Below are 72,089 nucleotides of genomic sequence, written 5' to 3'. Positions count from 1 at the left end.
GTGAATCCCCCGCCGAGTCATTATTGGAATTTGGGGACCCCCTGCCTAGTCATTATTGGAATCCGACAACCCCTCACCGAGTGATTATTGGAATCCGGGGACCCATCACCAAGTGAATATTGGAATCTAGGGACCCCTCACCGAGTGAATATTGGAATCCGGGGAGTCCTCACAGAGTGATTATTGGAATCCGGGGACCCCTCACCGAGTGATTATTGGAATCCGGGGACCCATCACCATACCAATAGTGGAATTTGAGGACCCCTCATCGAGTGATTATTGGAATCCAGAGACCCCTCACTGAGTGATTACTGGAATCCGGGGACCCATCACTGTGTCAATAGTGGAATTTGAGGACCCCTCATCGAGTAATTTTTGGAATCCGGGTACCCCTCACGGAGTCAGTATTCGAATCTGGGGTCCCCTCACTGAGTACATTTTGGAATCCCCGGACAACAAAACAAAGTCATTATTGGAATCTGGGGACCCCTCAGTGAGTCATCATTGGAATCCGTGGACCCCTCAATGAGCCATTATTGGAATGTGGAGACCCCTAACCGAGTCATTTTCGGAACCAGAGACTCCTCACAGAGTCATTATTGGAATCAGAGGACCCCTCCTCGAGTCATTATTGGAATCTGCAGACCCCTCACCTAGTCATTGTTGGAATCTGCAGAACCCTTACAGAGTCATTATTGGAATGCGGGACCCCTCGCAGAGTCATATTTGGAATCCGGGGACCCTTCGCTGAGTTACTATTGGAATCCGGGAACCCCTCGCTGAGTCGTTATTAGAGTCTGGGGACCCCTCACCGAGTCATTATTGGATTCCAGGGACCGCTCATTGAGTTATTGTTAGAATCCGGGGACCCCTCACCAAGTCATTACTGGAATCCGGGAATCCCTCACCAAGTCATTATTGGAATCAAGGGACCCCTCACCGAGTCATTATTTGAATCTGGGGACCCATCATCAAGCCATTATTGGAATCCGGGCACCCCTCACCGAGCCATAATTGGAATCAAGGGACCCCTCACCGAGTCATTATTTGAATCTGGGGACCCATCAATGAGTCATATTGGAATCTGGGATCCCTCATGGAGACATTATTGGAATCCGGGGACTCCTCACTGAGTCACTATTCGAATCCGTGGACACCTACTGAGTTATTATTCTAATCCGGGAACCCCTCACTGAGTCATTATTGGAATCCGGGGACCCCTCACCGAGCCAATTATTGCAATCTAGGGACTCCTCACTGAGCCATTATTTGAATCTGGGGACCAATCACCGAGTCATATTGGAATCTGGGATCCCTCACAGAGTCAATATTGGAATCCGGGGACCCCTCACTGAGTCATTATTCGAATCCTGGGCCCACAAAACACAGTCAATTTTGGAATCTGGGGACCCCTCACTGAGCTATTATTGGAACCTGGGGACCCCTCACTGAGTCAGCAATGGAATCCGTGGACCCCTCACCAAGTCACTATTGGATTCCGGGGACCCCTCACCGAGCCATTGTTGTAATCCAGGGACCCCTCAGCGAGTCATTATTGGAACCTGGGGGATTTGGAATCTGTGGACCCCTCACCGAGTCATTATTGGAGTCCATGGACCCCTCACTAAGTCAATTTTTGAATCCGGGGACCCTCACTGAGTCAATATTGGAATCTGGGAACACCTCAATGAGTCATTATTGGAATCTGGAATCCCTCACTGAGTCATTATTGGAATCCGGGGACTCCTCACTTTGTCATTATTGGAATACGGGTAACCCTGAACGAGTCATTATTGGAATACGTTAATCCTCCGCCGAGTCATTATTGGAATCTGGGGACCACTGCCGAGTCAATATTGGAATCCGGTGACCCCTCACCAAGCCATTATCGAAATCCGGGGACCACTCACTGAGTCTTTATTGGAATCCGGGAACCCTCTCACCAATTTATTATTGGAATCCTTTGACCCCCACTGAGTCATTATGGGAATCAGGGGACCCCTCACCGAGTCATTATTGGATTCCCGGGACCTCTCACCAAGTCATTATTGGACTCCCGGGACCCCTCACTGAGTCATCATTTGATTAAGGGGACACCTCACCGAGTGATTATGAGAATCCACGGACCACTCACTGTGTCAATATTGGAATCCGGGGATTCCTCAGTGAGTCATTATTGGAATCTGGGGGAATTGGAATCTGTGGACCCCTCACCGAGTCATTATTGGAATCCAGGGACCCCTCACCAAGTCATTATTTGAATCCGGGGACCCTCACTGAGTCAATATTGGAATCCGGGAACACCTCACTGAGTCATTATTGGAATCCGGGGACTTCTCACTTTGTCATTATTGGAATACGGGGAACCCTGACCGAGTCATTATTGAAATACGTGAATCCCCCGCCGAGTCATTATTGGAATTTGGGGACCCCCTGCCTAGTCATTATTGGAATCCGACAACCCCTCACCGAGTGATTATTGGATCCTGGGAACCCCTCACCGAGGGATATCTGGATTCCGAGACCACTCACAGAGTGATTATTGGAATCCGGGGACCCATCACCAAGTGAATATTGGAATCCAGGGACCCCTCACCGAGTGAATATTGGAATCCAGGGATCCCTCACCAAGTGAAAATTGGAATCCGGGGACCCCTCAGAGAGGGATTATTGGAATCCAGGGACCCCTCACCGAGTGATTATTGGAATCCAGAGACCCCTCACCGAGTGATTATTGGAATCCGGGGACCCATCACCATGCCAATAGTGGAACTTGAGGAACCCTCATAAAGTAATTTTTGGAATCCAGGTACCCCTCACAGAGTCATTTTTTGAATCTGGGGTCCCCTCACTGAGTACATTTTGGAATCCCCGGACAACAAAACAGTCATTATTGGAATCTGGGGACCCCTCAGTGAGTCATCATTGGAATCCGTGGACCCCTCAATGAGCCATTATTGGAACCTGGGAACCCCTCACGGAGTTATCAATGGAATACGTGGACCCCTCACCAAGTCATTATTGGAATCCGGGGATCCCTTACCAAGTCATTATTGGAATCTGGGGACCCCTCACTGAGTCATTATTGGAATCCGAGAACACTTTGCCGAGTCATTATTGGAATCCTGGGACCCCCTGCCGAGTCATTATTGGAAACTAGGTACCCCTCACCGAATCATTATTGGAATCTGGAGACCCCTCGCCAAGTCATTTTTGAAATCTAGGGACCAGTCACCAATTCATTATTGGAATCCGGGGACCCCTCATCGTTTCATTATTGGAATCCGCTGACCCCTCGCTGAGCCATTATTGGAATCCGGGGACCCCTTGCCAAGTCATTATTGGAATCCATGAACCCCGCGCTGAATCATTATTGGAATCCAGGGACCTCTTGCTGAGTCATTATTGGAAACCAGGGACCCCTCACTGAGTGATTATTGGAATGTAGTGACTCCTCACCGAGTGATTATTGGGATCCGGAGACCCCTCACTGAGTGAACATTGGAATCCAGGGACCCCTCACTGAGTCACCTGGGACCCCTCACTGAGTTAATATTGGAATCCGGGGGCCCCTACTGAGTCATTATTGGAATAACCCCACACTGAGTCATTATTGGAATATGGGGACCCTTCACTGAGTCATTATTGAAACCTGGGGACCCCTCGCTGAGTCAATATTAGAATCTGGGGATCCCCAGCCGAGTCAATATTGGAATCCGGGGACCCCTCACCAAGTCATTATTGGAATCCGTGGACCCCTCGCCAAGTCATTATTGGAATCAGGGGACCCCCTCACCGAGTCATTATTGGAATCCAGGGACGCCCACTGAGTCATTATGTTAATCACCTCACACTCAGTCTTTTTGGGAATCCAGGGACCCCTGACCGAGTCATTATTAGAATCCGGGGGTCCCTCACCGAGTCATTTTTGGGACCGGTCATCATTGGAATCCGGGCACCCCTCCCCAAGTCATTATTAGACTCAGGGAATCCCTCACTGAGTCTTTATAGGAATCCGGGGGACCCCCCAATGAGTCATTATTGGAATCGAGGGACCCCTCACGATTCATTATTGGAATCCAGAGACACCTGGCTGAGTCATTATTGGAATCCGGGGACACTCTCAGTGATTTATTTTTGCAATCCAGGGACCCCTCTGAGTCATTTTGGGAATCAGGGGACCCCTCACTGAGTCATTATTGGAATCCATAAACCCCTCACGGAGTCATTATTGAAATCCAGGGACCCCTCACTGAGTCATTTTTGGAATCCGGGGACCACTCACTTAGTCATTATTGGTACCCTTCACTGAGTCGTCATTGCATTAAGGGGACCCCTCACCGAGTCATCATTATTGGAATCCAGGGACCACTCGCTGAGTCATTATTGGAATCCAGGGACCCATTGCTGAGTCATTATTTTAATCCAGGGACACCCTCACTGGTTTATTATTGGAATCCAGGGACCCCTCTAGGTCATTTTGGTAATCAGGGGACCTCTCAACGAGTCATTATTGAAATCCCGGGAGCCCTCACCGACTCATTAATGGAATCCCAGGACCCCTCACTGAATTGTTATTGGTACCCCTCACAGAGTCATCATTGGATTAAGGGGACCCCTCACCGAGTCATTATTAGAATCTGGGGATCCCTCACTGAGTCATTGTTGGAATCCAGGAACACCTCGCCGAGTCATTATTGGAATCCGGTGACCCCTCGCCGAGTCATTATTGGAATTCAGGTACCCCTTGCCGAGTTATGATAGGAATCCGGGGACCTCTCACCTGAGTCATTATTGATATCCGGGAACTCATCGCCGAGTTATTATTGGAATCCGGGGACCCCTTGCCGAGTCATTATTGGAATCCGGGGACCCCTTGCTGAGTCATAATTGGAATCCGGCGACCCCTCACTGAGTGATTATTGGAATCCAAGGACCCCTCACCAAGGGATATTTTGAATCCAGTGACCCCTCACCGAGTGATTATTGGAATCCGGGGACCCGGCCCCAAGTGATTATTGGAATCCAGGGACCACTCACTGAGTGAAAATTGGAATCCAGGGCCCCTCACTGAGTGATTATTGGAATCCGGGGACCCCTCACCAAGTGATTATTGTAACCGTTGATCCCTCACAGAGTGATTATTGGAATCCAGAGACCCATCACTGAGTCAATGTTGGAATTTGGGAACCCCTCATCAGGTCATTTTTGGAATCTGGGGCCCCCTCACTGAGTCAATATTTGAATCAAAGGGCAACTCTCTGAGTCATTAGAGGAATCCAGTGACCCCTCACTGTGTCATAGTGGAATCTGGGGACCCCTCACTGAGTCATCGTGGAACTCTCACTGAGTCATTATTGGAATGCGGGGACCCCTCACTGAGTCATTATTGGAATCCGGGGACCCCTCACTGAGTCATTATTGTAATCCGGGGACCCTTCACCGAGTCATTACTGGAATCTGTGGACCCCTCACCGAGTCAATATTGGAATCCGGGGACCCCTCACCGAGTCATTGTTGGAAACCGGGGACCCATCACAGAGTCATTGTTGGAATCCGGGGATTCCTCAATGAGTCATTGTTGTTATACGGGGACCCCTCACTGAGTCATTACTAGAAACCGGTGACCATCACTGAGTCATTATTGGAATCTGGGGAACCCTCACCAAGTCATTTTTGGAATCTGGGGCCCCCTTACTGAGTCAATATTTGAATCAAAGGGCAACTCTCTGAGTCATTAGAGGAATCCAGTGACCCCTCACTGTGTCATAGTGGAATCTGGGGACCCCTCACTGAGTCATCGTGGAACTCTCACTGAGTCATTATTGGAATGCGGGGACCCCTCACTGAGTCATTATTGGAATCCGGGGACCCCTCACTGAGTCATTATTGGAATCCGGGGACCCTTCACCGAGTCATTACTGGAATCTGTGGACCCCTCACCGAGTCAATATTGGAATCCGGGGACCCCTCACCGAGTCATTGTTGGAAACCGGGGACCCATCACAGAGTCATTGTTGGAATCCGGGGATTCCTCAATGAGTCATTGTTGTTATACGGGGACCCCTCACTGAGTCATTACTAGAAACCGGTGACCCTCACTGAGTCATTCTTGGAATCTGGGGACCCGTCACTGAGTCATTATTGGAATCATGGACCTCTCACTGAGTCATTATTAGAATCCGGGGATCCCTCACTGAGTCATTGTTGGAATCTGGGGTCCCCTCACTGAGTCATTATTGGAATTTGTGCACCCCTCACCAAGTCATTACTGGAATCCAGGAACACCTCGCCGAGTCATTATCGGAATCCGGTGACCCCTCGCCGAGTCATTATTGGAATCCAGGTACCCCATGCCGAGTTATTATAGGAATCCGTGGACCCCTCGCTGAGTCATTATTGGAATCCGGCGACCCCTCACTGAGTGATTATTGGAATCCAAGGACCCCTCACCGAGGGATTTTTGGAATCCAGTGACCCCTCACCAAGTGATTATTGGAATCCGGGAACCCGGCCCCAAGTGTTTAATGGAATCAAGGGACCACTCACTGAGTGAAAATTGGAATCCGGGGCCCCTCACCGAATGATTATTGGAATCCGGTGACCCCTCACCAAGTGATTATTGTAACCCGTTGATACCTTACAGAGAGATTATTGGAATCCAGGGATCCCTCACTGAGTCAATATTGGAATTTGGGAACCCCTCATCAGGTCATTTTTGGAATCTGGGGACCACTCACCCAGTCATTATTGGAATCTGGGGAACCCTCACTGAGTCATTTTTGGAATCTGGGGCCCCCTCACTGAGTCAATATTGGAATCAAAGGGCCACTCTCTGAGTCATTAGAGGAATCCGGTGACCCCTCACTGTGTCATAGTGGAATCAGGGGACCCCTCACTGAGTCATCGTGGAACCCTCACTGAGTCATTATTGGAATGCGGGGAGCCCTCACTGAGTCATTATTGGAAACCGGGGACCCCTCACTGAGTCATTATTGGAATCCGGAGACCCTTCACCGAGTCATTACTGGAATCCGTGGACCCCTCACCGAGTCAATATTGGAATCCGGGGACCCCTCACCGAGTCATTGTTGGAAACCGGGGACCCATCACAGAGTCATTGTTGGAATCTGGGAATTCCTCAATGAGTCATTGTTGTTATACGGGGACCCCTCACTGAGTCATTACTAGAAACCGGTGACCCCTCACTGAGTCATTCTTGGAATCTGGGGACCCGTCACTGAGTCATTATTGGAATCGGGGACCTCTCACTGAGTCATTATTGGATCCGGGGACACCTCACCGAGTCATTATTGGATCCGGGGACCCCTCACCGAGTCATTATATGAATCTGGGGACCCCTCACCGAGTCATTATTGGAATCTGGAAACCCGTCACTGAGTCATTATTAGAATCTGGAGACCCCTCACTGAGTAAATTTTGGAATCCCTGGACCTCAAAACAGAGTCAGTATTGGAATATGTGGACCAATCACTGAGCATTATTGGAACCTGGGTACCCCTCACAGAGTCATCAGTGGAATCCGTGGACCCCTCACCAAGTCACTATTGGAATCCGGGGACCTCCCACTGAGTCATTATTGTAATCCTGAGACCCCTTACCGAGTCATTTTTGCAATCGGGACCCCTCACCAAGTCATTATTGGGATCTTCAGAACCCTTACAGAGTAATTATTGGAATGGGTGACCCCTCGCAGAGTCATTTTTGGAATCCGGGAACCACTCCTGAGTCATTATTGGAATCCTGGGACCCCTCGCCGAGTCATTATTAGAGTCTGGGTACCCCTCATCGAGTCATTATTGGAATCCAGGTACCTCTCATCGAGTCATTATTAAAATCCGGGGACCCATCGCTGAATCATTATTGGAATTTGGGGATCTGTTGCCGAGTCATTATTGGAGTCAGGGGACCCCTTACCGAGTCATTTTTGCAATCGGGGACCCCTCACCGAGTCATTATTGGGATCTTCAGAACCCTTACAGAGTCATTATTGGAATGGGTGATCCCTCACCAAGTCAATATTGGAATCCGGGAAAACCTAGCCGAGTCATTATTGGAATCCAGGGACCCCTCGCCGAGACAATATTGGAATCCGGGTACCCCTCGCCGAGTCATTATAGGAATCCGGGGACTCCTTGCCGAATCATTATTGAAATCCGGGAACAGTCACTGAATCATTATTGGAATTTGGGGATCTGTTGCCGAGTCATTATTGGAGTCAGGGGACCCCTCACCGAGTCATTATTGGAATCCGGAACCCTACGCCGAGTCATTATTGGAATCCGGGGTCCCCCTCACAGAGCAATTTTTGGAATCCGGGTACCCCTCACTGAGTGATTATTGGAATCCAGGGACCTGTCACGGAGTGAATATTGGAATCCAGGGACCCCTCACCGAGTGAAAATTGGAATCTGGGGACCCCTCACAGAGTGATTATTGGAATCCGGGGACCCCTCAGCGAGTGATTATTGGAATCCGGGGACACCTCACTGAGTCATTATTGGAAACCGGGGACCCTTCACCGAGTCATTACTGGAATACGGGGACCCCTCATCAAGTCATTAGTGGAATCCGGGGACCCCTCACCGAGTCATTGTTGGACACCGGGGACCCATCTCAGAGTCATTATTAGAATCTGGAGACCCTTCACTGAGTGCATTTTGGAATCCCTGGACCACAAAACAGAGTCAGTATTGTCATCTGGGGACTCCTCACTGAGCATTATTGGAACGTGGGGGCCCCTCACGGAGTCATCAGTGAAATCCGTGGACCCCTCACCAATCATTATTGGAATCCGGGGACCTCCCACCGAGTCAGTATTGTAATCCTGAGACCACTAACTGAGTTATTTTCGCAATCAGGGACCCCTCACCGAGTCATTATTGGGATCTTCAGAACCCTTACAAAGTCATTATTGGAATGGGGAACCCCTCGCAGAGTCAATATTGGAATCCGGGGACCCCTCCTGAGTCATTATTGGAATCTGGGGACACCTCGTCAAGTCATTATTAGAGTCCGGGTATCCCTCACCGAGTCATTTTTGGAATCCAGGTACCTCTCATCGAGTCATTATTGAAATCCGGGGACCCCTCAACGAGTCATAATTGGAATCTGGGGACCCATCACTGAGTCATATTGGAATTTGGGATCCCTCACCGAGTCATTATTGGAATCTGGGAACACCTAGCCGAGTCATTATTGGAATCCAGAGACCACTCGCCGAGACATTATTGGAATCTGGGTACCCCTCGCCGAGTCATTATAGGAATCCGGAGACTCCTCGCCGAGTCATTATTGAAATCCGGGGACCCGTCACTAAATCATTATTGGAATTCTGGGACCCTTCGCTGAGTCATTATTGGAATCCGAGGACCCCTCGCTGAGTCATTATTGGAATCCGACAACCCCTCACCGAGTGATTATTGGAATCCGGGGACCCCTCACCAAGGGATTTTTGGAATCCGGGTACCCCTCACTGAGTGAATATTGGAATCCGGGGACCCCTCACAGAGTGAAAATTGGAATCCAGAGACCCCTCAGCGGGTGATTATTGGAATCCGGGGGCTCATCACCGAGTCAATATTGAAATTTGGGAACCCCTCATCAAGTCATTTTTGGAATCCGGGGAACCCTCACTGAGTCATTATTTGAATCCAGGGACCACTCACCAAGTCCTTATTAGAATCTGAGGGCCAATCACCGAGTCACTAGTGGAATCTGGTGACACCTCACCGAGTCATTAGTGGAATCAGGGGAACACTCACTGAGTCATCAGGGACCCTCACTGAGTCATTATTGTAATCCGGAACCCCTCCATGAGTCTATATTGGAAACCGGGGACCCCTTAATGAGTCATTATTGGAATCCGGGGACCCCTCACTGAGTCATTATTGGAATCCAGGGACCCCTCACCGAGTCATTATTGGAATACAAGGACCCCTCACAGAGTCCTTTTTGGAATCCTGGAACCCCTCACTGAGTCATTATTTGTAACCCTCACTGAGTCACCATTGGATTAAGAGGACCCCTCACTGAGTCATTATTGGAATCTGGGGACCCCTCACCAAGTCATTATTGGAATCCATGGACCCCTCACCAAGTCAGTATTCGAATCCAGGAACATCTCGCCGAGTCATTATTTGAATCCAGGGACCCCTCGCCGAGTCATTATTGAAATCTGGGTACCCCTCACCAAGTCATTATAGAAATCCGGGGACTCCTCGCCGAGTCATTACTGAAATCCGGGGTCCCTTCGCTGAGTCATTATTGGAATTCAGGGAACCGTCACCGAGTGATTATTGGAATTAGGGGACACCTCACCAAGGGATTTTTGGAATCCGGGTGCCCCTCACTGAGTGATTATTGGAATCCAGGTACCTCTCATTGAGTCATTATTGAAATCCGGGGACCCCTCACCGAGTCATAATTGGAATCTGGGGACACATCACTGAGTCATATTGGAATTTGGGATCCCTCACCGAGTCATTATTGGAATCTGGTAACACCTAGCCGAGTCATTATTGGAATCCAGAGACCACTCGCCGAGACATTATTGGAATCCGGGTACCCCTCGCCGAGTCATTATAGGAATCCGGAGACTCCTCGCCGAGTCATTATTGAAATCCGGGGACCCGTCACTAAATCATTATTGGAATTCTGGGACCCTTCGCTGAGTCATTATTGGAATCCGAGGACCCCTCGCTGAGTCATTATTGGAATCCGACAACCCCTCACCGAGTGATTATTGGAATCCGGGGACCCCTCACCAAGGGATTTTTGGAATCCGGGTACCCCTCACTGAGTGAATATTGGAATCCGGGGACCCCTCACCGAGTGAAAATTGGAATCCAGAGACCCCTCAGCGGGTGATTATTGGAATCCGGGGGCTCATCACTGAGTCAATATTGAAATTTGGGAACCCCTCATCGTCATTTTTGGAATCCGGGGAACCCTCACTAAGTCATTATTTGAATCTGGGGACCACTCACCAAGTCCTTATTAGAATCTGAGGGCCAATCATCGAGTCACTAGTGGAATCTGGTGACCCCTCACCGAGTCATTAGTGGAATCAGGGGAACACTCACTGAGTCATCAGGGACCCTCACTGAGTCATTATTGAAATCCGGAACCCCTCCATGAGTCATTATTGGAATCTGGGACCCCTCGCTGAGTCATTATTGGAATCCGACAACCCCTCACTGAGTGATTATTGGAATCCGGGGACCCCTCACCAAGGGATTTTTGGAATCCGGGTACCCCTCACTGAGTGATTATTGGAAAACGGGGGCTTGTCCCCGAGTGAATATTGGAATCCGGGGACCCCTCACCGAGTGAAAATTGGAATCCAGAGACCCCTCAGCGGGTGATTATTGGAATCCGGGGGCTCATCACCGAGTCAATATTGAAATTTGGGAACCCCTCTTCAAGTCATTTCTGGAATCCGGGGAACCCTCAGTGAGTCATTATTTGAATCTGGGGACCACTCACCGAGTCCTTATTGGAATCTGAGGGCCACTCACCGAGTCACTAGTGGAATCTGGTGACCCCTCACCGAGTCATCAGTGGAATCAGGGGAACCCTCACTGAGTCATTATTGAAATCCGGAACCACTCCATGAGTCTATATTGGAAACCGGGGACCGCTTAATGAGTCATTATTGGAATCCGGACCCTTCACTGAGTCATTATTGGAATCCAGGGACCCCCTCACCGAGTCATTATTGGAATCCAGTGACCCCCACTGTCTCATTATGGGAATCAGGAGACCCCTCACCGAGTCATTATTAGAGTCCAGGGATCCCTCACCAAGTCATTATTGGGACCCCTCACCAAGTCATCATTGGAATACAGGGACCCTTCTCCAAGTCATTATTAGAATCTGGGGATCCCTCACCGAGACATTATTGGAATCTGGGGATACCCTCACCGATTCATTATTGAAATCAGGGGACCCCTCGACGAGTTGTTATCGGAATCTGGGGACCCACTCACTGAGTCATTATTGGTACCCCTCACCGAGTCATCATTGGATTAAGGGGACCCCTCACCGAGACATTATTAGAATCCGAGGATCCCTCACTGAGTCATTATTGGAATCTGGGGACCCCTCACCAAGTCATTATTGGAATCCGTGGACCCCTCACCGAGTCATTATAGGAATCCGGGGACTCCTCGCCAAGTCATTATTGAAATCCGGGGACCCGTCGCTAAGTCATTATTGGAATTCGGGGACCCGTCGCTGAGTCATTATTGGAATCCGAGGACCCCTCGCCGAGTCATTATTGGAATCCGGGACCCCTCGCTGAGTCATTATTTGAATCCGACAACCACTCACTGAGTGATTATTGGAATCCGGGGACCCCTCACCAAGGGATTTTTGGAATCCGGGTACTCCTCACTGAGTGAATATTGGAATCCGGGGGCTTGTCCCCGAGTGAATATTTGAATCCGGGGACCCCTCACCGAGTGAAGATTGGAATCCAGAGACCCCTCAGCGGGTGATTATTGGAATCCGGGGGCTCGTCACCGAGTCAATATTGAAATTTGGGAACCCCTCTTCAAGTCATTTTTGGAATCCGGGGAACCCTCACTGAGTCATTATTTGAATCGGGGGACCACTCACCGAGTCCTTATTGGAATCTGAGGGCCACTCACCGAGTCACTAGTGGAATCTGGTGACCCCTCACCGAGTCATCAGTGGAATCAGGGGAACCCTCACTGAGTCATCAGGGACCCTCACTGAGTCATTATTGAAATCCGGAACCCCTCCATGAGTCTATATTGAAAACCGGGGACCCCTTAATGAGTCATTATTGGAATCCGGGGACCCTTCACTGAGTCATTATTGGAATCCAGGGACCCCCTCACCGAGTCATTATTGGAATCCAGTGACCCCCACTGAGTCATTATGGGAATCAGGGGACCCCTCACCGAGTCATTATTAGAGTCCAGGGATCCCTCACCAAGTCATTATTGGGACCCCTCACCAAGTCATCATTGGAATACAGGGACCCTTCTCCAAGTCATTATTAGAATCTGGGGATCCCTCACCGAGACATTATTGGAATCTGGGGATCCCCTCACCGATTCATTATTGAAATCAGGGGACCCCTCGCCGAGTCGTTATCTGAATCTGCGGACCCCCTCACTGATTTATTATTGGAAACCGGGGACCCCTTAATGAGTCATTATTGGAATCCGGGGACCCCTCACCGAGTCATTATTGGAATACAAGGACCCCTCACAGAGTCATTTTTGGAATCCTGGAACCCCTCACTGAGTCATTATTGGTACCCCTCACTGGGCCATCATTGGATTAAGGGGACCCCTCACCGAGTCATTATTAGAATCCGAGGATCCCTCACTGAGTCATTATTGGAATCTGGGGACCCCTCACCAAGTCATTATTGGAATCCGTGGACCCCTCACTGAGTCAGTATTGGAATCCCAGAACACCTCGCCGAGTCATTATTGAAATCTGGGTACCCCTCACCGAGTCATTATAGGAATCCGGGGACTCCTCGCCGAGTCATTATCGAAATCCGGGGTCCCTTCGCTGAGTTATTATTGGAATACAGGGAACCGTCACCGAGTGATTATTGGAATTAGGGGACCCCTCACCAAGGGATTTTTGGAATCTGGGGACCCCTCACCAAGTGATTATTGGAATCGGCAGACCCCTCACCAAGTGATTATTGGAATGCAGAGACCCATCACCGAGTGATTATTGGAATCCGGGGACCCATCACTGAGTCAAAATTGGAATTTGGGAACCCCTCATCGACTCATTTTTGGAATCTGGGAACCCCTCTCTGAGTCATTTTTGGTATCCGGGGACTGCTCACTGAGTTATTATTGGAATCCGAGGGCACTCTCCATGTCATTAGAGGATTCTGGTGACCCCTCACCGAGTCATTAGTGGAATCTGGGGACTCCTCACCGAGTCATTATTGGAATCTGGGAACCCCTCACCGAGACATTATTAGAAGCTGGAGACCCCTCACTGAATACATTTTGGAATCGCTGGACCACAGCATGGAGTCCGTATTGGAATCTGGGGACCCCTCACTGAGTCATCATTGAATCCGTAGACCTCTCACTGAGCCATTATTGGAACTTGGGGAACCCTCACGGAGTCATCAATGGAATCCATTGACCCCTCACCAAGTCATTGTTGGAATGCGTGGACCTCCCACTGAGTCATTGTTGTAATCCTGATACCCCTATCCGAGTCATTTTCGGAATTAGGGACCCCTCACAGAGTCTTTATTGGAATCCGGGGACCTCCCACCGAGTCATTATTGTAATCCTGAGACCTCTAACCGTGTTATTTTCGCAATTGGGGACCCCTCACCGAGTCATTATTGGGAACTTCAGAACCCTTACAGAGTTATTATTGGAATGGGGGACCCCTCACAGCGTCATTATTGGAATCCAGGGACCCCTCCTGAGTCATTGTTGGAATCTGGGAACCCCTTACCGAGTCATTATTGGAATCCAGGTACCTCTCATCGAGTCATTATTGAAATCCAGGGACCCCTCACCGAGTCATAACTGGAATCTGAGGAACCATCACAGAGTCATATTGGATTTTGCGATCCCTCAGTGAGTCATTATTGGAATCTGGGAACACTTAGCCGAGTCATTATTGTAATCCAGGGACCCCTCGCTGAGACATTATTGGAATCCGGGTACCCCTCACTGAGTCATTATAGGAATCCGGGGGAATCCTCGCCGAGTCATCATTGAAATCAGGGGACCCGTCGCTGAATCATTATTGGAATTCGGGGACCCGCCTCCGAGTCATAATTGGAATCCGGGGACCCCTCACGAGTCATTATTGGAATCCGGGACCCCTCGCCGAGTCATTATTGGAATCCGGGACCCCTCGCCGAGTCATTATTGGAATCCGGCGACCCCTCACCGAGTGATTATTTTAATCCAGGAATACCTCACAGAGGGATTTTTGGAATCCAGGTACCCCTCACTGAGTGATAATTGGAATCCAGGGACCCGTCACCAAGTGAATATTGGAATCCAGGGACCCCTCACCGAGTGAAAATTGGAATCCGGGGAACCCTCACAGAGTGATTATTGGAATCCGGGGACCCCTCACCGAGTGATTATTAGAATCCGGAGACCCCTCATCGAGTGATTATTGGAATCCGGGGGCCCATCACCAAGTCACTATTGGATTCCGGGGACCCCTCACCGAGCCATCATTGTAATCCGGGGACCCCTCAGCGAGTCATTATTGGAACCTGGGGGATTTGGAATCTGTGGACCCCACACCGAGTCATTATTGGAGTTCAGGGACCCCTCACTAAGTCATTATTTGAATCCGGGGACCCTCACTGAGTCAATATTGGAATCCGGGAACACCTCACTGAGTCATTATTGGAATCCGGGGACTTCTCACTTTGTCATTATTGGAATCCGTGGACCCCTCAATGAGCCATTATTGGAATGTGGAGACCCCTGACCGAGTCATTATTGGAATACGTGAATCCCCCGCCGAGTCATTATTGGAATTTGGGGACCCCCTGCCTAGTCATTATTGGAATCCGACAACCCCTCACCGAGTGATTATTGGAATCCGGGGACCCATCACCAAGTGAATATTGGAATCTAGGGACCCCTCACCGAGTGAATATTGGAATCCGGGGAGTCCTCACAGAGTGATTATTGGAATCCGGGGACCCCTCACCGAGTGATTATTGGAATCCGGGGACCCATCACCATACCAATAGTGGAATTTGAGGACCCCTCATCGAGTGATTATTGGAATCCAGAGACCCCTCACTGAGTGATTACTGGAATCCGGGGACCCATCACTGTGTCAATAGTGGAATTTGAGGACCCCTCATCGAGTAATTTTTGGAATCCGGGTACCCCTCACGGAGTCAGTATTCGAATCTGGGGTCCCCTCACTGAGTACATTTTGGAATCCCCGGACAACAAAACAAAGTCATTATTGGAATCTGGGGACCCCTCAGTGAGTCATCATTGGAATCCGTGGACCCCTCAATGAGCCATTATTGGAATGTGGAGACCCCTAACCGAGTCATTTTCGGAACCAGAGACTCCTCACAGAGTCATTATTGGAATCAGAGGACCCCTCCTCGAGTCATTATTGGAATCTGCAGACCCCTCACCTAGTCATTGTTGGAATCTGCAGAACCCTTACAGAGTCATTATTGGAATGCGGGACCCCTCGCAGAGTCATATTTGGAATCCGGGGACCCTTCGCTGAGTTACTATTGGAATCCGGGAACCCCTCGCTGAGTCGTTATTAGAGTCTGGGGACCCCTCACCGAGTCATTATTGGATTCCAGGGACCGCTCATTGAGTTATTGTTAGAATCCGGGGACCCCTCACCAAGTCATTACTGGAATCCGGGAATCCCTCACCAAGTCATTATTGGAATCAAGGGACCCCTCACCGAGTCATTATTTGAATCTGGGGACCCATCATCAAGCCATTATTGGAATCCGGGCACCCCTCACCGAGCCATAATTGGAATCAAGGGACCCCTCACCGAGTCATTATTTGAATCTGGGGACCCATCAATGAGTCATATTGGAATCTGGGATCCCTCATGGAGACATTATTGGAATCCGGGGACTCCTCACTGAGTCACTATTCGAATCCGTGGACACCTACTGAGTTATTATTCTAATCCGGGAACCCCTCACTGAGTCATTATTGGAATCCGGGGACCCCTCACCGAGCCAATTATTGCAATCTAGGGACTCCTCACTGAGCCATTATTTGAATCTGGGGACCAATCACCGAGTCATATTGGAATCTGGGATCCCTCACAGAGTCAATATTGGAATCCGGGGACCCCTCACTGAGTCATTATTCGAATCCTGGGCCCACAAAACACAGTCAATTTTGGAATCTGGGGACCCCTCACTGAGCTATTATTGGAACCTGGGGACCCCTCACTGAGTCAGCAATGGAATCCGTGGACCCCTCACCAAGTCACTATTGGATTCCGGGGACCCCTCACCGAGCCATTGTTGTAATCCAGGGACCCCTCAGCGAGTCATTATTGGAACCTGGGGGATTTGGAATCTGTGGACCCCTCACCGAGTCATTATTGGAGTCCATGGACCCCTCACTAAGTCAATTTTTGAATCCGGGGACCCTCACTGAGTCAATATTGGAATCTGGGAACACCTCAATGAGTCATTATTGGAATCTGGAATCCCTCACTGAGTCATTATTGGAATCCGGGGACTCCTCACTTTGTCATTATTGGAATACGGGTAACCCTGAACGAGTCATTATTGGAATACGTTAATCCTCCGCCGAGTCATTATTGGAATCTGGGGACCACTGCCGAGTCAATATTGGAATCCGGTGACCCCTCACCAAGCCATTATCGAAATCCGGGGACCACTCACTGAGTCTTTATTGGAATCCGGGAACCCTCTCACCAATTTATTATTGGAATCCTTTGACCCCCACTGAGTCATTATGGGAATCAGGGGACCCCTCACCGAGTCATTATTGGATTCCCGGGACCTCTCACCAAGTCATTATTGGACTCCCGGGACCCCTCACTGAGTCATCATTTGATTAAGGGGACACCTCACCGAGTGATTATGAGAATCCACGGACCACTCACTGTGTCAATATTGGAATCCGGGGATTCCTCAGTGAGTCATTATTGGAATCTGGGGGAATTGGAATCTGTGGACCCCTCACCGAGTCATTATTGGAATCCAGGGACCCCTCACCAAGTCATTATTTGAATCCGGGGACCCTCACTGAGTCAATATTGGAATCCGGGAACACCTCACTGAGTCATTATTGGAATCCGGGGACTTCTCACTTTGTCATTATTGGAATACGGGGAACCCTGACCGAGTCATTATTGAAATACGTGAATCCCCCGCCGAGTCATTATTGGAATTTGGGGACCCCCTGCCTAGTCATTATTGGAATCCGACAACCCCTCACCGAGTGATTATTGGATCCTGGGAACCCCTCACCGAGGGATATCTGGATTCCGAGACCACTCACAGAGTGATTATTGGAATCCGGGGACCCATCACCAAGTGAATATTGGAATCCAGGGACCCCTCACCGAGTGAATATTGGAATCCAGGGATCCCTCACCAAGTGAAAATTGGAATCCGGGGACCCCTCAGAGAGGGATTATTGGAATCCAGGGACCCCTCACCGAGTGATTATTGGAATCCAGAGACCCCTCACAGAGTGATTATTGGAATCCGGGGACCCATCACCATGCCAATAGTGGAACTTGAGGAACCCTCATAAAGTAATTTTTGGAATCCAGGTACCCCTCACAGAGTCATTTTTTGAATCTGGGGTCCCCTCACTGAGTACATTTTGGAATCCCCGGACAACAAAACAGTCATTATTGGAATCTGGGGACCCCTCAGTGAGTCATCATTGGAATCCGTGGACCCCTCAATGAGCCATTATTGGAACCTGGGAACCCCTCACGGAGTTATCAATGGAATACGTGGACCCCTCACCAAGTCATTATTGGAATCCGGGGACCTCCCACCGAGTCATTATTGGAATGCTGAGACCCCTAACCGAGTCATTTTCGGAACCAGGGACTCCTCACAGAGTCATTATTGGGATCAGAGGACCCCTACTCAAGTTATTATTGGAATCTGCCGACCCCTCACCTAGTCATTATTGGAATCTGCCGAAGCCTTACAGAGTCATTATTGGAATGGGGCACCCCTCGCAGAGTCATATTTGGAATCCGGGGACCCTTCGCTGAGTTATTTTTGGAATCCGGGAACCCCTCGCTGAGTCATTATTAGAGTCTGGGAACCCCTCAACGAGTCATTATTGGATTCCGTGGACCCCTCATTGAGTTATTGTTGGAATCCGGGGACCCCTCACCAAGTCATTATTGGAATCCGGGGATCCCTCACAAAGTCATTATTGGAATCCGGAGACCTCTCATCGAGTCGTTCGTTCGTTCAATATCTTTATTCGATTCATACAGAGAATCATAAAAGCACAAAATTAAAAGCATAAAATACATGGTTAAAATGAGCCATCAATGAAACAAAATTTTAGTTGAGAGACCGTCATACAGCATAAGTACAAAAAACCCAATGGGAAATTACAGGTCTAAGCTAGATTATCCATAACGTTTCCTAATCCGGAGCGACACTCGTATGAAGTTCAACATAGCACAACAAACTTCAACAGAAGATAGTGACAACAAATAGTCATAGCCTTCATTATAGGTACATGGTTGCCGCCCCTTCAGGATAGGCTTAATGAATCTAATCCTAGGTTCCTGGTATAAAGAACAAAAAAGGACAACGTGTATGGTACTTTGACTAACTCTATTGTTACAAGGACAGGGGGGTAGCCTCTCACACCAACCACCTTGTTTAGGGAAGGCAAAAAGGAAATGGAGTGTATTTAGCCTAAGCCTTGTAAGATAAAACCGCCATTGAACATTAGTCGAAAAAGTTAAATAAAACTGATGCTGAACCTTAGATGCATGACTTGTTGGGCCTCCCGAACTAGGTATGTCTAAAAATTTCCAATAACATGCTTTAATTTGGGTTTTTATGTTTCCCTGAATATTTTCAGGATTTTCATAAACATAGCCCAAACCTATCTTATGCAACATGTCACTAACATATAACAGCCAGGGAATCTGTTTTACATTATCCATGCTCATACAATCTAAAAGAATTTCTCTAGAAAGTTGGAGGTTGTCCGATAACCATATTTTGCACCATAGTAATAAAGGCGACAGACGGATAATATCAGTCACTTTGGTCATTCCCATTTCGTTGTGACAGAAGGTATTTGATGAACCCGATGGAATCAATAATACCCGTTTTAAAAATTTGTTTTCCATCACCTGTATGACTGAAGGATTCTCAGTCCCCCACACTCCTGCCCCATAGGTGGCCACAGATAGGCATTTAGATATATATAGGGTTTTGAGATGCGCAACAGGTTTTTGACCCAACTTGCCACAAAAACGGAAAAGACCTTCTATAGAGCGAGTAGTACTCTGGACTCGAGTCTTCATTAATGGGGCCCAACTTAATTTGTTGTTGAAGAGATTTCCCAGATAGTTAAAGTTATCCACCTTTTCAATGGTGAAGTTATTCACCACAAATTTCCTAGATTTTGACCCTTTTGGGCCACAGACCATAGCAAAAGATTTTGCAAAATTTACCTTTAGGTCAAGGTCCAACATGAAGGTGTTAAAAGCATCTAAGCATGTCTGCATGCTATTTCCAGTAAGGGTCATTAAAACAGTGTCATCTGCATATGACAATATGGGAATACTCCTACCATTTACCTTTGGAAAATCACAACAATGGTCCAGCAAATGCTTCTCCAATCCATTTGTATACACCAAGAATAAAAAAGGTGCCAAAATGCACCCTTGACGGACCCCCTCAGTTGAGGGAATCGGTTTTGTTATTTCACCCCCAGGTCCAAACCTTATGGCCACGGATGTTGCAGCATGCAATCTGCGGAGCAGCGTAACCAACGGTTCTTCAAAGCCCATACTATCCATCATCTGCCATAGCTTACTTCTGCAAACAGTGTCAAACGCGCTAGACAAGTCCATGAAGGCAAGGTAAATTGCAGAATTCCTTGCCTTCATGTACTTGCCAATAATCAGCGCCAAATTTAAACACTGTTCGACCGTCCCCTTCCCACTTCTAAATCCATACTGGGAATTCACAATTAGACCAACAGAATCAGCCCACGTTTCCAATCTGGCCAAAATGACCCTTCCTAATAACTTACATGATGCATCAATCAAGGATATAGGTCGATAGCATCGGGGGTCACACCTATCGCCCTTCTTAAAAATCGGCACCACCACTGCCTTCTTCCATGATACAGGAATGCTACCAACAACCACAGCCCTAAAAACATTTAACAGCAACGGGGCCCATACTTCCATATTGTGCTTGAAGAAGTCCAAAGGAACAGCATCAGGGCCCGGGGCTTTTAGTGATGTACCTTTCCTCAGAGCTTCTTCAACCTCCTCCAGTGTAAGCGAGGAGCTAAGAAGCGAAGCTGTAGATGGTACTACCAAAATTCCTGGGTCATCCAACAAATCCGAGGGTGATAATGCCTTGGGATTAAAAATTTTACCAAAGTGAACTTCCCAGGATTCACCAGTAACCTGCATCACTATACTTTCCTTGGTATCACTTTTAAACAGGGGACGATTTACTACGTCCCAAAAGAGCCTACTATCTTTTAGCTCAGAGGCCTTTTCTAAATCTTCCCAGGCACAATTTTTTAACTCCTGCTTCCTCTTTATAATAGCCTCTTTATAGGCCTTCCTAGTTGATCTTACCAAGTCTTTATTCCTTGGTTTTTGCATAAGGGCCACTTTTAGGGATTTGTGTGAGGCGGAGCATGCGGAGTTGAACCATCTGAAGCACTTTATATTCTTCTTCCCTGCTGGTTTTGTGAGATACTCAGCCACATGCCCACATAATTTTTCAAAGCTCCCAATAACCTTTTCTGGGTCTGATATTGACTTTTGACATAAGTCGATTTCAGTCTTACAGTCATTAAAGATCTTCGCCTCTAGACCTACAGCATCTATTTTACCCACTTCATGGTAACGCCCTGATTCTTATTATATTTTATAGGCTGATCCCAGACCGAGTGTTTCCCACTAACAGGGATACACAGAGATAGCTTTAAGGGGTTATGGTCGCTTGCAGCATTAGCTATTATCTCAAGTCTGTTGACATAAAGCAGGAAGTTACTGGACACAAAAATAAAATCAATGGTGCTTGTTGCACCTCTTGATCCGTGAAAGGTTGGTATTGGCGAAATATCTGGGGCTGCCCAGGGCTCTACCATACATAAATCATTTAGGACAATAATATTATTTAAGGCATCCCCCTGGGGCGTGTGTTTAAAATGCATCAAAGGTTGTTTATTTAAATCCTCAAGACCACACACATTTGAACCACCAAATTTGCACAATGAAGAGTTAAAATCACCAACCCAAACAACGAATAATGGAAGTCGTTCGCTACGAGCCTTGCTTATTGCGTCCTCCAAGCTCTGAATTGTGGTTACATCATTCCTATCAAAAACATTATGGTACCAGTTGATTAACAACAAGGGCTCGGGGAACAGATTTTCAAGCAATAACAGTTGGAACCAAGGAGTGTCCGCTATCTTTAAAATTATCAAGTTCTTAAGTTTGATAGAGAGTGCTGTCATTATCCCGCCCCTAGCCCTCCCCGCTGGTGATGGTACCGCCAGGACGTTAAAAGATTGAAAACCGTCAATTTCCTCACCCGTTCTGCTCCATGTCTCCTGGAAGCACAGAATGTCCTGGCTACCCACATAATCCAACCAACCTTCATCCTCTAGTCTACCCGCAAGACCGGCAATATTCCATGAAATTAGACACAACGTAGGTTCCCCTTGGTTATCGTCCACAGGCTCTTTTAAACTTATCTGGTCGTGCTCAACAATCAATTGGTTTGGCTCACGGCCTAAGATGCTGATCACCTGTGTATCCAAAAGTATATTAGACCCTGCATTGAGATCGGTGACATCTACCACCGAATTATCCTTCTGGCTTACCCCCTCGTTTTCCCCTATAGCCAAGTCTGATATAGGTGATACATTTTCCTTTTTTTTGTCTAATGGTCAATCTAGACCCTCCATTCCCACCAATGGGTCAAAACGATTTCTTAGGGGAATGTTGCTATTTGGCATCCACCCTAGATATTCCTCCCCCTGAACTCTCATTTCTGGTTGATCGTAGGGTAGTTGCATAGTGTTACTAAAACTTATAGGCCCCATAGGGCATCCATCACCCTGGTACCTCATACCAGGATGGTTTTGGGGGGGTCGAAATGCAGTTTTATTCTGTATCCATCCAGGGTGACTATTTCCCTGCAATCCTGGCCCAGAGTAACCATTACTTGGTGAAACATGATATAGGTTGGGATAAAAATATTCAAGGCCTATACATTGGATGTCTCCCATTCTAGCAAACCTTGCTTTATCGCAAATTAGGTCTTTAACCCACCTGTCCCTAAAATTGATAAGAATACAGTCCCCCTCTAAATCCTTCTTGCTTGGTCCAACCCAAGGAACCCTTCGTACACCTAATATTTTTGTGGCAGAGGCTGGGGGAAGTGGTCTATTATTGTTAAGCCAGAATATAGCTTTGTTTAATAAATCCTGACTTGATTCATGTTTATTCGGTGCAACCACCGGAACCCCTGTCAGGATTACCATAAAAGGGGCGGAATCGGGGGGTATGTTCACACAAATTGGTTTACTTAGAGGAGCTTTTTTACCCGAAACTGATAGTCCACTTGATAGAGTTGGTTTAGCTCCCAATGCTACCACCGGCATAGATATAGTTGGGATCGGTGTTGTTGCTACGGCTATCTCAGGCATTGGCTGAGAGGCCGCATCAACCACCAGTGTGGGTTTAGTTAAAGCTGTCTGAACGGGGATTCGCTGAATATCACCAGATATAAGGGATTGGGATGATTTGCTTGAGTTTTGGGTAGAAGTTTTTGAGAACCCTTCTTTGTAACAATGCAGATCTCCGGGGACTCAAGAGATTTACTATTTTTAACCAAGGTATCCAGTGAGTGTGTATTAACTGATAATAAGAGCTCTAATTGATCTAATTTTAGATTGACAATTTGTGTTCTCTCTATGAGGGGCATCAAGAGGCTTTTTAACAAAATTTCAATGTGTCCTAACAGGTCATCATTATTGCGATTTTTACAACAAATAGGCGGATAACATGGTTCCCCCAACCGTATTCCCTTTCCCTTCATCTGACCCCTCCCTCTTTTACGTTTACTGGTTTGTGTAACTGCTTGGACATGGTCCAGAGCTTGAGGGTGTAAGGGGGCAGGCTCCAACGAACTCGAATTAGTGCACAGCTTGCCGTCCCCGCTAATATCCGATGCAGTGTGATCTTCTAATGGACAATCCACTACAACATCCCCCCTAGGTATTTCTTGGGAATCTGGGATTATTACTAGATTGGGGCTAACTTCCAGATCATTAGTTATGCTTTTTTCCGGAGTAACCACAGAGCCAATCCGTCCCAAGGATGAGCGTTTGCCCGTGACAAAATCCAAAGACAAACGTTTTTCTGTAAGGGCGATTTCTTTCTCCAGTATCCCCGTAGCCTGGATAATAAAATCATCTAAAGTTCCGGTGGCTTTACCACTGCCTGACTTTACTGTGACCTGCCTACCCTTCCTAGTTAATAGCGGCATTATTCAAAGAATATACAGTTTAAAATACTAAGGAAACAAAAATAGAATAAATATTAAAATCCACAAAATAACTAATTAAGAAAATCTGCTCACATACATCATTAAGACATGCTGTAAGTCCTCAAGTCCACAATGAAAGAGAAAGGGCCCGGCCCGTCCCTGAACGTCCTTGGACGGCCTTAGACGGCCCGCCCTTTGCCCGGGCTTAGCCCCGGGCGCTCCCGCGCGCTCCCGTGCAGCGGGGAGAAAGGCCAGTATTGAGGACAATGGTGTGGCGGGGGCGGGGCAAGCAGGGAGAGCGACCCAGGTGTTGCGGGTCTCGGCCTCACGCAGGGACTCCTGGTACACTGAGTCCCTGCGGGTCAGCTCGCAACCCTGCGGTCCCGTCCACACGCACACACTGACAACGGCAGTCTAAATCAGTTGGGGCAGCTCAAGAGCAGCAGGCAGGCTCACCACCAGTCAGGTAACCGGAAACAACGAAGCGGGACCCGCGCAGCGGGTCCGGCGAGGAGCTAAGGCAGAAAGTGAAGGGATGTTCAGATAAAATCTCCACGCTGATGCAAACAAGGCAAGACGAAAATCCCAGCGATTACCACAGAGCAGCTGACACTTATTTGCTGTGGCGGGGGCGGGGCCAGCAGGGAGAGCGACCCAGGTGTTGCGGGTCTCGGCCTCACGCAGGGACTCCTGGTACACTGAGTCCCTGCGGGTCAGCTCGCAACCCTGTGGTCCCGTCCACACGCACACACTGACAACGGCAGTCTAAATCAGTTGGGGCAGCTCAAGAGCAGCAGGCAGGCTCACCACCAGTCAGGTAACCGGAAACAACGAAGCGGGACCCGCGCAGCGGGTCCGGCGAGGAGCTAAGGCAGAAAGTGAAGGGATGTCCAGATAAACTCTCCACGCTGATGCAAACAAGGCAAGACAAAAATCCAAGCGATTACCACAGAGCAGCTGACACTTATTTGCTGTGGCGGGGGCGGGGCAAGCAGGGAGAGCGACCCAGGTGTTGCGGGTCTCGGCCTCACGCAGGGACTCCTGGTACACTGAGTCCCTGCGGGTCAGCTCGCAACCCTGTGGTCCCGTCCACACGCACACACTGACAACGGCAGTCTAAATCAGTTGGGGCAGCTCAAGAGCAGCAGGCAGGCTCACCACCAGTCAGGTAACCGGAAACAATGAAGCGGGACCCGCGCAGCGCGTCCGGCGAGGAGCTAAGGCAGAAAGTGAAGGGATGTCCAGATAAACTCTCCACGCTGATGCAAACAAGGCAAGACGAAAATCCCAGAGATTACCACAGAGCAGCTGACACTTATTTGCTGTGGCGGGGGCGGGGCAAGCAGGGAGAGCAACCCAGGTGTTGCGGGTCTCGGCCTCACGCAGGGACTCCTGGTACACTGAGTCCCTGCGGGTCAGCTCACGACCCTGTGGTCCCGTCCACACGCACACACTGACAACGGCAGTCTAAATCAGTTGGGGCAGCTCAAGAGCAGCAGGCAGGCTCACCACCAGTCAGGTAACCGGAAACAACGAAGCGGGACCCGCGCAGCGGGTCCGGCGAGGAGCTAAGGCAGAAAGTGAAGGGATGTCCAGATAAACTCTCCACGCTGATGCAAACAAGGCAAGATGAAAATCCCAGCGATTACCACAGAGCAGCTGACACTTATTTGCTGTGGCGGGGGCGGGGCAAGCAGGGAGAGCGACCCAGGTGTTGCGGGTCTCGGCCTCACGCAGGGACTCCTGGTACACTGAGTCCCTGCGGGTCAGCTCGCAACCCTGCGGTCCCGTCCACACTCACACACTGACAACGGCAGTCTAAATCAGTTGGGGCAGCTCAAGAGCAGCAGGCAGGCTCACCACCAGTCAGGCAACCGGAAACAACGAAGCGGGACCCGCGCAGCGGGTCCGGCGAGGAGCTAAGGCAGAAAGTGAAGGGATGTCCAGATAAACTCTCCACGCTGATGCAAACAAGGCAAGACGAAATCCGGGAACCCATCATCAAGCCATTATTGGAATCCGGGCACCCCTCACCTGCCATTATTGGAATCAAGGGACCCCTCACCGAGTCAATATTGGAATCTGGGGACCTATCACTGAGTCATATTGGAATCTGGGATCCCTCTTGGAAACATTATTGGAATTCGGGGACCTCTCACTGAGTCACTATTCGAATCCGTGGACACCTCACTGAGTCATTATTGGAATCCGGGGACACCTCACTGAGTCATTATTGGAATCCTGGGACCCCTCACCGAGTGATTATTGGAATCCAGAGACCCCTCACCGAGTGATTATTGGAATCCGGGGACCCATCACCATGCCAATAGTGGAATTTGAGTACCCCTCATCGAGTAATTTTTGGAATCCGGGTACCCCTCACGGAGTCATTATTCGAATCTGGGGTTCCCTCACTGAGTACATTTTGGAATCCCCGGACAACAAAACAAAGTCATTATTGGAATCTGGGGACCCCTCAGTGAGTCATCATTGGAATCCGTGGACCCCTCAATGAGCCATTATTGGAACCTGGGGACCCCTCTCGGAGTTATCAATGGAATACGTGGACCCCTCACCAAGTCATTATTGGAATCTGGGGTCCCATCACCAAGTCATATTGGAATCTGAGATCCCTCACGGAGTCATTGTTGGAATCCGGGGACCCTCACTGAGTCATTATTCGAATCCGTGGACACCTCACTGAGTCATTATTGTAATCCGGGGACCCCTCACTGAATCATTATTTGAATCCTGGGCCCACAAAACAGAGTCAGTATTGGAATCTGGGCACCCCTCACTGAGCCATTATTGGAACCTCGGGACCCCTCATTGAGTCAGCAATAGAATCCGTGGACCCCTCACCAAGTCACTATTGGAATCCAGGGACCCCTCACCGAGTAATTATTGGAATCCGGGAACCCCTCAGCGAGTCATTATTGGAATCTGGGGGTTTTGGAATCTGTGGACCCTGCATCGAGTCATTATTGGAATCCAGGGACTCCTCACCGAGTCATTATTGGAATCCGGGGACCCCCACTGAGTCAATATTGGAATCTGGTAACACCTCACTGAGTCATTATTGGAATCCGGAATCCCTCACTGAGTCATTATTGGAATCTGGGGACTTCTCACTTTGTCATTATTGGAATATGGGGACCCCTCATCGAGTCTTTATTGGAATACGTGAATCCCCCGCCGAGTCACTATTGGAATCTGGGGACCCCTCACCGAGTCTTTATTGGAATCCGGGGACCCTCTCACCGATATATTATTGGAATCCAGTGACCCCCACTGATTCATTATGGGAATCAGGGGACCCCTCACCGAGTCATTATTGGAATCCCGGGACCCCTCACCAAATCATTATCGGAATCCCGGGACCCCTCACTGAGTCATCATTTGATTAAGGGGACCCCTCACTGAGTGATTATTAGAATCAGGGATTCCTCACCAAGTCATTATTGGAATCTGGGTACCTCTCACCGAGTCATTATTGGAATCGGTGGACCCCTCGCCGAGTCATTATTGGAATCCAGGGACCCCTCACCGAGTCACTATTGAAATCTAGGGACCCGTCGCCAGGTCATTATTGGAATCCGTTGACCTCTCGCCGTTTCATTATTGGAATTTGCGGATCCCTCGCCGAGTCATTATTGGATTCCGTGGACCCCTTCCTGAGTCATAATTGAAATCCATGGACCCCTCGCCGAATCATTATTGGAATCCAGGGACACCTCACCGAGTGATTATTTTAATCTCGTGACCCCTCACCTAGTGATTATTGGGATTCGGGGACTCTCATGGAGTCATTATTAGAACCTGGGGATCCCTCACTGAGTTATCATTGGAATCCACGGACCCCCACTGAGTTACTGGGGGAATCTGGGGACCTCTCACCAAGTCATTCTTGGAATCTGTGAACCCCTCACTGAGTCGTTATTGGAATCCTGGGACCCCTCACTGAGTCATACTCTCACTGAGTCATTCTTGGAATCCGGGGACCCCTCACTGAGTCATTATTGGAATCTGGGGACCCCTCACTGAGTCATTATTGGAATCTGGGGACCCCTCACCAAGTCATTATTGTAATCTGGGTACTCCTCACCGAATCATTATTTGAATCTGGGGTCCCCTTACCGAGTCATTATTGGAATCCGGAGGCCCCTAACTGAGTATATTTTGGCGTCCCGGTACCACAAAATTGAGTCATTATTGGAATCGGGGGACCCGTCACTGAGCCATTATTGGAACCTGGGGACCCCTTACGGAGTCATCACTTGAATCCATGGAACCCTCACCAAGTCATTATTGGAATCCGAGGACCTCCCACCTAGTAATTATTGGAATTCGGAGACCAGTAACCGAGTCATTTTCGGAATTGGGGACCCCTCACCGAGTCATTATTGGGATCTGAGGACCCCTCTCCAAGTCATTATTGGAATCTGGGGACCTCCCACCTAGTCATTATTGGAATCCCGAGCCCACTAACCGAGTCAGTTTTTGGAATCGGGGACCCCTAGACGAGTCATTAATGGAATCCGGGGACCCCTCGATGAGTCATTATTGGAATCCGGGGACCCCTTACCAAGTCATTATTGGAATCCAGTAATCCCTCATCAAGTTATTGTTGGAATCAGGGGACCCCTCACCCAGTCATTATTGGAATCTGGGATCCCTCACGGAGTCGTTATTGGAATCCGGGGACCCTTCACTGAGTCATTATTGGAATCCAGGCACCCCTTACTGAGACGTTATTGGAATCTGGGGACCCCTCATTGAGTGATTATTGTAATCCGGGGACCCCTCACAGAGTCAATATTGGAATCCGGGGACCCCTCACTGAGACACTATTGGAATCCGAGGACCACAAAACAGGGTCATTATTGGAATCTTAAGACCCCATACTGAGTCATCATTGGAATCCGGGGACCCCTCACTGAATCAGCAATGGAATCCGTGGATCCCTCACTAAGTCATTACTGGAATCTGGGGACCCCACACTGAGCCATTATTGGAATCCGGGGACCCCTCAGCAAGTCATTATTGGAATCTGTGGGTTTTGGAATCCGTGGACCCCTCACCAAGTCATTATTGGAATCTGGGGATCCCTCGAAGAGTCAATATTAGAATCCGGGGACCCCTCACTGAGTTATTATTGGAATCCGGGAACACCTCACTGAGTCATTATTGGAATTTAGGGATCCTTCACTGAGGCATTATTGGAATCGGGGGTCCCCTCACTGAGTTAATATTCGAATCCGGGGACGCCTCACTGAGTCATTATTGGAATCCGGGGACCCTACACTGAGTCATTATTTAATCCGGGGACCCTCACCGAGTCATTATTGTAATTTGGGGACCCCTCATGGAGTCATTATTGGCATCCGGGGATTCCTCACTGAGTCATTATTAGTATCCGGGGACTGCTCACTGAGTCATTACTGGAATCCGGGGACTCCTCACCCAGTCATTATTGGAATCTGGGGACCTGTCACTGAGTCATTATTAGAGTCCGGGGTTCCCTCACTGAGTCATCATTCGAATCCGGGGACCCCTCACTGAGTCAATATTGGAATCCAGGCCACCCTCACTGAGCCGTTATTGGAATCCAGGTACCCGTCACCGAGTCATTATTGGAATCTGGGACCCCTCACGGAATAATTATTGGAATCAAGGGACCCCTCACAGAGCCATGTTTGGAATCCGAGGACCCTTCACTGAGTGATTATTGGAAACCCGGGACCCCTCACAGAGTCATTATTGGAATCCGGGGACCCCTCACTGAGTCATTATTGGAATCCCGGGACCCCTCACTGAATCATTATTGGAATCCGGGGACCCCTCACCGAGTCATTATCGGAATCTGGAGAGCCCTTACTGAGTCATCCTTGGAACCTCGGGGACGCTTTCACTGAGTCATTATTGGAAACCAGGGGCCACTCACCGAGTTATTAGTGGAATTTGGTGACCCTTCACCAAGTCATTATTGGAATCTGGAGAGCCCTCACAGTCATTATTGGAATCTGGAGAGCCCTCACAGTCATTAGAGGGACCCCTCACCTAGTCATTATTGGAATCCAGGGACCCCTCACTGAGTCATTATTGGAATCCCGGGACCCCTCACTGAATCATTATTGGAATCCGGGGACCCCTCACCGAGTCATTATCGGAATCTGGAGAGCCCTTACTGAGTCATCCTTGGAACCTCGGGGACGCTTTCACTGAGTCATTATTGGAAACCAGGGGCCACTCACCGAGTTATTAGTGGAATTTGGTGACCCTTCACCAAGTCATTATTGGAATCTGGAGAGCCCTCACAGTCATTATTGGAATCTGGAGAGCCCTCACAGTCATTAGAGGGACCCCTCACCTAGTCATTATTGGAATCCAGGGACCCCTCACTGAGTCATTATTGGAATCCGGAGACCCCTCTCTGAGTCATTATTGGAATCTGGGGACAGCTCACTGAGTCATTATTGGAATCCGGGCACCCCTCACTGAGACGTTATTGGAATCCGGGACCCCCTCAGCAAGTCATTTCTGGATTCCAGGGATCCCTCCCTGAGTCATTATAGGAATCAGGGGACCCCTCACTGAGTCATTGTTGGAATCCAGGGGACCCCTCACTGAGTCACTATCGGAATCAGGGGACCCGTCACCAAGTCATCATTGGAATCTGGGACACCTCACAGAATAATTATTGGAATCCGGGGACCACTCACTGAGTCATTATTGAAATACGGGGACCCCTCACCAAGTCATACCCCTCACCGAGCCATTATTGGAATCCGGGGACCCCTCACCGAGTCATTATTGGAATCCGGGGACCTCTCACTGAATCAATATTTGAATCTGGGGAGCACTCACTGAGGCATCCTTGGAACCCGGGGACCCCTCACTGATTCATTATTGAAAGCCAGGGGACACTCACTGAGTCATTAGTGGAATATTGTGACCCTTCACCGTGTCATTATTAGAATCTGGAGACCCCTTACTGAGTCATTATTGGAATCTGGGGATCCCTCGAAGAGTCAATATTAGAATCCGGGGACCCCTCACTGAGTTATTATTGGAATCCGGGAACACCTCACTGAGTCATTATTGGAATTTAGGGATCCTTCACTGAGGCATTATTGGAATCCGGGGTCCCCTCACTGAGTTAATATTCGAATCCGGGGATGCCTCACTGAGTCATTATTGGAATCCGGGGACCCTACACTGAGTCATTATTTAATCCGGGGACCCTCACCGAGTCATTATTGTAATTCGGGGACCCCTCACGGAGTCATTATTGGCATCCTGGGATTCCTCACTGAGTCATTATTAGTATCCGGGGACTCCTCACTGAGTCATTATTGGAATCTGGGGATCCCTCGAAGAGTCAATATTAGAATCCGGGGACCCCTCACTGAGTTATTATTGGAATCCGGGAACACCTCACTGAGTCATTATTGGAATTTAGGGATCCTTCACTGAGTCATTATTGGAATCAGGGGACCCGTCACCAAGTCATCATTGGAATCTGGGACACCTCACAGAATAATTATTGGAATCCGGGGACCCCTCACCGAGCCATTATTGGAATCCGGGGACCCCTCACTGAGTCATTATTGGAATCCGGGGACCACTCACTGAGTCATTGTTGGAATCCGTGGACCCCTCACTGAATCTGTATTGAAATACGGGGACCCCTCACCAAGTCATACCCCTCACCGAGCAATTATTGGAATCCGGGGACCTCTCACTGAGTCATTATTGGAATCCCGGGACCCCTCACTGAATCAATATTTGAATCTGGGGAGCACTCACTGAGTCATTATTGAAATACGGGGACCCCTCACCAAGTCATACCCCTCACCGAGCAATTATTGGAATCCGGGGACCTCTCACTGAGTCATTATTGGAATCCCGGGACCCCTCACTGAATCAATATTTGAATCTGGGGAGCACTCACTGAGGCATCCTTGGAACCCGGGGACCCCTCACTGATTCATTATTGAAATCCAGGGGACACTCACCGAGTCATTCGTGGAATATTGTGACCCTTCACCGTGTCATTATTAGAATCTGGAGACCCCTTACTGAGTCATTATTGGAATTTTGGCACCCCTCACCTAGTCATTATTGGAATCCGGGGACCCCTCACTGAGTAATTTTGTTAATCTGGGTACAGGTCCATGAGTCATCATTGGAATCTGGAGACCCCTTTGCTGAGTCATAATTGGAATCTGGGGAACCCTCACTGAGTCATTATTGGAATCCAGGGACCACTCCCCGAGTCATTGGTGGAATCTGGTGACCCTTCACTGAGTCATTATTGGAATCTGGGCACCCCTCACCTAGTCATTATTGGAATCTGGGGACCCCTCACTGAGTCATTATTGGAATCTGGGCACCCCTCACAGAGTTTTTTATTGGAATACGGGGTACCACTCACGAGTCATTATTGGAATCCGGGGACCCCTCACTGAGTCATTATTGGAATCTGGGGACCCCCGGCCTAACCAATTTCGATCATTTGAATTTCAAAACAATACACGAAAGTACAAATACATGTATACAACAAACATGCCTAAATATTGAAATATTTTGTTTAAATTACAATAAAATATAGACAGAAATTCCCATTTTTAATTTTGCTACTTTACTAGTATAAACTTTACTGACTTTAATGTATTTGTTTTAATATTATGTCATTTATTAAACCTGCGGCGAATCCGCTGAGCAGGGCGTGTGGACCCCAGGGGTGCTCATACCACAGGTTAAGAATCGCTGCTCTACACTGTGGCTAAAGGATTGAGTGCAGAACGAATTTCCAACCTGACAAAGAATGCCGAGAGTGACGCACCAATTTAATTTGCGGCACCAGCTCTTTGCACTTCAGAAGCTCACAACAGGAAGAAAAGCCAGGACTTTTCTCTGAACAAAGTGGCATTGTGTCATCAGTCTGTCGCGTACAGACTACGCTCTGGACAGGGATTCGCTGCCGTTCAGAGTGCGCCATCCTCGCGAGCAGCTCAAGGGAACTGCAACAAAGTGCTTTGAATCGGTTCTCATGCACGTGAGGCGCTAGACAGAGAGCACAGGCTGTACGTGAAACCTTTACAAAGAAATCACAAACTTGTGATTTCTACTTGTGAATGCCCTTGGCGGGGTAACGGCGGGTGCTGGGAGGCAGGCGTGGCCCCCCTGGGTCCCCCGCTGGTTCGGAGCTGCTTCGCCCCTGCCCGTTCCATGTTACTGTGTCACCCGTTCCCCCAGCCCTCTGTTTTGGTTCCGTTTCCTCGTCCACCATGTTGCCCCCCTCCCCCACCTGTGCCCTCCATGGTGCTTATCCCGCTGGCTTCCTATGTGACGCTTATCACCCGCTTATTGTGCGATGCTTCCGCCTACCCATGCCCTGCATGTAGCTCCCCCTCCCGGGATTAAAAAACAGAAGCTTTTACGATACATATATATATTTTTTAAAAAAAAAAATTCCGATCCTAGTTGCTAAATTTAAAAAAATAAGCTTGCTTCATTTTGTAGGGTCGTGCGTGTCTGGTGCTGGTAACTACGAAATTACTAGGGGTGGGCGGAATTTGCGAAATTAACTTTCGCAAATTATCGCGAAAATGTTTAAACTTATCGCAAACAAGCGGAAATATCGTGAAGATGCGGACGTTTTTTTCCCGCATGTTCACGAGATTTTCTGCATGGTTGCGGGACGCCAACTTACCCATGTGGTTGCTTGCGGGCGCGGCCATCTTGTTTTGAGTTGTCTCGCGGTGCATGATCACGAGAAGAAAGACGTGATCGCGCGACGCATGACGTCACTGCGGGCGCGAACTGTCGCGAGACAGCGCAAATGGCTAAAAACAATACAACATCTCATGGAGAACGCGACCGGATCAAGAAAACTTGTCGGCGAACGCAGGGATTCAGGTAAGGCGATCGCGCGCGCGCGCGAGAATGTATTATTTTACAGCGCGAGCAAGAAACAAATTATCGCCAAGCTGCGGAAACCGGAAATTTTGACATTTTCGCGCTCTCAGCGGAACGCGAAAATGTCAAATTATCGCAATTTCCGCGAACGGAACGAAATTTTCGCCCAGGCCTAGAAATTACATGGCCGCCACATAATAGCGCCCATTGTAAGTTGCGCGTACCAGAGAGCACATCCTCTTGACCGGCTGACTTGCATCCTTCCACTGCTGACTTTTAGAAAACTACGCTTTTTGCTTTTGGATATCACTGTATTAGAGTGCATGGGGTCTCTCTCTCTTTCCCTCCCCCCCCCCCGCTCTCTCCCTCCCTCTCTCTCTTTCTCTCTATCACCTCTGTGTTGCGCCCTCTCTCTGTCTCTCTCTCTCTCCCTCCCTCACTCTCATGCTCTCCCTTCTCCCTCTCCCCCCTCTCTCTCGCTCTCTCTGTCGCTCTCTCTCCCACTTTCTCACCCTCCCTCTCTCTTCATCTCTCTCCCTCTCTCGCTCTTTCTCTCACCCGCTCTCTCACTCTTTTTCTCCCTCTCTGCCTCTCTCTCTCTCTCTCCTCTCACTCCTCTTTCTCTCTCCTCTCTCTCACTCTCTCTCTTGCTCTCTCCCCCTCGCTCTCTCCTCTCTCTTCTCTCTCTCTCTCTCTCTCGCTTGCTCTCTCACTCTCTCTCCCTCTTTTTCTCCCTCTCTGCCTCTCTCTTTCTCTCTACTCTCTCTTGCGCTCTCTCTCTCCTCTCACTCCTCTTTCTCTCTCCTCTCTCTCACTCTCTCTCTTGCTCTCTCCCCCTCGCTCTCTCCTCTCTCTCTCTCTCTCTCTCTCTCTCTCTCTCTCTCTCTCTCTCTGTCTCTCTCTCTCTCTCTCTCTCTCTCTCACTCTCTCTCCCCCCCTCTCTCTCCCCCCCTCTCTCTCTCCCTCCCTCTCTCTCTCTCCTCACTCTTTCTCTTTCCTCTCTCTCTTTCTCTCTCGCTCTCTCCCTCTCTCTCGCCTCTCTCTCCTCTCTCGCTCTCTCCTCCCTCTCTCCCTCCCTCTCGCCTCACATTCTCCCCCTCTCTTCTCTCTCCCCTCTCTCTCTCTCCTCTCTCTCTCTCTTTCTCTCTCTCTCTCTCTCTCTCTCTCTTTCCCTCTCTCACCCTCTATCTCTCTCTCTCCCCCCTTCTCTCCCCCTTTCCTCTTTCTAAACACCTCTCCTCTCTCTCTCTTTCTCCTCTCGGTCTTTCTACTCTCTCTCTCCCCCTCTCTCCTCTCTCTCCCTCTCTCTCTCCCTCTCCCCTCCTCTCTCTTTTCCCCTCTATCTCTCTCTCTCTCTCCCTCTCTCGCCCTCTATCTCTCTCTCTCCCCCTCTCTCTTCCTCTCTCTCTGTCTCTCTCTTTCTCCCTCTCTCTGTCTCTCTCTCCCTCCCCCTCTCTCTCTTTCTTCCTCTCTCCCTGTCTCTCTATCTCCCTCTCTCTCTCTGTCTCTCTCTCTCTCTCTTCCTCTATCTGTCTCTCTCTCCCTCTCATGCCTACAGTGGTGATGGAAATACTCCTCCGCGCGACAGCCCGTCTGTTGCTCATCATTGCAGCTTCTGGCAGTGCTACGTTCACTTTGTCTATCTTTGAAATGTTTAGCACTCAGCACCTCCTTTCATTGCTGCAAATACATGTTTACATGAATACTGCGGTGACCTCCATGTATAATGTGTACAGTGACATTCCTACAGTGGACAAAAAGTATGCAGTGTGTCTGATTTGCCTAATTTGGTGATTGTAACTCATGCTGTCAAGCCTGTTGATGCCTAAACTATCATTGTTCCACTGCTTCGCATTTTAATGGGGGGATTTTACTGTTTCAGACATTGCACAAGTTTTGACCATATCTGTAAATACCCGTAAGCATCAGTGAACCGTAGTAACAATGTGTTTTGGAAGCAAAAGGCGGAGCACTTTCGCGCGCTGTGGTAAACTCAGCTAATTTCTAAGCTTCCCATTGGTTGAAATCCATAATTCAATGGAGCAGCGTCATTGCAGTGAAATATGGGACTTAGAGTCCACTGCCGACCTATGTGATACACACACACGGAAACACGCAAGCACACACAGATACACACACCCACACACACAGATACACACACAAACACACACACAAACACACGCATACACGCAAGCATACACACACACACACACACACACACACACACACACACACACACATTTATTTATTTATTTTAAAGCTTTGTAGAGCGCGAACATGACCCAAGCGGGTATCAGAACGCTTTACAATTGTGGAAGACATAGGTAGATATCTGTGGGAGAAAAGTAGAAAAATATACATCAGGAACACAATGACATATGAGCGGGCGACACTGAGGCCGTACGTAACAAATGCCAGGTAGCACATTAATCGGCTAAACAAGATAGGAGACAAAAGGAGAAAAGCTTCTAGTTCAGCGCAGTGCTCCTTAGTAGGGCTTTCACTTCCCTTTTGAAGGCAACTGTTGAGGGAATCAGTCTTGTTTCCACAGGTCGGGAGTTACAGATTCTCGGGGCAATACCAGAGAATGCACGATTGTAGGTTTTCATTTTTGTAAATTTCTGCGGCTTGAGCAGCAATGTGCTCGTGCTCCTAGAGAGCCGGGAGCCTCCCGATAGTTCTAGCTTCTTTGCCAGGTAAAGTGGAGTGTTGAAGTGTAGTGCTCTATGAGTCAAACATGCAATTTTTAGCTGGAGCCTTGACTCAAACGGAATCCAGTTGAGCGATTTCAGGTCCGGAGAGATGTGGTTGGTTTTCTTTGAACCAGTGATGAGTCTAATCGCAGCATTCAGAGATGCTCTGAGGGGGGCTAAACTGAGTTTCGGAAGCCCGCATAGAGTGGCACTGCCGTAATCTAGTCTTGAGATGACTAGTGCTTGCACAGCAGATTTGAAGTCATCTTGGGGAAGGTAGGGTTTACGTTTCCTTAGGATGCTCAGTTGGTAGTTCGCTCCTTTAGTAGATGCTCTGATGTGATCCTGCATGTTTAGGTTCTTATCTAGCACCGTTCCTAGTGATTTCGTGGCATCAATGATGTATGGTGTGCAGTTGAGAGCGGAGAGGTTTTTTTAGATATTTCTCAACAATGGGGGTTTGCCTAGTGGTTGAAATGAGGAGGAATTCCGTTTTAAGGGCTTTTAGTTTGAGGTGGTTGGTGGTTAGCCAATTTAGGGGTTTGTGCAGGGTATCGTTGACTTGATATCTTCCGGGGAAGAGATTTTCATGTACACTTGGGTGTCATCCACATACATGTGATGTGAAGCATGCCACAGAGCTAGCAGAATCCATCCTCACTCACAACATAGACATAGCATTCATCACCGAAACTTGGCTAAATGATTCCCCCATACCACTCCTGGACACTCTCGTCCCCCCAGGCTTTGCAATCACCAACAAAGATAGAAAAGACCAAAGAGGAGGAGGCATAGCAATCATCCACAAAAACAATATTTCTGTGACGGAAACAGACTCCTGCAACTATAACACCTTGGAATGCTTAACCGTCAACATTAACACTAGCAACAACAAAACACTAACCTGCCACCATATCTACCACCCCCAGGCAACACCACCACTTTCACTGAACACCTGTCTGACCTGATGGCCCACTGCTCTCTCCGAGATGCAAATAACTCAATTCTAGGCGACCTCAACCTACACTGGAATGAAGAAAACAACCTGCTAATCCAGAACCTGAACGAGCTGCTACACAACAACAACCTTACCCAACACTGCACAGAGGAAACTCACAACAAAGGAGCAATCCTAGATGCCATTATCGCCAAATGTGAGACAGTCATGATAAACCACACCCTGCCTGTGGATTGGTCAGATCATCACTTAATCCTCTTTCTCCTCACTCAACCGATCACTTTCCAACCCCCCACCCAAGACCATCCCAAATGGACCAGAAACCTCACTCAGATCAACATGACTGACCTGGAGGAAAGGGTTAACTCGCTCCTCACTACCTCCGCGGATGATGTATCCACTACAGAACTCACTCCCCATTACAACACAACCTTGACATCCATTCTAGACCAAGTACCCCCCTGAAATTAAAAAAACCAGGAACATCCCATCTAGATCCTGATTCAACACGGACATTAACATCAAAAGGAGACAACTTAGAGCTACAGAAAGACTGTGGAGGAGTAACCCCGCCACAAGCCTACTCAAACAACTCAAAGCAGCTCGAAGTACAAAAAACACATCAGAAGCAAAAACTGTTTAAAATCATCAAACAACAAACCTCCAAGCCCCCCGAATCCTCTATGCAGGCCTCTAAGGAATTGTGCGAAAATTTTGACAGCTTCTTCGAAGAAAAAAATCACCAAGATTGAGCTCTCACTAGACATCAACGTCAACCCCGCGTGCAAAAGCCTGCCCCCAGTGACAATAGAAAGCACGTGCATACACCCCACAAAAACATGGAAGTCCTTCAACCCCATCCGGAAGCTGATATCCTCAAGCTGATCTCCACCTCCAAACCCGCCTCTCACGACCTTGACCCCATACCCACCCAATTGACAAAGAAACTAAAACTCCCCATGGCCCTGTTCTGGAGTAGGATCATTAACAGCTCCCTGAGAACTGGCATCATACCTGAATGCCTCAAAGTTGGTGAAGTCACGCCACTACTAAAAAAAAACAGGCCTTGACTCCAAGGACCTCAAAAACTTCAGACCCATCTCCAATCTCTCCTTCCTATCCTAAATCCTTGAAAAATGCGTCCTTTTACAACTGACTCAGTAAATGGACAACATTAACCTTCTTGATCCCCACCAATCGGAGTTCAGAAAAGGCTATAGCACCGAGACCGCAATCGTCAACATCACAGACGATATCCACTAATCCCTCGATCCCGATCAATGCTGCCTACTCATTCTCCTGGACCTATCGGCAGCCTTTGACACGGTTGATCACCAACTACTCATCAAGGCTCTACAAGAAAGGGTAGGTGCTGATGAGGTGGTCCTACTCTGGTTCTCCTCCTTCTTACACAGCCGCTCGAACAGGATAAAAATCAAAAACTTTACTTCCGACCTACACTCTGTCAGCAGGGGCGTCCCCCAAGGTTCAGTGCACTCACCACAACTATTCCACATATACATGGAATCCCACACCCCCATACTTAAAAATGCCAACATCCCTTTCCGCCTATATGCAGATGACACCCAGATCTATCTACAAACCTCCTCCTTAGATGACATCCTCCGACTAAATGACACTCTAAAAGAAATCCAACATTGGCTGTCTCTAAATCACTTAAAACTCAATCAAGACAAAACAGAGATCCTCCTCATCTCCAACAAAGAAGAGAACCATCAAATTGCAGAATGGCTTAAAGCTTTGGATGCTCTCAATGGTAATCTCACTCTGGCTAACTCCGTAAAATCACTAGGAATCACCCTAGGCCCAAAACTCGACATGGCCAATCACTTAAAAAACTCAGCTGAGTGCCTTCCTCAATCTGAAGCTACTCAACAAAATTAAACCATTCATCCCTACCAAAGATCTCAAACAAGCCACCCAATCACTGGTGCTATCCAGACTTGACTATGGGAATGCAACCCTCACTGGTACAACAAAATCGCACCTAGCTCCCCTCAAAACAAAACAACTCTCAACGCAGCAGCCAGGATGGTCACTGGAATCAGGAAATACGATCACATTTCACCAGCACTAAGAGAACTCAAATGGCTCCCAGTCGAACAGCATGCTAGTTTCAGAACTGCCTCCCTCACACACAAAGCCCTACACACAGGAAAACCTGACTATCTGGCCACCAAGCTCAAGAGGGCTGGTCAGACAGGAAACCTCAGGAGCTCCAATACCCTACTTTTCATCCCTATGAAAACACGCAAACAAAAAAACAAAAAACAGCTGCAAGGTCCTTCGCCGGACACGTGCCCAAAATCTGGAACTCCATCCCAGCAGATATGAGAACTATCTCGTCCTTCACAAAATAAAAAAAACACCTAAAAGTCCTCTTCCTCAACCACTCCCTCCCGAATGGATAGCCACCTTCTTAACGCAAACCCCTACTCGCCGTTGCTCCCTGACTTTGTATCGCAAAGACCTACCTCAGTTCAACCCAAGACAATGTGCACTCAACAAGGTTATCTCAGGACTCACGTACTCCCACAATACTGCGCAGTACACTTGGACTTCCGAACCATTATGTATAACACTGCTTTATTATATAACTCTTGCGAAAAACTGTTGCAAAGCGCTCCGATACCCCCGGGTACGGCCAGCGCTATATAAAACTCCTTACATAAATAAAGAAATGAATAAAGATATTGGATGTTAGATGCTTTGAGGATAACAGTAAGTGGTTCAATGAAAAGGTTGAAGAGCGTGGGGGAGAGCGAGGACCCTTGGGGCACCCCCAGTGTGCAGGGACTGGAGTTGGATAGAGTTTGATTGGATTTGACTCTCTGAGTTATGTTGTTAAGAAAAGAGGCAAACCATTTTAGTATAGTGCCTGAGAGCCCCATCCTACATTCCAAAAGGTTAAGTAGATTGTCATACATGCGAGCACACAGATACACACACGCACAGATACATGCAAGCACACACAGATACACGCGAGCACAGATACTTGCAAGCACACACACACACAAGCACACACACAGATATACACGCGAGCACAGATGCACGCAAGCACACATAGAGCTACATGCAAACACGCACGCACAGATACAAGTGAGCACACACAACCACACACACGCGAGCACACACACAGATGCACACAAGCACACAGATACATGCGAGCACACACACAGATACACACGAGCACACACACAGATACACGTGAGCACACAGATACATGCGAGCACACACACAAGCATGCACACACAGAGCTAAATGCGAGCACACTCACACAGATACACGCGAGCACACACAGATACACGCGAGCACACACAGATACATGCGAGCACACACACAGATATGCACGAGCACACACACGCGCGAGCACACACACACGAGCACACACACACCCAGATACACACAGATATACACACATGTACAGATACCCACAAGCACACACACACATGAGCGCACTCACACACACACACGCGCAAACATACACACACGCTAGCACACATACATACACACGGGCACATACACAGATACATTGCAGCACACACACACATACATAGATACACACAAGCTCATACTACAATTGCCTTTTGTTGCTTTCAAAATAGCTGTTAAACAGCCACATCTCAAGGACAATATTTCGAGGTGCACATAAGATTGCATAATTATTGCCAATTCCATATTCAAATGAACAGGACAGCGTGACTGGAAGAAATGTTGTTACATGTAATGTAAAACAAATGTAACATGATTCAACAATGCTATCTGGGAAGTTTAGTGACACTGACAACGTTCAGGTCTCCAGAACCCCAAAGAGCATTACAGACCCATAACAGAAGCACAGGAAGAAGGGAGGGAACATCCAGGTAGTGTCCTTTCCTGAAGTCCAACAGTGAAGATGAGGTTCAGAGGTACAGGTTAAGGTCGTTCCAGGACTTGGCAGCGAGGTGGGAGAAGGAACGCCCTCCACTGTTGCCGCAGCGGATGTGGGGAGTGTGAGCGAGGGAGATGGAGGCAGAGTGCAGGTGTCTGGAGGGTTGATGGACGTCCAGCAGTGAAGATGAGGTTCAGAGGTACAGGTTAAGGTCGTTCCAGGACTTGGCAGCGAGGTTCGAGAAGGAGCGCCCTCCACTGTTGCCGCAGCGGATGTGGGGAGTGCGAGCGAGGGAGATGGAGGCAGAGTGCAGGTGTCTGGAGGGTTGATGGAAGTTCAGCCAGTGGCTGGTGTACTCGGGTCCTTGGCTGTGCAGGGCTTTGTTTTTCCTAAGTTGTCAATCGCGATAAATCGATGAAAAGAATATTGCATAGGGAAGGCCATTCATGTGGCGGCCTCACGTTAGAAGTCCTGAACACTAGAATTAAACTTGTCCTCCAAGATCTGCTGATTTACGTATATATTTTTATAGACAGTAGAGCAGCCACGGAGATACCCTAGGACCTTGAAAAGTCCCTTTATTCCAAATGTCCTTCGCTGGCAGGCGTATCACAGCTGCCAGCGAAGGACGTATGGAATACAGGGGCTTATCAAGGTCCTATGGGATCTCCGTGGCTGCTCTACTGTCTAGAAAAGTATATACGTAAATCAGCACATCTTGGAGCCCCTCGTTCTTTGGACTGGGATGAAAATATACATAATGACCATACAAAATATTACTTCTCGCGCCTTAAAAGGACGAGTTTAATTCTAGTGGTGAGGACTTCTAACGTGAGGCCCCACCTGAATGATCTTCCCATAAACAATATTCTTCTCATTGATTTATCACGATTGACAACTTGGGAAATACATTTCTTTAAGCCTTGAAAAAGTCACTGTTGTGACAAAACACCTGTAAGCTATTACCATTAATTAACAACAACTGGATGGACGTAACCTGCTGAACAATATTTTGAAGCTGTCACCTTTTCTCTGTAAACAGGCTGGACATAACTTCCTTATCAATGTACTGTTAATTCAAGGACAAAACAGAAACAATCACCTGTGAAAAGAAACTTATGGTTGTGAATTTGAAGTGTCTTTTGTTTAGATTAAATAAAAGTTTGAGCCCCAAATCATTTTTTTTACAGTTATTAGCTATCTGATTTACACTTTAATGTGGAGTGCCGGGATGAAACTTTTTTAATATATTGGCCCACTGGACTTTGTCCCGTGTGTATCACCCTTGCAGCACCATTTCCCTGACTCATTCATTGTACATATGTAGCATGTATTACATGCTCACTAAATTGTTCTTCTCAAATATGAGGTGCAATTTCTTTTCCATTACTACCCTCCCCTTTTTTCATATCTTTATGTCTGTATTTGAGAAGGCAATTGGCCTGTATGAATTGCAATCTTCAGTTGGTTTTGCAGTCTTAGGTATCATCCCCCCCTTCAGTCTCACTCATTGTGGGGTAACCCCCCTTTTTCTCAGAATTAATTGAACAGTGCAGCTAGAGGGCCTAGTAGGAGGGTAGTGAGTTCTCGAGTGGCTCTTTCACTAACAGGCTCTAGACCTCAGCGCCTGGGTAACCCAGGGTGATAAGCAGCGCCATTCAAATAATGATTGATTGAGTGATCTATAAAGAGCCCCAGTCAGCCTTCTGGGCCTGGTGCTTTGTGAGGTTTCATGGACTTTATCTCTTCCAGTGATGCCTGGATTGTTCAGTTATCCATCCTGCAGGGACTCTCGAGGCTTCTATTGTACCTAAGAACGGTACTCTATCCCTCTGGATTTCATGTCCCCCAGAGGATATTGGTTTATGGAAGTTAAGAAGGTCTCTCTTCCCTTTCTTAATGGGGATGCCATCCCCTTTCGGGCAGTGCCTTTTCGGAATATCTTCCTGCATTCTTTGGGTTCTTGGTTTCCTAGCGAGAAGTTTATCTGCTTTATTACCTTTTCCATAGGATTTTTGCTTGAGTATCCTTTGCCACCAGATTACCTGTGTGAGTTAACTAAAAGTCTGCGTTCTATTCACCAACAGATCCATGAGTCTCTCCTTTGGTGTACCGTCCTTTAACTGAGGTTGTATTTGGGGACTACAGGCACAGAGGGGTCAGCAAAGAGGGGCTCAGGCACAGAAGGGTTAGTGGAAAGGGGTCCCTTGATGGCCCTGATCTCCGGGGGCACTGCCGCATTTACCACCTCCTTATTTCCGGCATCCGTTTGGGTCCACGTTAGAATCGCATCACTGAATGGGATGAACTGGGACACCATCTCATATTCCCAATCCCCAATGCCCTCCCGTACCCACTGATCACTGATCAAGGGCAAGGGTACTCTGCAACAATGATTCAAATGAATCCTGTTCTTTCGGCCGGCGACTTTTACGGCTGTGCGGGTGGCAAGGAGGACCTGGACGGGTCATTTTCAGCGAGGCTCCAAACTCTTTTTCTGCTGGAAGTTCTTCACCTAAACAAAATCACCAGGCCGAATATCATGTCCGGGCCCCTCGTGTACAGGCGGGAGAGACTCATGGATCTGTTGGTGAACAGAACGCAGACTTTTAGTTAACTCACACAGGTAATCTGTCAGCAAAGGATACTCGATTTCTGAAAATGTACGTGGTCGCGGGATGCCCCAGACATTCGCCAAGCGTCCAAACATTACCTTGTAAGGTGAAAATGCTGTACTAGAATGTGCTATAGTTCTTGTAGACAAAAGACCTAATGGTAGTGCATCTGGCCACTGCAACCCTGTGGTCTCCTGAATCTTTGCCAATTTCAGTTTGAGAGTACCATTGTACTTCTCAACCAATCCTGCTGACTGGAGGTGGTTTGCAGCGTGAAACTTCTGTCTAATAAATAGACCCTCACAAACTAACTGAATAACCTTACCTTTGAAATGACTTCCGTTGTCACTCGAGATCAAACGGGGCAAGCCGAAGCAGGAGAAGAACTCCTTCAGGAGTACCTTTGCAGTCGCGATGGCTGTATTCTCTTTAGTGGGGTAAGCCGCAACCCATTTACTGAACCCATAAACAACCACCAACACATAGTTCAAATTATTGACCCTGTCCATTTCAATAAAGTCCATTTGAAGGACCTCAAAAGTGAAGGTGGGAGGTGCAAAATTACCGGGTGGTGTAGGAGTACCATTGCCAGAATTGTGCATCATGCACACCATACAGTATTTTACTAAATGTGCAGCTGTCTTGGATATATTGTCATTTTGCCACACAGGGTCTAACAACTTGCAAATACCCTGGTGTGACAGGGAAACGGACTTAGAAGAGGAACAAACCGTACCCTGGCACGTGCTCAACTTACCTGCGCAATCTCCTTCTTCCTTGCAGCCGGCCGCCAGAAACGAGGTCGAAGGGCTTCAATAACAACCGGATATACGGGGAAGTCTAGTTCCGGTGTCAAGAGCAAGGACGGCTTCACACGACCCCTACGCCGCCAACGCCACCAATCAGCAATGAGGAAGGGCTTTTTCAATCCCAGGAGAAAGCGGAGAAGTCGCTGCTGAGGAGCCCAGTCGGAGAGTCGGTGAAGGAGGTGAGAGGAACGTTGAGAACCCTCAAGGACGAACCCAGGCCCACATACTTTTTTTGAATGTATGACATTGTTCTGCATTCTGTCCATCAACTGTTGTTTTTGCATTTGTCACCCCGAGTGGGACGGGTATGCTCAGACGTGAGTCCCGTGCTCTCCATGCCACTGGAATCAAGCTTTCCTGGCTGAAGAGGGGTGAAACCCCGAAACCGGTCCTAGGATTAGCAGAAACAACTCTCCTGAGGCGAGCAGCCGGGAGGAAACGCGATTTTTAAAAAAACTTACTGAATTTGTTGATGTGATTTTATCTGTGTACTGCACCTCCCCCTGGGAACTCCCCCCTCACCAACAAGTCCAGTGTTCCCCGCGCAGCTGATCGAGGCGCTGCTGCGGGCTAGAGATTCAATTAGGCCACCCCTTTGCCTAGGACACTCCCCCATCTCCTACACAAATGTGCCTCCGCCGGACGCGCAGCGGACGAGCACAGCGGGTGCGCCATCAGCGCGCCGAAGGCGCGCCAAAGGCAAGCCCGTCTGCGCCCGTCCGCGCCAGACCGGGCCAGGGGCCCAGTCCCCCGGTCCTTCCCCACATATCACCTATCTCCTACTCCACCTGTGCTTTGCGGCAACTCAGGACTAGTATCACTGATCACTGTCTTCATTCAATTACACCCGAACAAAGCCCACACTCATGCGAACACTGTACATACAGATTTACTCCTCACGCGATCCCCAAACCCCGCACAATTAAAATGGCCCTGCTTAACTGTAGATCTCTTCCATAACACAGGATCGAGATTAACCTCCTCATACTGGGCAATGACATCGAGGTAATGTTCCTTACAGAAACCTGGATCAATCCAGCCTCCGACCCAGATATAGTCCAAGCCTTACCTCCGGGCTATCTTATTAAACATCATGATAGACCATCAGGGCCAGGAGGTGGGATAGCAATCATCACCAAAGCACCCATCTCTTGCCAGATCCTGGACAGCCCTTTACTCGACTGTGAAAACATCCACTTCTCCATTTACCTCTCTCCGGCGAAAACCATGTCGGGACTACTGGTCTATCGACCCCCCGGCCCTTTGGGACAATTCCCTAACTCCCTAGTGGACATAGCTACCTCATTAGCGTGCCTCTCCTCCAATTTCACCGTACTCGGAGATTTCAATATTCATTTCGATGAGCCAGGAAATAAAGCAGCAGCAGATCTCAAAGAAGATCTAGCCGCACTCAACCTCCCCCTGAAAAATCTCCACCCCACCCATATCAAGGGCCATCTTCTCGACCCTATCTTTTCCAATATCCCAGAACTCTCCACAACTACTCCCTTACCTATCCCCTGGTCCGATCACCATCTGATTTGCCTAAATTATCCGTGTACCATCAAAGCCACGCGCATTCCCCTTCCTCAGGGCCTCTCGCGCCCGTGGCACAAGCTAGATACGGCTGTCTGGAGCAATCTGCTGACCGCCTCCACTCCCATACTGAACCCGGACCCCTCTCTAGCTGACACCCAAATCCGTTCATGGTTAGAAACATCTTTAGACTCAATCCTCCCACATAAATGTCTCCCCAGTAAAAGGGGAACCTTCAAATCACCCTGGTTCACTCCAGAACTACGCGATCTACGTAAACAATGTAAAAAACAAGAACGTCTCTGGAGGAAAGACTGGGCCCCCAGCAATAGAGAAAAATACAAATCAACTATGAAACAGTACTAAACCTGCATTAAAAACACACAAGCCGCCTACTTCGAAAATAAAATCCTGGCAGCTGCCAATTCCTCTAAAGAGACCTATCGCATCGTACGCTCACTCATGAAAATTCCCGAACCTCAGCCCGCCGCCGACCCCACCGGCATTAGATGCACTAAACTCGCTGAATTCTTCTCCGCCAAAATCCTAAAAATTCTAGAAACCTTTCCCCCTCACCCCCCCCGGCTAGACTCACCTGCCCGGTCATCTAACCCAGATGCTCCCCGTCTGGACGCCTTTTCCTCCATCACTATTGAGACAATGACAGCCATCTTGGCCCAAGTGAAGAGTGGGTCACCAGCCGACCCAGCGCCTATGAGCAAATTGAAATTAGTCGCCCATACTATATCTCCGGTCCTCACCGATTTGATCAACGCTTCCCTTTCCCAAGGGATAGTTCCTATGAACTGGAAAAACGCGATGGTACGCGCCCTCCTTAAAAAATCCAATCTTGACCCTACGGATCCCTCCAATTTCAGACCAATCTCCCTTCTCCCAGGTTTCAGTAAAATGGCAGGAAAAATAGTGAATGGACAACTCTCCTCCTTCCTAGAAACCCACAACCTTCTCCGACAATCCCAGACAGGGTTTAGGCCTGGTCAAGGGACCGACACCGCCCTCCTGGCCGTAACAGAAGAGACAAGATCCATTTTGGACACAGGGGGATCAGTGGCAGTGATCCTCCTGGACCTAAGTGCCGCCTTCGACACAGTGGACCATACCATCCTTCTCCACCGCCTATTCAAATGCGGAATTACTGGGACCGCCCTGGCCTGGTTAAAATCATTTCTAGAACGCAGGACCTTCCAAGTGACCGATACCCATAGTCATTCCAATGCTTTCCCCCTTCAGTGTGGGGTACCACAGGGATCCTCCCTGAGCCCCACTCTTTTTAATGTAAACATGGCCCCTTTAGACGACATAGTCTTACCATTTGGCATAAAGGTGGTCATGTATGCTGACGACACCCAACTAGTCGTCTCCATCAATCAGGCCGACCAGTCCATGGAAAATCTGGTCTCCTGTCTGCAGTGTGTTTCCAAATGGATGGGAGACTCCCGCCTTAAGCTCAACGGCGAAAAGTCAGAGATTATGCTTCTAGGCAACTGCGACAAACTCCCCAAGTCGCTCGCCTGGCCACCAAGCATGGGCGCCCCTCCTACGCCAAAAAGCGAAATTAAGAGCCTGGGCATATGGCTCGACCAAGACCTCAGCTTCAGAACTCAAGCAAGAAAGACAGCCGGCACATGCTTTGGCCTTTTACGATCCGCTCGGAAGATCCTTCCCCTGATCCCTCCCCAGTCCAGAAAAATTCTCATCCAAGGCCTTATATTATCCAGGCTTGACTACGGGAACGTACTATATTTGGGCGCCCCAGCAGATGTCGTCAAAAAACGTGCAGAATGCGGCAGCAAGACTCATCACAAGGACAAAATACAGGTGCTCTGCCAGACCCTCTCTGAAGACTCTGCACTGGCTCCCCATTCAGGAGCGTATCACTTTTAAGACCCTGTGTATCTCTCATAAAATTCTACAGGATAAAGGCCCCCCCATTCTCAAATCTCTCATCAAACCCCACGTCTCCACCAGACAGCTACGATCAGATCCTCTATCACTGGCCAGCGTACCCAGAATAAAAAGAGCGCGTACCGGTGGGCGCTGTTTCGCCTACAATGCCCCAAAGCTCTGGAACAGTCTCCCAATCAACATCCGCAAAGAATCCAATCTGCTGCCCTTCCGCAGGCTTCTGAAGACCTGGCTCTTCCCCCGATAACTCCGTCCCAGGATCATTTCTAGCTAACATTATAGCGCTGGGACGCCCTTGGGTAGCTACGCGCTCTACAAATCTAAATCAAAATCAAATCAAAATCAAGGATGCTTGTTTCCGGTCCAGGGAGGACCTGGCTTGGCAGTTCGGGCTGGACTGTTCCCATGAGGCACAGGGTCAAGACTGATTTGCATATGGCCAAGTCTAAACTGGGGTGGCATGGTGAGCAAAAAAACGATGGATTTAGGCCCACATCTCTGTACTGGGGTGAATGTATGACATTGTTCTGCATTCTGTCCATCAACTGTTGTTTTTGCATTTGTCACCCCGAGTGGGACGGGTATGCTCAGACGTGAGTCCCGTGCTCTCCATGCCACTGGAATCAAGCTATCCTGGCTGAAGAGGGGTGAAACCCCGAAACCGGTCCTAGGATGCTTGTTTCCGGTCCAGGGAGGACCTGACTTGGCAGTTCGGGCTGGACTGTTCCCATGAGGCACAGGGTCAAGACTGATTTGCATATGGCCAGGTCTAAACTGGGGTGGCATGGTGAGCAAAAAAACGATGGATTTAGGCCCAGCTCTCTGTACTGGGGTGAATGTATGACATTGTTCTGCATTCTGTCCATCAACCGTTGTTTTTGCATACTTTTTAAGCCACAGTTGGCGTGCCAATCACTCTCGAGGCTTCAGCCATTCCGAGGACGTGAGCCGCACTTTACCTGTAAAAGAAGGGAACCCGTCTGACACCTCACCAAGTTGGAGGTCCCAAATTCCCAGGATTTTGAAGCGATGCAAGAGGCCTGAAGCTGCGTGAGGGAGCTCCACTACTGGCGCACCGCCCCGCCACGTTCGGGAGAAACGTGGCTAAGCCAGGTATGGAGGCATATCTTTGGCAGGAGAGGGCGAGGCAAACGGGGCGAAAAGGAGAGCACTTTCTGAAGCACCAAGCGCATCTTTGTCCACCACTCCCACCCCACATTTTTTTCTTCTTTTTAAGTCAGGAGGCCTGACTAGCATTCCTTTTCTATTTTCTTTGGTATTCCTGTGTGTGTTTGAGTTGACACACGAGGCGAGTTACGAGTGTTGTCCTAGGCACCTCTTAAGATACGCTTACTTATCGTATCATTTTTTTTTCTCTTTCCTGGATGCTTTTCCCTAGCACAGGTGATTTGGGTACACTATTCTTTCCTTACCTGGTTTTCTCTGTCTTTATCCAACGGGCATTCTGAAGAGGCATCAGGGACTCCCTTCTGGACTTGAAAAGAGAAAAACAAGACTGTTAAAGGAGAGCTTACCTTGGAAAAGACTTGACAAAGCTTTATTTCAATTCAATCAAAGAGACTTTTAGGAAGGAGACAGACAAGACTGATTGAAAAAAAAAATTCCTTTGACCTGCGAAATAAAAATGCAACTGCAATTTATGTTCTACTCGCGAAAATAAACCCAAAAATCCAAGCATAGAGAAAGGTTGTATGGTTTTGTGTCGCGCTCGGTTACACCTTAGCACTAATATGAGGTGGCCCGTGAGCCATAGTGACTACAGGAAAAGCATCTGGCAACATCCATCTCTGTTTCCCTGACTTGTCAATCCAACATCCTTAATCATTCAAATTTACTGTACTTTCTTGCCACACCGTTAATTCCTCCACCGTGGCCTCACTCTGGATCTCCTTTACATTTTCGAGTGTATCCTCAAACATGGAGAACTTGGGCACCCACCTGGCGGGACCTGCTACAAACATTCTTTTCATCTTTGTTTGGGCTGTTTCCTTAGCTGTCTGACCCGCAAAAGCTTTCCCCCTACCCACATCGTCAGTAACGTTCTTATGGGTGCTATACTTTACTATTGCCAATTTTTTAGGGAGTGCCAACGCAGACAAAAGCCTATATATGAGAGGGAGGTATTAGATTTTCATCCCATGGGACGTGAGGAACCCTCTCTCTGCCCAGAGCCGCCCAAAATGATGGGCGACTCCAAAGGCATACTGGCTGTCAGTATAGATATTAACAACCAGTCCCTCACTAAACTCGCAGGCTCATATTAGGGCAACAAGCTCTGCCACTTGGTCCAACTGATAGGGAACTCGTGACGTCTCAACTACTGTACGCAGTGTTGTAATCGCATACGCTGCAGTGGTGGTGCCATCTGGTAATTTAAAACAAGAGCCTTCGACATTGAGGGGCATATCATCAACGAGGCGATAACAAATTATCGTCGCTTTTGCGTCCGTTTTCGGGCGAAAAGCGGCGATAATTTTATCGCCTAATCAGCAAGGTCACGCTATCGTGTGAAACCTTGCATTTGCCCCTGAAATGTGAACGCCCAGCTTTGTATCTCTGATAAGATGCAAAGTGGGCGTTCCTGCCCTAACATGACTGGAGAAATGTCGCTAAGCGAGATTTCTCCTATCATCAAGCCCCACGCTATGAAGCATAGCGGCAAGAAAAGTAGCAATAACCCCTATTATTGCTACTTTCCTGTCGCCTGCTTCAAGACTGACTTAGCCATGATATCCTATGGAAAGTGGATATCATGGCTAAGTTTGTCTTGCCCTATCATCAAGTTAACGCCAAACTTTGTGAGATTATCGCTGGATTTCCAGCGATAATCTCACGTTTGGCAGTTAACGCTAGGATTTTTATCGCTTTTGAGATAAGCGTTGCTAATAGCACGCTATCTCAGTGATAAAAATCCACGTTAACCGGCGATAATTATCCTAGCCCTAAGTGCGCTAGGCGATAATTATCGCCGGTCCTTGATGATATGCCCCATAGTTCCCCTTGTGGGTCAGATAAGGGAACATCAGTCAGGTCTACCCGTCCTTTTGTCTCTTCTTCTGTCCAGAAGATACACTCATATACGTCAATCTCCTCATTCTCAGAAGGGAGGGATAGTAACGTGGCTGGGTTCAGAGTGGCACACCGTTTAATCATGATATGTTTAGCAAAAACGGTCAATTCTTCCTATGACTACTAAAGATGTGCATGAACCCCTGCCTTGGACGCATGAATGCCAGCAGTCCTTAGAGCAACTAAAAACTGTGCTTTGTTTGGCTCTTGTGCTTGGCGCACCAGACTATAAGAAACCATTTGTACTCTATGTCCATGAGACGGCTGGTCGTGCGCTTTCTGTTCTAACACAAAAATTTGGAGATAAGCAGTCTGTGTGCTTATTTTTCTGCTTTGCTTGATCCAGTCGCCAGAGCCCTCCCGAGCTGTCTAAGAGCGGTTGCGGCTGTGGCCATCTCTATAAGACAATCGGCTGGGCTCGTACTTGATACTAGACACCCTAGGGTATATGCTGCGCTTTATAAATATCAAAAATAAATAAATAAATAAATCTCACAGTTATGGTACCACATGCTGTGGACACCCCCTTGAATAAGACCAAGATGCAGCACCTTAGCAGTGCACGTCTGACCGGTTATGAGCTAACTCTTTTTGCGCCGCATATTATGACAAAAAGATTGTGCCACTCTGAACCCTGCCACGTTACTTCCCCTGCCTTCTGACAGTGCGTAAACAGACATACATGATTGTCTTTTTTGGACAGAAGAAGAGACGAAGGGACGGGTAGACTTGACTGATGTTCCCTTATCTGACCCCCAAGGGGAACTACATGTCGATGGCTCTTTACCAGATGGTACTACCACTGCAGCAGATGCACTCACTACACTGCATCCGGTAGTTGACACATCACGAGTTCCCTATTAGTCGGCCCATGCCGCAGAGCTAGTCGCCCTTATTAGAGCTTGTGAGTTGAGCGAGGGATTGGCTGTTAATATTTATACTGACAGCTAGTACGCCTTCGGGGTCCCCCATAACTTTGGGCAGCTCTGGGCAGAGAGAGGGTTTCTCACATCCCATGGGGCAAGCATCCAGAATGGGCCCCTTATACATAGGCTTTTGTCTGCCCTGACACTCCCTAAGAAATTGGCCATAATCAAGTGTGGTGCCCACAAGGCAATTACTGATGATGTCGGAAGGGGAAATGCATTTGCAGACCAGACAGCTAAGGAGACAGCTCGAACAAAGATGAAAAGGATGTTTGTAGCGAGTCCTGCCAGGTGGGTACCCGAGGCCACCATGTTTGAAGATACTCTAGATAATGTGAAAGAAATTCAAAGTGAGGCAACAATTGAGGAGTTAGCAGTATGGCAGGAGAGCACAGCACGCTTAAATGAAGATGGATGTTGGACAGATACGTCCGGTAAACAGAGATGGATGTTACCAGATGCATATGTCTTCCCTGTGGTCACTATGGCACACGGGCCAGCCCACATTAGTGCAAAGGGCATCTGCAGATTGTTAGATCCTGTATAGCAGAACGATAACATTCCCAAAGTTGCTGCTCACTTAGTAAAGTACTGAATGATATGTATGATGTATAACCCTGGAAATGGCACCCCTACACCTCCTGGTAATTTTTCATCGCCCTCCTTCCCTTTCGAGGTTCTCCAGATGGATTTAATCGAAATGGAACAAGTCAACAATCTGAAATATGTGTCAGTAGTTATTTGTGCATTCAGTAAATGGATTGAGGCTTACCCCATTAAAGAGAACACAGCCATGGCGACCGCGAAGGCACTCCTGAAGGAGTTCTTCCAGCGTTTTTGTTTGGCAATTTGATTTGGAGTGATAACAGAAGTCACTTCAATTCAAAGGTTATTCAGCTGGTGTGTGACGGTCTGCTCATCAAGCAGAAATGTCATGCTGCAAACCACCCCCAGTCAGCAGGTTTGGTTGAGAAGGACAACTCTCAAGTTGAAACTGGCAAAGTTCAAAGAGAGCACAGGATTGCAGTGGCCAGATGCTTTACCATTAGCCCTTTTGTCTACTAGAGCTACGTCTTACTCTAGGACAGGATTGTCACCGTACGAGGTCGTGTTTGGACGCCCAGCGAATGTATGGGGCGTCCCGCGGCCTCGTCGGTTCTCTGAAATAGAATATCCTTTACTTGTGGATTATTTATATGAGTTGACTAAAAACTTGCGCTCTATTCACCAACAGATGAACAGGCAACAATATCTGGCCCAGTGACTATGTTCTAGTGAAGAACTTTCACAGGAAAGGAGGTTTGGAGCCGCGTTGGAAGGGGCCTGTTCCGGTCCTCCTTGCAAATTGCACGGCAGTGAAGGTGGACCGCTGGAAGAGCTGGAGCCACGCTAACAACTGTTGAAGAGTGCCCCTTCCGTTGCCCTACGATCAATGGGTACTTGATGGTAACGGCAACTCTGAAACGCAGCAAGTACATTATTTTGTTCCCTTCTCAGATGCCCGACTGACGTGGGCACCCACAGAGGAGGAAAGCTACACAGTGTTGAACGAGATGGTACCACCTGAGATCAAGGCCATCCAAGAGCCCCAGCCTGTTGGCCCATCTGTGCTTGAGGTCCGGTCCCTTGACCCCTTTGTGCCTGAGCCCCCTTTTGCAGACCCCTCTTTCCCTGGAGCAGCTAGGTACAATTTGCGCCCCTGACAGAGGAACAGTGCACCAAAGGAAAAGTCAGATTAGCAGGGATGGACTCGACAAGTTAGGCCACAGTAGAATAGGGTGAGGTGACATTGGTGCATTGTTTGGACATTGAACAGGATTGCTCGAGTGTGCTCCTTGGGAAAGGGAGTTCCTCATCCTGTGCGGCTTGGGATTTCTCCAAAGAGTTAGGATAGCCTAGAGTCTACCAGCGAGGCTCTGACGGGCGCTGAGAACATTGCCTTTTTCCTGCTTTCTTAATCGTTGGCTCCATTGCAAGTCCTTTCCTACGGTTTTAAAATGTATCAATTTGGTCGCCCCATTATGGAGGAAGAACAGCCCTTTGCGACTCCACGTTTTAGGCAGGATGGTTCTGGTTGGTCTAGCTGGTCCATCAATAGTAAGATCGTTTTTGTAGTAATTATCCTGATGTTTTTTATAACAGTACTTGGAATAGTGTGGTTCCTTGAGGAGAAATATCCTGTGCTCTCTTTGATTGGTACAATGCCTGCTCTCCCTGAGCTGAGCACATGTTTGTTACTTTGGCCCCTCATAAGGGTAAGCACAGAAAGGCATATGTTGATAATGTCTTCTTACAGATGCCTTACCTGGCCCATAATACATCGAATGTTACTAATTGCTGGATCTGTGGGCTGCTCCCTTCTGTGACCCATAAGAACGATATTTTACTGTCCATGCCATTTTCTTATCTTGGGAGTTGTGAGTCCTGGTTTTAACTGTTCACTATGGTGTATACGCATTACCATTCTGATGCCATGAATATGACATATGCTGATTATGGCACTGTGTTAGAATATATACGTGTTCACCAAGTGTTTACTCCAGGAGAGCAAGGGGCCCCTGATACTTTGCCTCTGGCAGCTTGTAAGAACATATATGAGAACGAGAAAAATGTAACATGGCTCAGAAATGAAATGATGAATTTTCAGAGCTTTAATGTCACTGAATATTTTAAGTTTTTCCAGATGCACAATATTACTCAGGATGAAGCAATGCCAGTGCCAGTAGTTAATAAGACAGCTAGTTGTTGTGTGCAAGGCTTTGGGAATGTTAATGCGGGAAGGCGTGATTGCAATTATACTTATGTGTTGAGCACAACCAATAGCCCACCTTTACTTCCACCCCCTAATGTTTATTTCGTTTGTGGATCCCAGGCTTATGTATGGCTTTCTAGGGGGTGGTCTGGCATATGTTATGTTTCTTTCCTCCTTCCCCCGGTGTATATAGCACCGTCCAACTACCATAGGGATCACCGATTGCGGCGTAGGGCTGTCCAACTATCCCGTATTAGGAGGGTCATCAATACAGAGGACATAGATCAGACAGACACTACTCTGCAGCAGTTTACTGATGCCATGAAGTGTATTGTTCCCTTTCTGGGGCCCTATGTCCAATAGCTTTAATATTCGACGTCTCACCAGGGTAGAGGAAGGAGTCATTAATTCCACGGCGGGAATTCTGACTAATATTACAGCTGAGCTCCAGGCTACGAGACTCGTTGCCCTTCAGAACAGGATGGTGTTAGATGTCATCCTTGCTTATCGGAGTGGGGCCTGCTGTGTCATCAGCAGTAGCTGCTGTGTCTACATACCGGACCACGCCCCTAATGTATATGTGTGGGAGAGCGGGCCGGATAAACAGACGCGGAGGCTGTATATATTGGCCAAGTGGGTGGCTTTTATTTAAATTTTCGATTCTTTGAGCTGCGAGTGAGCGTGGCGGTTCTTCTTTCTTTTTTGGGATCTCCTTTTTATCTCGTGTAACCTCGTCTTCGGTTGTCGTCCCCTTTGTCCGGTCTTCTGGGTCGGGGTATCTCCCACAGAGGCTCATAAAGAGGGAATGAAAAAAGAGCCATTAGTCACTATTCAATGGTACAACCGTAGGTTGTAAAGTGCCCGTCACCACACCCGATTGGTGCTTGTGGATTTAGCAAGATTCAGGGGAAAATGTGAGGGAAGGGGCGGTTTTAGTTGAGGTTAGGCGCAAGTGATCAAAGTGTTCCTAAAACTGTGCCTAGGGTGTCTCAATAAACAAAGCAAAGGAAAACAAAAAGGAACGAGCTGTGAGGGATGGGTCTATCAGAGTGTGTGCAACGTTCTTTACCCTCACCCTCCTCTACTCCCCTCCTTGTAGTCACGAATCACCCACCTCCCGTAACCCCGCTTCCTCTTTCCCCTGCCTGCAGTCACTCACCGGCTCCGCCGCAACTCTCCTGAGTTGCGGCCACTCTCCAGCATCCTCCTGAGGGCACCACCACTCTTCACTCCACCTCTCGTCTTCCTCTCTGGTTTCAGCTTCTTCTTCCTTCTCCGTCTCAATGTCCGTCTCCTCCACATGTTCACCGTCTCGCAACTCCTCCCCTTCTCCTACACGTTTGCATCCTTCCTTGTTGGATTCGGTCCTTTTCTCTTTCCAAGGAGTAGAACGTCTGGGGTCAATCCCTCCCCCTTTTGCCTGTCGTCTCGAGCAGCTCTTTCCGGTATGGACAGAGTACAGGTGGGGTTATCCTTCCGGAGGATGTTCGGAGGGAACTCCGATTCTGTGGTTCTTTTATAGAATGAATACAGTCTCTGACAGAGTGACGTGGAATATCAGGTAAGAGGCGTGTCCCAATCGGTACCCTCTTACAATATGCTGCAATGCAGAAGTTGCACAGGCTTGCATTCGATATCCACCAAGAGAATGGTAACTGGACACTCTCTGGTTGGTTCTGGGGTTTAATAACATCCTGAGGGTGGAAAATTCTTCTCTTCCTCGTAGCCATAGCGGGGGTTATCTTTACATGCTGTCTATGTGTCCATAGCCTCCCGGGTTGTTGTTCTTATTGTGTTGGGAAGTTGACCCCCACACCAAAGGCCCCAATACATGATGCTAAGTCGTCGTCCATGATGATGCAGGCTGTTCACGATTTAACGTCCATCGATGAGGACGTTTTTTAATATTAACACTGTGCGAATTATCTTGTATTATTAATGATTTTCTTATTATGTGCGTTGTAATACGTCTTCTAGCATTAGATAAAATTGTTAACAAATGCTAAAAAGAGGGTCTGTTGGACTGAGAATGCGTCTAGCCGACTCCTTCTAGCAATATGCGAGTTAAGTTAGCAATTGCGGCACCATTTTGTATTCAGCCGCCATTTTGTTTCATGACTGAAAATAAGCTCCTGTCTCATAATGTTTGCCTCAGCAGAAAAGCAGCCTTGATTGTTTCTCTTCAGCTTTATTCAAGGTTGACCTTCACTACACTAATGAATAGATCACTCTGTCTCTGCATGCCTTTCCTTAGAGTAAGCCCTTCTCCCACCTTGGAGAGACAAGCATGGGCAGGGTAACCTTGAAACTAAGATAGCATGTATCCGTTCTCAAGATGGCAGCTTGCTTTTCTGTACTCCCTTTGTTCGTTAGTGCCCAGGCTGGAAAATTCCAGTCTGGGCGGGACTTTAGATGTATTGGAAATGTATATTTTGTGCTACTGTGTGGTCAGACCGGACTGCGCTTGAGCAAATACTAATAAAATAACTTTGGTTTGTATTCTCTACTGCCTGACTGACTCTTCATGTGTATGGAAGGCTGAGAGGTGGTCGTGAGTGACCCGGGTGGCCCTAATCGGGTCACTTCCTTCACTTTCATCCACCTCTGCTTAGCTTCCTTTTGCCACATTCGAAGAGAATCAAACATAGACTGCCTACTTCGTCTTGCAAACAATTTTTCCTGTAAGAAACCCGTCTTTTGCTCATCAAAGGTACCTGTCAATGGCCACTGTAACTCGACATTGTCCCTCGTATATTTGTGCCATAGCGTACTAAACATAATAGGGCCAATGCCATTTTTCACATACATATCAAAGTTTGGAGTTCCTTCTGGAGGAGCTGGCTGACTTTCTTCCAATCGAGCATCAGTAGAGCAACGACTGCCCAAACAAAATATCTTGCTAAAACCAGGCATTCTCAAAAGATAACAAGTTCCCTATTTATGCCTGGCAAAATGTCTGCAGACGCTTTTTACCAAAATCAGTCATCAGACTGAACCAAATACAAACCAAAATAGTACCACATCCACGAAGAAACCAAAGCAAACTCACCTGATATATGCAGGTCAAACTAATTTATTCTCCGCTGCCGACTCTTTGGACCAAACGGTCACATCCAAGGGCTCCCCGTTTAGGACTCCAGTCGGGATGACTGCTGGGCAGAGCACCGTCCAGCGGGACAGAAGGGAAAGCTGCGAGTTCAGCGACTCTCTCATGCAGGAATCCCTGATCCGTCCGCCCGACTCGATGATAGCCCCATCCTCCCCACCCGTCTGCAGGAGGGGATGGGTCACTCACCCGAAGGAGTCCCTGTTCGGGCACCAGCTGAAGGAAGTGACCCGAATAGGGCTACCCGGGTCACACAAGACCACCTCTCAGCCTTCCATACCAAATGAAGAGTCGGTCAGACAGTAGAGAAATACAAACCAAGTATATGTTTATTCAAGTACACTTGAGTGGAGCTCCGTCTGCCCAGTCGCATAGGGGTGTTGCAGAGAGGACTGACTTCAACAAACATGACAATACATTATGTACATCCTAGGACCAAGAAAGACCCGCCCATGGCAGAATTTTCCATGTAGATGCGGCTAAAACAAAAAAGTACACAACAATGAGTTTTGAGTCTGGAATCAGGCACACATTATCTACTTGCCAAGGTCATCCTGTCAGTGCCTACAGCTGAACTGGTGGGAGCGAGTCTCTATCTTGTGGGAAAGGTATGCACTAATAAGAACAGTGTATTCATAAGCAGAGCCAGGCCTAACCTTGGAGTAGTAAAACGTCTCCACAGCCTGCTTCTCGAGGAGGGAACACACAGTTAGTGTCATAACTTAAAATGGCAAATAAAAACAAAATGGAGCCGCAAATGCTAACCTAACACCAGGACAAAGCACAAATAAAATAGCAAAACATTTTCATTTCATCAAATCCCAACAAGGTTGCACCTGTTTTTTGCCGGTTTGTAGAATTCGTAGTTGGGCCTGAATATATCTTCTTTCTCTTTCCTTCCCTGTGGGCGGATTCTGTTTCTGTTCCCTCTCTACGCTCTCTAGATCCCTCCAAAAGTTCTGTCCCCCGAGATGCGCCTCCCTACCTAATACCTGTGATGGGCCTATGCTGGATGTGCTCTACGCTGTGCTGTGCACTACACTGTGTGCTCTGTAGTTGTAATGGGTCTGTGTTGAATACTGTGCTGTGTACTACGCTGTGTGCTCTGTAGAAGTGATGGATCTGTCTTAGATGTGCTGGACGCTGCGCTGTGCACTATGCTGTGTGCTCTGTAGATGTGATGGGTCTGTGTTGTATGTGCCTTGAGACGTGCAGTGTACCACTGTATCCATACAAAACCTATGCTAGACATCATGCACATACCATACCATACATATCTGCTTGCTGCGTCCATGGATCCTTCCTACCGACTGTGGGTGCAGCAGAGACAGGAATCTTGTTGACTGTTATGGCTTGAGCCCGTCACTCACCTCCATGGGGCTCGGACATAGTAAGCCATGTAAGTGCCCTGCAGAAATGGCCAAACCTGGGGACAAAACAACTTATAGGAAAGTGGTTTGTTCTTCTCAGCCCTGAGGGAGCAGGTGGTTGTCTTGAGGACTGGGGAAACTGGACTCTTCTCTTCTGCGTTTCTGTGCAGGACAGAGAAGGGCATCCTCCAGGGGGCAGTGTCCTCACCAAGGTATGTCCTGGGGGTGCTTACTTACTGAAACTAATCGCTCCTGCCTGCACCTACAACCAGAGTGAAGAGACACTACCTTGTACTTCACCTGTTCATGGCATGGGTCTCCATCACATTCCCAGAGACCATCACAGCTAAGTGTGTGCACCAGCTCTCCTTGCACAGAGGTCGCAATCTGCGGGTGGGTTCCAAAGTCCCCCTGGGGGACCCAGTAATGGGCACCTTATCAGGGTCACTAGCCCCACCCCGTCCCTTCCGGACAGCCGTCCAGGGTCACAGGAGCAGTCACACTTGGACCTCACACAAATTATGAGATGGAACAATGTAAGCATTATAGCACAGGCCTTCAGGTGTGAGTTGACCGCACCCTTATGACTGCAGCCCAGAAGAAGTGCTGGCACTGGGTAGGGGACAGCATAAGCAGGGTATGGTCGGATGGCCTTTCTAGTGCCACCATTGGCAACACACCCCACCCACAAAAACACATAGCATGCATGCTAGATAAATAAATACACAACACAACTTTTGTTTGGGTAAATATTGCTGCAGGTTTATTCAATACAAAAGAATGCAATATGGTGGGTTATCTTATGGGCGATCCAAGGGCCGGCAGCTGTAACCAGACTGTGCGCCTGCCTGTCTGATGAGCCAAGCAGCACTGGGGAGAACCCAATCAGTGCTACACCTTATGGGGTGATCCTCTTTCCGGATCACGTGACACATTGGTCCCTTATTACTCACACCCCTTTCAAGGCGGAGCGTAGCAAGGCAAGCCCCCAGTTGTTCAGGCCCACAACCACCCGAAGGACTAACGGGGCGCCGACGCGGTTTTCCAGGAACCTGCCATGAGGCTCCTGGGATTTGGCTCTGGCACCCCTATTGTACCCTGCAGAGGTACCCTTCTGTACCCATTTGCTTCCAGATCGCCCTGTAACCCCGCCACAGCTCTGGAGGCGGCCTCCGTCTCCGCCAGAGCCCCCCACCAAAACAGCTATACTCTTACCTGCAACCTCTCCTCTCCAGAGCCGCCTGCACATCTAGAAGGAAGAGATCCAGCCCTACTGGTGATAAATGAACCCCATCTTTATCCAAGTGTCCTTTCACCTTAGCGTGAATCATCTCATGTCATGGAACTATTAACCCTCTTCTGGGAATGTTCAACGGCCTCCTCTGACTTAGCCCCGTGCCACACTCTGCGAGGAATTATCTCAGACCACCAGAGCTCACATTGCCCCATGCATTTACTGATCTCCCCCAAGTCAGCTTTCATGGCTTGTAAGAGTGACCTCCTCCCCATGGCAATGAGGTTGTTCCCCCCTAGGTGTATCACTAAGAAATTGGGGGGACCCCTCCTTGGACCAGTCTCTTTTCCAATCTGTTCATGAGGCTGCTCCATCTCATTCCGGGGAAACCCATCCAAACAAACTGTGTTTGTAAAAATCCCCGCGTCCAATTCCAGCGCGCAGCCCACTGTGCCTCCCTGGTGATAAATGAGCCTTTGGCCTGTGAACTTGTGCATTGAAGTATTCACCCTCCTGCAGAAAAGTTCCATTGCCTCACATAACTCAGCCCTGTGCCAACTCTGGGTGGGACGATTACAGACACCATCGCTCCCATTTCCCCATCTATTTGCTTATCTCACCTAGCAATCATCCTTCTAGCACCATGTGTCCCTGAACACCTGTGTCCCCAATCTATGGGACAGCAGCCCACTTGTTAGGTGACCGCTCCCACAATCCGCTTGCCTACTTCGGCTAGTAGGGCAATAAGGTTTTATACTTAACATTTTGCACAGTCCCTTTGATTGCTAAATCATGATGCACAGGAATGTTCCTAACTAGGAGTGTGTGACAATGAGCAAAGTGTCCTCATGCACTTGCCATGCATCCCTTATTCCTCATAGGAATTTCGCCTGCTCAGCTCCCTCTGTGGTGAAACCCCTTAGGCTTACCAGCTTAATGAATCTGCCTGATTTAATACAGTGCCCACTGTCTGCAATATGGTGCCTCACATTCAGTATTGACTAAGTCCTACTTTACCCCCATGCTAGATCCGTTCCAAATTAGGAGGGGGCGTCATACTGCCCACCCTGTACATCCCCAGCAGTGGAAAATTACCTGTTCCATTAAATTTTAATTTTGTTGAATACTGGACGTGCCAAATGTTCTTTTTACATAGTAGCCTTTTGTGCTTGACACTTTGTGTCCCCCTTTATTGGGACAGCAGCACACTATGTTGTATGTTGGCTGACAGAGTCCCCCCCCTAGCGTGGCCAATATAACTAACCAGGCGGGCATTTGAGCTTAACTGCAGCAACATGTCACCTACCCTCGGTTTTGGGTTGCACTTACTTCGCCCCGTTTGACCAAACAATTGCACAGACCCATTTGATTGCTAAACCTTGGTGAACACCTTACTGGTGTCAAATCTGGTTTGAAAGAATATATTGTGCCCCACTATTGGCGACACCTCACCCTTTCGTGTAGTGACAACTTAACGCAGCGCACCCCGCTTGCGTAAGTGCCGACAGATCACAGATGCACAGTACCTGCCGTCTATCGCTGACCCTGGATGCTCAAACCAGCAAATGTCGGAAGCCCAGGTTCCCAATTTCATGTTTAGCTGCAGTAAACCATGAGTGAACCCGCTGGGAGATACCACAAACCGCATTGGCCCTGAGAACCTTCAGAAGCACACAATTTCCACCTGGGTGTACCTCTAAATGAGACTGGCTCCCCACAGTCATAAGGCCAGAGACACCCATATATTAAACCTCTTTACTGGTTTTTGCCACTTGGCGCCCTTCTGGTTAGTGAAGCGGAACCTCCTCCCTGCATAGCTGACCGTCTTGCGTTGCCGACACACCACCGGTGTCCTTTGAATCACCCTCCATCCTCCTGTGCAATAGTCATACTGCTAAGTGGGCAATAAATTCAACATCCCTCCTTTCCTGCCGGACTGTTGCCTGTTCAGTTTAATCTGTGGTGACTGCACCCAGGCTTCCCATGCAGCTTTATTGCTGACAATGTGAGCAGTTGCTGACATAGAGGGAATCTCAGGCTTGCAACTTGAAACTACAGCGAATTTAAATTAATATGATACTGTGTATTGGAATGAACTATGCACAGGTAATTGACATTCTCCCACGTGCAGTTGCTGTGAACCATTTTGGACTAGTCCATCAAATTCAGCCAGTCACCCCGCTCTGGGTGGAGTCTTGCACTCCCAACTTCTGCTAGTGTATACCACGGTCACGCCTCCGGTTCAGTTGAATTTATTAATTCATGACACTGACAACCACAGGGGCCTAATGCCGGGATGTGCATATGCGGCCCAGGATGACCTTCAACAATCGGCTTGGTGTGGGTGGGTGATAACATTGCCTGGCTGAAGTGCACTACCTTTGACAATCACTCCTGACAAGATGTGCCAATGCAGGTAGAGGTAGGAGTTATTCAGCCCACCTTACTTCCTTCTCAGTTATCTGTGTATAGCACTTATTGGAGTATGACGCTTGTGTATTTTTAAAGTGCAAGTGTTCCCGTAGGCATGGAGCCACTGAATGAGAGCTATTTTTTGTCCCACTTACTGATATTCATTTTAACAACCACAGAAGGACGAAAGGTTGATTGAACACAACGGGGGTTAGATCGTAAGACCATGAGGTCAAACCACCACCGGACCTAAAAGCTGAATTGGTCCAGGTTTTTCTTTGCCATGACCTCTCCTGTGCCCCTTTGCACTCACCTTTGAACCCGTAAGTGTCCAATTGGCTGACACCCCAGCGGCGACCTGTAAGTCGTATTCAACCTTTATATCCTTACAGCATAGCAACACTCGCCGCTGCAAAATGCCTTGGTGCTTGAACGTCCGCTAATCGCACTAGTCACTACAGCAATTATTTAAATTAATAATACTGTGCATATGAATAGAACTATGCACCGGCAACTGAAAATTTCACCTGTTAATAAATGTGACCTTTTGGATTTGTCCATCCAATTAAACCAATCACCACCCTAGGTGAAGTCTTGCCCTCCCAAACTTCTGCTATTATACCAGGGAGCAGAGAAGACAGTGAGAACAGGAGGGGAACAATATGTCTCAATGCCTGCTCTTTCTTGAATACTGGGAATGCCAAATGGTCTTTAATACATTGCAGCCTATTTGGGCTTTCTTTGACTCAGTGCTCCCACCCAGTTTGACCCCAAAACGTTGGGGCAATTTTAGTAGAAACATGCCCTTAATGGTACGTGACATTCTACAAGCACTGAGCCGAATTCCCCATGAGACTCCTCTGGTGATGCATGCTCCCGGGTGGGGGTGAAGGGCTCATCCTGTCAGACCTCGTTATACTGTGAAAGAGGCACGAGCAGCACTCGAATGAGACAAAATAACTATTCTTTGCCAAACAGAGTCTGTCCGTAACTATTGTCTATATCGGGACAAAAGATGAACCATGATATTATCACTGATCAAGTCTGTGATGTCATATTCGCTATCTCTGGCATATTCTCATAAATCGCCATATATGACTGACACCGCACTCTCATCCTATGCTTTGTGTGATCTTGGCCCACTTTAGTGTGAGCAGAGCCCCGCGATGTATACTTGGCTTCCTGGTCGACAATGCACAAGTAAACTACCTCCCTCCCATCAAGTTGGGTTGCACAGTCAATCAATCAATCAATCAATCAATCAATCAATCAAGCATTTGTATAGCGCGCTACTCACCCGGAGGGTCTCAAGGCGCTTGGGGGAGGGGGGTCCGCTACTGCTCGAACAGCCAGGTCTTGAGTTGCTTCCTGAAGGAGAGGTGGTCTTGGGTCAGGCGGAGGTGGATGGGGAGGGAGTTCCACGTCTTGGCAGCCAGGTAGGGGAAGGATCTTCCTCCTGTTGTGGCTCTTCGGATGCGGGGGACGGCGGCAAGGGCGTGGCTGGTTGATCGAAGCTGGCGGGTGGGAGTGTAGAAGGTCACGCGGTCGTTGAGGTATCTTGGGCCTTGGTTGTGGAGAGCTTTGTGTGCGTGGGTGAGGAGTCGGAACGTGATTCTCTTGCTGACGGGGAGCCAGTGCAGGTTTCTCAGGTGTACGGAGATGTGGCTGTGTCGGGGAATGTCCAGGATGAGGCGTGCTGAGGCGTTCTGGATGCGCTGGAGTCGTTTCTGGAGTTTGGCTGTGGTTCCGGCATAGAGGGAGTTGCCGTAGTCCAGTCGGCTGGTGACGAGGGCCTGGGTGACCGTCTTCCTGGTTTCGGTGGGGATCCACCGGAAGATCTTACGTAGCATGCGTAGGATGTTGAAGCATGATGCGGAGACGGCGTTGACTTGTCTGGTCATGGAGAGGGAGGAGTCCAGGACGAAGCCCAGGTTGCGTGCGTGGTCTGTTGGTTTGGGTGCGCTGCCAAGGGCAGGGGGCCACCAGGAGTCGTCCCAGGCGGAGGGTGATGATCCCAGGATGAGGACTTCCGTCTTATCTGAGTTCAGTTTCAGGTGGCTGTTCGTCATCCACTCGGCTACGTCTTTCATCCCTTCGTGTAGGTTGGTTCTGGCGGTGGCGGGGTCGTTGGTGAGGGAGAGGATCAGCTGGGTGTCGTCGACGTAGGAGATGATGTTGAGATTGTGTTGGCGTGCGATGGCTGCGAGGGGGCTCATGTAGACGTTGAAGAGGGTGGGGCTGAGTGATGATCCTTGTGGTACGCCGCAGATGACTGCGGTGGCCTCGGATCTGAACGGGGGTAGGCAGACTCTCTGTGTTCTTCCGGCGAGGAAGGAGATGATCCATTCCAGTGCCTTCTCCTGGATACCGATGTTGTTGAGGCGCTGCACTAGGGTGCGGTGGCAGACCATGTCAAACGCCGCGGAGAGGTCCAGGATGATGAGGGCCGTTATTTCCCCGTTGTCGAGCAAAGCTCGGATGTCGTCGGTGGCTGCGATGAGGGCGGTCTCGGTACTGTGGTTGGCCCGGAAGCCGGACTGCGAGTGGTCGAGGGATCCGTTCGTCTCGAGGAAGGCGGCCAGTTGTCTGTTGACGGTTTTCTCTATGACTTTGGCCGGAAAAGGAAGGAGCGAGATGGGGCGGTAGTTTTTGAGGTCGGTGGGGTCCGCTGATGGTTTCTTCAGTAGAGCGCTGAGTTCGACGTGCTTCCAGCTCTCTGGGAAGGTGGCGGTGTCGAAGGAGGCGTTGATGATGTCCCGCAGGTGGGGTGCGATGACGGAGTCGGCCTTGTTGAAGATGTGGTGAGGGCAGGGGTCGGTTGGAGATCCTGAGTGGATGGAGTTCATCATGCGGATGGTGTCTTCGGTGTTGACTGGGGTCCAGGCACGGAGGGTGGTGGTGGGGGGCGTTGTTCCGGTCGTAGGGTGCGTTGGCTGTGTGCTGAAACTGTTGTTTATGTCTGCGATCTTGCTGTGGAAGAACGAGGCGAGCGAGTTGCAGAGGTCTTGCGAGGGCGTGATGTCGTTGTTTCCGGCTCTGGGGTTCGAGAGCTCTTTGACGATGTTGAAGAGTTCCTTGCTGTTGCGGGCGTTGTTGTCCAGTCGTTCCTTGAATGCGGATTTCTTGGTGGCGTGGATCAGCTGGTGATGTCTTCGAGTGGCGAGCTTGAGGGTGGTCATGTTGTCTGTAGTTGGGTCTCTGCGCCAGGCTTTCTCGAGGGCCCGGCAGTTCTTCTTGGAGCTCTTGAGTTCGTCGGTAAACCAAGATGCTTTCTTGGTGCCGGGTCTGGCGGGGGGGTCTTCAGTGGAGCGAGGTCGTCTGCGCAGTTGCTGATCCATTTCGTGAGGTTGTTGGCGGCTTGGTTGGGGTTCGCTGATCTGGTGGGGGGGTTCTGGCTCAGGGATGTGGTGCGAGGGGGGCGGAGCTATGGGACGCGGCGGCCAATAGGGTGCGAGGGGGGCGGAGCTACGGGACGCGGCGGCGGGAAACGGGCAGCGAGGGGGAGACGCGGGGAAAGACAGAAGAAAAAAGGGACACAATCTGGGCACCAAAGGAGAGGGGAACAATCAAGGCAGCAAAATACACAGGTACAGTGGGGGAGAATCACTCACTCGTGGGTACAGAAGAGAAGGAGGGCACAGTAAAGGTGCAGTGGGCTAGTTACTCTCCTGAGGCCCCCATGCCACTGCACTTGTGGCGCTAATGAAAACTTTGTTGTTTTGGCTGTGTCAACTTTGTTGCCTGCGCCACCCTACAGCCCCATGGAAATAGTGCTGAACTCTCTCTTACTACACTGCGGAGTGAGCCCACTGTATTCGTCAAATTCCTTCACAATTTCCGCTTCTGACTGTAATTGGGAACACGTTCACCTCATGGTATCTTGGCGCTGCATAACATGTTTATTGTTACTCAACTGCATGGTACTCGTTTTATCGACCTCAGAAGGATGAAATGCTGAGTGGACCTACCAGGATCTGAACCTGTGACCAAGAGGTTGAAACAAGCCAATTTCTGTTCTGCCGCTCCTCAGGCCGGTGAAATTGTAGCCCAGAGCCGACATCTGGCAATTGAACCCTTACTTGGACAGGCCCGAGCTAGAAACCCAGATCTAGAAGGCCTGCCAACTGGCTGACCACTTCCAACACCAGAGTGTCACGCAGCCACTCCGTAGCCTGGATACTAAACCAGGTATAGATATATCGGAAGACCCATCTCTTGGCGCCTGCCGGCCACACATTTTGCTGCATGTCCTAGTTTGTTAAAACCCGGGCGCAGGGTTGCCTGCACAGCTAAGCCAATGAAAAAATTGCACGACACCTCCAGCCAACGCCTGGCCAAGCAAACACTACCGGCCACCTCATCCCCGTTACCGTACCTCTCGTTGCAGTTGTTGCGTGAACCCAAGTCCACCAACATGCCAACACAGGTTTGCCCAAAATGGCAGTACTATTCATGATGAAAACATGAAACTGGTGAAAAGAGAAAGAACACCACGTCCCCCCACAACACTTACTTCCATGTAATGCCCACCGGGATAGAGAGTACATAACCCCTGTTGCCCAAGCCCAAGGAATGCAAAACAAGGAAGGACCCATATCCCGCCGTTCTCCTGACAGTACCGTGCCAATGGGCCAAAATGAGCCAAGATCCCCGGCCCACTCATAAAGGCGCGGAATCGCCATCAACAAGTACACACCAGAGGACATTTGTCAACACTGAAAGCAAAAGCGGCCATGCGAAGCAGCGAAACTTCAAACAAGTCCCAAATCTCCCGGCCCTTGAGAGCAGCAGGCGGCGGAGCCCGGGCTGTGACCGTAATAGTGCTTGATACCTGCACCGGTGAAAGGAGACAATATTATAAGCAAGGTGAGGACTTGTTACTGAACATCTTCGCACGTGGCCCACGGAGCACCCTTAAAGAGGTGCACAAAATTTCACATCTGCGGGTTGAAAGCCTACTAAAATTGGACCAGGTTGAGGAACAATCGAGCAGAGCCGCCTTGTGGCCTAAACAGAGTATGCCCTTAGGGGAAAACATGAATGTGAACCAACTTCTCTTACGGCAATTTTACCTATTGTGCTATCAAACAATCCTGTAAATTATTTACATCACTCAAGTTGAGGTACAACATTTATGTCAAGTTTCAATCAGTAGCGTATTTCGGTACACAATTTATTGTGTCTTTAACATGCCTGTACTCTGGAATAACATTTACGCTGGAAATATTTAAGCCATACCATGGTTTCATACTGCTTATAACGTTTTCAAAATATTACATGAAACGCTGCCAAGGCTCTTTTGCCACAGTTGGCTGATGGGCATAAATGATTGCACAACTAAGGCCCTGTGAAAGCCCAAAAACATGTGCCTGCCTAACCCAGGCATCATCCCATGGCCGAAACCGGCTCCTGTCCCCCGCTTAGCCCCAAGTACAACCACTGGACGTCCTCAGACTGGGGCCCGGCAGCACCATGAATTGGGGCTGCAAATACACTGGTCCCGCAGGACCCATTTCCGCTGCTCTGGCATCATGGCAGGGCCGTAGTGAAATGCAAAGCAGTTCTCAGCCCTGAACATCCTTTTCCCTTTCTCCATTGCCCGATAATAACTTTTGCTGCATGACGGACAGCTCCTAGAGCGGGGCCGAACCTATGACTCGACGGAATCTACCTGGCCATCTACATGCCTTTGCCTGGACTCTCGGCTGGAGAGGGGACCCTAATATGCACCGGTCACCCATCAACCGTACACCCACGCCTTGATCGATTCTCCCAGACACGAAGCAATCTCTACCACTTGGTTAAGGTGAGGGGCAGCCAGAGCTACAAAAACAGACTTCGTTCCCCCAAGAAGGACTCAAAAACGGTGCAGCAGAGCTGCGCAAAACTGGTTTCCATGTCACCCGTCGGCCACAGTGGGGCACCAAAGTGCAAACGCTACACCCTTTACAATGCTTTGAATGCTTGGGGGGGGGGTCCCGATGAGTTCAAATGGGAGGCGGAGCAACGTTTACCTCAAGATACTGACGAGACCACAAGGGGTTTGGTTAGACTACAGAGTGCACATGGAGAGATTATTTTCAACACAGTGAGGCGGGGGCGCGTATATTCATAGTGCCAATATCGGCAGCGGTAGTCAGTATACATGCAGCACAATACATCAATAAACCACACGACACCTTGTTAGTGGAGAAAATTACTGCAGGTTTATTTGCATAACAAATATGCCAACATGGTGGGTTATCTTACGGGCGATCCCAGGGCAGGCCAACCTTACGCCGCCTGCCCGTCTGATGAGCCAAATTACACCGTGGCCGTCGCCAATCGGTGTTTACCAATTCTTGGGAGGGGCCACCCCTCCCATCAGTGGACCATCAGTCCACTCCCTTACTCATGCCCCCAAAAAGGTGGGCGGAGCGTTCCAGGCAGCCCCCGATTGCTCAGACCCACAACCGGCCGTAGGACTAACGGGGCGCCGTAGTTCTTCCAGGGGACAACGCTAAGACATCCCTGGGTATCCTTGGCTTAGCACCAAACTGTGCTGCTGCATGAAGTACCCCTTGGTAACTTGCAGACTCTGGATCGCCCTGTAACTCCTCCTGCAACACAAAACAATAGGTTAGAAATTGTACCCCCCCCCCCCCCAATCCTCTTCATTGTCTGTCTGCAGGGTACGCGGTGGGGCGGGAAAGGTGAGACGGGCAGCGGACAAGAGGCTGCTCAGTGGGCGGGGGACAGTATATGTACCCCTGTTCCCCCTTCCACTACCGGAAGTGGCCGGCCGGAAGTCCCCCTGGTCCCACGCCCAGGGAAACTAGGAGGCCGACTCCAGTGCCTTCCTTTGGCACTAAGGCGGCCACCCTGTTGAGGGGCCACTGCGTGACACCCCGGGCAGCCTTGACATAGTGCCAATATCGGCAACGGTAGTCAGTATACATGCAGCACAATACATCAATATACCACACGGCACCTTGTTAGTGGAGAAAATTGCTGCAGGTTTATTTGCATAACAAATATGCCAACATGGTGGGTTATCTTACGGGCGATCCCAGGGCAGGCCAACCCTTATGCCGCCTGCCCGTCTGATGAGCCAAATTACACCGTGGCCGTCGCCAATCGGTGTTTACCAATTCTTGGGAGGGGCCACCCCTCCCATCAGTGGACCACCAGTCCACTCCCTTACTCACGCCCCCAAAAAGGTGTGCGGAGCGTTCCAGGCAGCCCCCGATTGCTCAGACCCACAACCGGCCGTAGGACTAACGGGGCGCCGTAGTTCTTCCAGGGGACAACGCTAAGACATCCCTGGGTGTCCTTGGCTTAGCACCATACTGTGCTGCTGCATGAAGTACCCCTTGGTAACTTGTAGACTCTGGGTCACCCTGTAACTCCTCCACAGCTCTGGGGGTGGCCACCGTCACAACCAGGGCCCCCCACCAAGATAGGCCTCTGCTTACAACTGCTGATACCGGGCCTCTCCCAGATCCAGCCAAAACAAGTCTTAGCCCATACAGGACCGGAGGCCAGCATGCCCCTTCTGGACAGGTGCCCCCATCCTTTCTAAACTCCCCGTGGATATTTGACTGATATGACCTGAAACCAATAATTAGGTGTTGGTTCAGTGTCAACATTGCCTGGCTGAATGGCAATAGCTTTGACAAGCCACTCCTGCCAGGAAATGCCAGTGCGGGTGGAGGTAAGAGTTGACAAGCCCGTCTTGCTTCCTCTTTCACTCAGTTATCTGAGTCTAGCACTAGTCGGAGTATGTCCATCACATTCCGTCAGTCACCTCCCTGTGTGAAGCCTTGCCCGCCCCAAACTTCTGCTAGTCTACCAGGGAGCGGACCGGACAGAGGGAGCCAGAGGGAAACCAAAGTATAACTACCTCTCTTTTTTGAATACTGGGAATGCCAAGGGTTCTTCTAATACTTTGTAGCCCAATTGAGTTTAACCCAGGCGTTTCCCCCAATCATATGGACCATATCGCCCTAGTTGGAAGACAACTTCCACAACCTGCATAGCTGCCAGCCAAGGCAATAGGACGGGAGAAATTGCACATGTTCTTGTTACTCGACTCAATGGTACTTGTTTCGACGACCTCAAAATTGAACTGCTAGGTGGACCGACCAGGATCTGAACCTGTGACCAGCGGTCGAACCCAAGCCCCTTTCCGTTCTGGCGCTCCACCTGCCTGTGAACTTGCATCACAGGGCCGACTTTAGGCACCATAACCCATACCTGGACATGCCGGAGTTGGAGCACACATCTAAACGGCCTGCCAACCGGCTAACCCCTAACGTTGCAGTCCGGCAATTCGCTGACAACTCCCAAAGTAACTTAGCTTACTGAAGCAACTGGAACAAGCCAGCCATAAAATCAATGTAACCTAACTATGACTGCAAAATGTGCTCTGGTAGTTGTCCGTATAAGTGCTCCATCCCCTCCATTTCAGCACTAACAAGGTAACCCGCACTCTTGGGAATAGCACACACCCGCACCAGCTAACAGAAAGTGCCTATTCACGTGTCGCCAACGGCCTTACGTTTATAACTGA

This window comes from Triturus cristatus, chromosome 5_1 (genome assembly GCF_964204655.1).
Source record: "Triturus cristatus chromosome 5_1, aTriCri1.1, whole genome shotgun sequence".
NCBI classification, from domain to species: Eukaryota; Metazoa; Chordata; class Amphibia; order Caudata; family Salamandridae; genus Triturus; species Triturus cristatus.
Note: the sequence above shows the minus strand (reverse complement) of the source record.